Raw genomic sequence first — 70,454 nt, 5'->3', positions numbered from 1 at the left:
CAAATAGAAATGAGGCCGAGTCTCAAAGAAAGTGAAATTGCAAAGATATTAACTAATATATCTAACTTATGTGGTACAAGTTGGCGGTTTGGATGCAATGTAACACGTAAAGCTGAGTACAAATATCTCTAACACCAAATAAAAGGTGAAGTAAAGGCATGCTGAAAAACCAAGACAACGTGCCATTGCTATTAATTGTTGAGAACTGAAATTTTTGAAGAATATTTTTGTAGGAAAATCTTGAATATGCGAAATTCATAAGACACAGGGCCATATTTATAGTTTTAGCAATCTATATTTATATATAATGTAAAGTTAGGCATAAACAAGATGATGTGGTATGCTTATTTGGCCAAGAAACACATTTATCTTTTTTCTCAATTTTAATTTTTTTTTCTTACTTTTGTTCATTTATGTGCTGTTTTAAAAACCCAAAAATCACTTCCCACGATCTGTTAATTATACCTCCACCCAAAAGTCATGCACGTCCTACAATTCTTAATATTATCAGTTTTGAGCTTTTAATGCAATAATGAAGAATTAAATATGGCTACCTTAAATGGAGATGTCCTCTCTTCACTTCTAAAAATTACAAAAAAATTGAAGAGTAAAAAAATGTTCCACTCAAGTTTTGGTTGAAAAGTATCGGTAAAAAATGAAATCAGTGTATTGACGAGGCAACTGTGAAGCGAAGGTTATGACCACCAGAAGAACATATAGAGCACAAAAATTTCTTTGAAAAGTCTGAAATTTGCGGGGTCCGGAACCAAAATGACTCAATAAAAAATCAAGTGAACCAAAATATCCTAACAAAAAAAAAAGTTGCAAAACTACCTTTCGCAGTAAAATTTTACTGCGCTAAAGATTTTTTTTTTGTATAGCGCAGTAAAATACTGCGCTATAGCGAGCATTGAAAAAAAAAATTGGTAAACTTTTTTTTTTTGCAACACTTAATGTGTTTTTTCATACTTTGACCAACGATTAGTCATGTGTCAAGACTTCGAAACGTCAATATTTTATATAGAACTTGATATTTTTTTCTGCGTACAATAATGTAAACTCAATACATCAAGGATATGTAGACGTTCGGATCGTCATTTTAGGGGTTGAAAAGGTGCCCGAAGTAAGTTTTGTTTGAAAAAACTTAGTATTTTTTCCATACTTTGACCAATGATCAGTCGCGTGTCAAGACTCCGAAACATCAATAGTTTATATAGAACCTGATATTTTTTTCCGCGTACAATAATGTAGGCCCAATACATCAAGGATACGTAGACGTTCGGATAGTCATTTTAGGGGTTGAAAAGGTGCTCGAAGTAAGTTTTGTTTGAAAAAACTTAGTGTATTTTGGCCTTTAATTTTTTTTTTTTTTTTTTGTAACACTTAGTGTTTTTTTCATACTTTAACCAATGATTAGTCGTGTGTCAAGACTCCGAAACGTCAATATTTTATATAGAACCTGATATTTTTTCTGCGTACAATAATGTAGGCCCAATATATCGAGGATACGTAGACGTTCGGATAGTCATTTTAGGGGTTGAAAAGGTACCCGAAGTAAGTTTTGTTTGGAAACTTTAGGGTGTTTTATTTTTTAAGATTTTGATTTAAGCGTGTTATTTTTTAATCAAGACATAACTTTAGTTTGAATATAAATCTAATTCAATTTGATAAAAAAGTATTTAAAAAATATTGGGGGAAAAACTAGTTGTAAAGTGGTCAAACTTTAGATGGTCCTAACTTTGCGCTCGGACGTCAGATTTACGCAATTTTTTTATGTTTTTGGGTATTCTAAACTTATTCCCCCTTTTAGGCACTACTACAACGTTAGCTAACCAATTTGGGTATTTTACCTCTCGAATGGATCCTATATTAAGGAGCTTGGTTACCTCGTCCTTGACGAATGCATGTTTTACCTCGGGTTGTGGCCTCCGCTTTTGTTTGACCGAGGGAAAACTCGGATCCAAGCTCAACTTGTGTGTCGTCACGTTCGGTGGAATACAAATCATGTCTAAATGAGACCAAGAAAAGCAATCTGAGTTATTTTTAAAAAACTCAATAAATTCTTTCCTGAGCTCGGGGGTTAACCCCGTGCCCAGGTATACCTTCTTCTCTGGTAGATGGGCGAACAATATGACTTGCTCGAGTTCTTCGACTGTGGACTTAGTGGCATCAGAATCATCGGGCACCACAAAGGTTCTCGGTACTCCGAATTTTAACTCTTCGTCTAGTGTGTCCCCGTTCCGATCTTCCGAAGATTCCGGGATCTGTGATTGCTATTTGGCATTTTTCCCTTCGTTTCGATCTGGCGCCTTTATAGTCTTAATAGATTCTTCAACCGCGAACATTTCTTTTGCAGCCTGCTGTTCACCACGGACGGTCTTGATACCTTTTGGGGTTGGTAATTTCAATACCTGATGCATAGTCGAGGGAACCGCTCTCACGAGGTAAATCCACGGTCTGCCGAGTAATGCATTGTATCCCATGTCTCCCTCTATTACATAAAATTTTATCTGTTGCGTAGTTCCTGCCCTATTGATCGGTAAAGTGATCTCACCCTTCGTTGTATCGCATGCCATGTTGAATCCGTTGAGGACCCGTATTGCCGGCCCGATCTGATCTAGTAGTCCCAGCTGTTCGATGACTCTCCATAGGATGATATTAGCCGAGCTACCTGGATCAATTAGCACACACTTAATTCTAAACTTATTGACAAGGACGGATATTACCAGTGCGTCGTTATGCGGCTGGGCGATGCCTTCCATATCCTCGTCATTGAACGTGATGGGACCATCGGGTCATCATTCCGGATATGCTTTTCCCACGTTATGGAAATTTTTGTGCATTTTACAACCGGCCCAATGGGAACATCAGTTCCTCCCATGATCACGTGTATCACCTACTGAGGCTCTTCCGGCCTATCCTGTTTGTTGGAGTCCAGGTTTTTGAAATGGGTTTTTGCTCGTTCACTTAGGAATTCTCGAAGATGCCCTAAATTGAACAGATAAGCGACCTCCTCTCTTAGCTGCCGACAATCCTCGGTCCGATGGCCTTGAGGATGATGATACTTATAAACAAGATTTTTATCCCGCTTTTCTGGATCAGATTGGATTGGCCTTGGATGTCTTGTTTCTTTGTTTCGGATAACGACCGCCGCTATGGTTGCTACATCGACGCAAACGTTGTACTCGGATAACCTTGGAGTTTCTCTATTTCCCGAGGCTTTATCGACAGCATTTCTATTTATCAATCCACGACTACTTTGGCCTCGATCATTCCTCCTATCATTCTTGCCTGATTCGCTGCTGCGTCTGTTTCCCCTTCGATCGAGCGGGTAAGGCTGGTACCTGTCATATGATGATCTCAAATCCCGATCTACCACTTTCCTCAAACGATCACTCCCTTTATCGGAATGCCATGATATCGAAGCAGCCCTCAGAATCTTATCATCTTCGACCCTGATCTTCGACTGATACCTGTTGTGTATATCAGCCTAGGCGATCGTCGGGTATTTTATCAGATTTTGCTTTAGCTCTATAGATGTGATCGATCTCCTTGAATTGAGCCCTTGGGTGAAAGCCTGAACGGCCCAATCGTCAGTGACTGGGGGTAGGTCCATGCGCTCCATTTGAAATCGAGCCACAAACTCACGGAGGGTCTCGTCATCTCGTTGCTTGACGTTGAACAAGTCTGACTTTCGTGTTTCGACCTTGATGGCCCCGACATGGGCCTTGACAAAAGCATCAGCGAGCATGGCAAATGAATCAATTGAATGCTCGGGCAAGTTATGATACCAAATCATCGCCCCTTTTGACAGGGTTTCACCAAATTTCTTAAGTAGCACTGATCCCCTTTCGTCATCGGTAAAATCATTTCCCTTAATAACGTAGGTATATACAGTCACATGTTCATTTGGGTCTGTCGTCCCATTATACTTCGGGATATCGGGGATGCAAAATCTCTTAGGGATTTTCATCGGTGTCGCACTCGGCGGAAATGGCATTTGAACAAATTTTTTCGAGTCCGGTCCCTTCAACACTGGTGGGCCCCCCGGAATCTGATCGACCCTCGAGTTATAGTTCTCCACCTTTTTGTTGTTTGCCTCTATTTTCTTTTCACAAAACTCGACTCGTTTCGTCAATTCTTCGAGCATTTTTAACAGTTCACTGCTTTTCTCGGGGTAGTTCTTGTTTCCCGTGGGACGTGCCTTTCCTCCGTATCCTGGGTCTGTTCTGATGGGGCAATATCAGGTGCCTAACCCCGGTTATGATCTCTTGCTGGGCCTGCAACTGAGCCATAGCCATGTCTAACTGGTTTTGGAGTTGTTGCAGCATGACCCCGTTATTCTCGCCGGCCGGTACGTTACCCACTGATGATCGTACTTGAACAGGATTAACGGGGCGCGCGTTGTTGTTTGGTACGTCCCCGTCGTCATGCTCGTGATGGCTTGGTTGCACTTAGAAATTGGGAGAATGGGAATCCGACATTTCCGGTATACCTGAAATCAAACCTTAAAGAACAAGTGTAAAATATCGAGCGTAACCAGAATATTGTATTGAACTGCCACTACTATCTAAGGCCCCACGGTGGGCGCCAAACTGTTTAACCTTAAAACGGAGAACAATTAAATTTATGCGTGATGCCAAAGATATGTGGCTAAATTCAATCCAAGATTAAATTGCGAGATAAGCCAATAAATGAATAGAGAAGCAGATCTGACCAACTATTAAGTATGTATGGCCTCGGGTATAGAAACCGACGTCGATACCCTCTGTTAAGTACTTACACGATGAATAATAAAGATGAACTTAAGAACATATCGAAATGGTTTTAGAGGATTCTTATGATTGTTGATATGAACCCTTTCTGTCTTTCTGTTGCCAACCCCTTTAATGGATGGGAACCACCCCTTTATATAGTAGAGGAGTCCCAACTCTAGTACAATTCTAAATAAAGAAAAGAAATCCGGTGACAGTTGTTACCGAGATCGATGCCGAAATATAAGGTTGAGGGCGGATATTTCGGTCTTCTCCTTATGACAATTAACCGCCCTTCCTTTATCGCCTCATCCCCGATCGAGCTCGATGCCTCGTTCCCGATGATCCGGTCGTATCGTGACCGAGCATAACCATGACAACGGGAAACCGAGCGTGCCCGTATCCTCGGTTTTACCCGTATACAATAATCTTTCCACATGGTAGACATAAATAAAGATTGGTGGAAGTTAATGAGGTTACTAAATGGTTGATGGGAGTAATTGCTAAAAATATTTACCAATTTATGGGTCTTTTTTTTAATAAAATATAAATTTATGGGTCAAATTTTATATTTAAAATTTTTGAAACCTCAAATCATGCCTTTTTAGATAATTTGGAGTTTCAAACTATTATTTGAAATCATGAGATAAAATGCATATTTAAATGCTGGTTTTTCCTGGTTTCAAATCATAATTTGAAGCCGCATGTGTACAAACGCCTAATTAATTAAGCAAACACAAAAGCTTTGGTACCAAGTCAGACTCAAAAGGTATTTTGAAGTCAAAAAGCATTCTCGAAAAATGGACTGCCCTTTTAGAATATAAAATATTTATAGTTAGGAGCATATGATCCAACTACCACCTTCCTCCCCCACATAGAAGAAGAAACAACACTATTGGCCGGCGGTGACCAAAACGCGCGGATCAAGAAAATAACGGGCTCCCCATTTAGAAATAACAAAATACTTACGCGTGAACTACATGATAAAGTTAAAATCATTAGAATAATGGAGTAGCTAAATAATTCCAGTTCCAGTTTAATACTAGTATAAAAGCTAAATTCAAGTTCTAGTGGAGTGTCTAAAAAAAAAAAAGAGGCTAAATTCTAGTTAATAAATAAAGCTAAAAAATCTTGCACTTAAATAATAAAGCTAAATACTAAAAAAATTCTGGTAGAGCACTTGTGATCATATTTGCAGTTTCACGTTTCTCAAAAGTGAAATTAGGCTAAAATAGGATAAAAACTAAACTCTAAACTGGCGTTAGGACATAAATTTGGGGGGAAAAGAAAAAGACTGAAAATGAGATGAAATATAGTTTTTGGAAATTTGAAATTTTATTTGAACATGTAATTTTACTGGAAAAGAAGTGAAATATTTTTGACAAAAACTTATGGGCAACAAATTTTTGTGAAAAAAAGCAACAGAAGTTTGTGTCTGCCTTAGAGCTTGTTTGGATAGGCTTAAAAAAAGCAGCATATAAGCTGTTTTTAGCTTATAAACTGCTTTAGATAAGTTAAATTAAACAAACCAATTAATTTTTTGAGTTTATTTTAAACACAAAATGACTTTTAAGCTGGCCAATCAAACAATCAAAAAAGTTGAAAACAGCTTATATATAACTTATAAGCCAATCCAAACGGGCTCTTACTCTCCCTATACTAATCCTGCAAAATCCAACTCTGGTCATAATCCCCATCCACCTCCTCTTTCTTTCCTCACCACCCACGTCACTTTTACTTCACCAGACATTTTACCACCCTGTTTGACCTCTCCATAAGCTCAAGGCCAGAGATCATATCATATCATTGTCGTTCTCTCAATCCCCACCATGGCCGTTGTGCTGATACTGTGTATATCTATGGCAATACTGCTTAAAGTGGCCTATGAAACTTTATCACATTATTATATTACACCAAGACGTATCAAGAAAATAATGGAAGGACAAGGAGTGAGTGGCCCGACGCGTCACTTTCTGTTTGGCAATAGCTTGGAAAAGTGGTCCCTGATTTGTAACTCATTCAATTATGACATGATCGACATCAATCACAACATTGTTGGTCGCGTTCTACCCCATTATGTCATCTGGTCTAGGAAACATGGTACGTTATTTTCCCCCCTTATCTTCCTTAAAACTATCACCAACAAGGCAACAAGTATGTGCCCGGCTCCAATATGTAATTTTGTTTTAACAGGAAACAGATTCATTTTCTGGAAGGGGTTACAACCTAGGATGTGTTTAACGGAGGAACAACTAATTAAAGAAATTTTCTTCGGGTTAAAAACTGGAAGGCAACAACATGGATCCAAAGATTTGATCCGAAGCGGGCTACTGATGGCTTCGGGCGATAGTTGGCGCCATCTTCGACACATTGTTGAACCTGCTTTCTTCCAAGACAAACTCAGGGTACGTACTCGGTCACAGTATATAGTTTTACGTTGGTGAAAACGTTCTAGCTCTGTTTTTGTTGAAGTACTACTATGTGAAATGATTTGTGTTTTTAATAATGATTAACCAGGCTAATGTGGAGGGCACGGTGGCAGTTGTAAGGTTTATGCTCCCATTTCTGGCAAATCGGGTCGAAATTGGCGAGCACATGAGCCTGGTCTCCGCTGATGTCATATCAAGAAAAACGCTTGGCTGTACATACCAGCAGGGAAGGCCGATTTTCCAATTGTTAACCCAGTTGCAGCACCTTTGTGCGCAAACTCGTTTGTCCCCGGTCCGGTAAACTTTTTACCTCCTTTTTTTCCTTTAACAAGAACAGATTTTGGGGTTCTTTCATGAAAAGTTACGTAATTGGACTTTATAATTTTTAGGTTTATTCCAAGTACATACAATAGAGACTTGAAATCGTTAAATCTTCAAGTGGAGAAACTACTGAGGAGATGATACAGGATCGGATAGACATGGTAGAGGAGATAGGACGAAGCAGCTCATACGGAAATGATTTAATGGGAATGTTATTGGATGAGATGAAAAATAGGGGAAGTTCATCAAGCAGTGGACTCAGCATGAATATGCAGATGATTGTGGATGAATGCAAGACTTTCTTGTTTGCAGGATACGAGGGCACTTCTCTTTTGCTGACTTGGACGGTTATGCTTTTAGCCTGCAATCCAGCTTGGCAAGACAGAGTTCGTGCTGAGGTCAACCAAGTCTGCCATGGTAATCCTCCCACTGTTGACCACCTTCGGAAGCTTCTCTCGGTAAGTGCTGTAATTATATATTTGGAGTATAATTTTAATTTTACTCTTTGGAGTTTTATTATAGAAACAGTAGGACTGTCAACATTTTCTCAAGCTCAAATTCTGATTTTGTGTGCTTGAGTTTTAGGTTGTATTTTGACCCATTGAGTTACACTATTTGATAAGCTTTGATTCAATATATATGTCATTTCAGAGGTTCAATTCATTGGGGTCAAATCAACAAAAGGAACATGTATAACCCTAAACTTGGGGAATTTGGATTTTGGACGGATGAATTACCAAAAAAAGGGGATTGATTTTGACACATATTGTGATGGGACACAAATTTGTTTCGACTTCTTATTGTGGGGTTCCAAGTATTCCTAATTGCATTTAGCTTAGGAGAAAATGGATTAGGTTCATTCATTGAATATCAGCATGTTCTTTTAATTAAAGCCAGTGACACCCGTAATTTAAGTATTTATTTGGCATCCTCGTACATTACTAGCTGCCAATGCAATAAGTGCTCTAATATTGTTTGTTTTTAATATTTTTCAGCTAAACATGGTAATTAGAGAGTCGCTTAGACTCTATCCCCCATTTCCTGTGCTTAATCGAATGGCTTTAGAAGATATCAAGCTACGAAATGGCCTCCTTATTCCCAAGGGCGTGTCAATATGGATCCCAATACTGGCCATGCATCACAGTGAGGAGATATGGGGCCAGGATGCCAATGAATTCAATCCCAATCGTTTTGCCTCCGATGCCTCTGCTGAAGCTCGCCGGCATTTCCTCCCATTTGCAGCTGGTCCTCGGGATTGTCCTTCTCAGTATTATGCATTGATGGAGGCCAAGATCATCCTAGCCATGTTCATATCAAAGTTCCGCTTCACCATTTCCGACAACTATCGACATGCACCTGTAACTGTCATCACATTGAAGCCTAAGCATGGGGTTCAAATTAATTTAGAAAGCCTTTTGAGTCTATGAGACATTCTTGCCTGGAGGATACTGAATTTGGTTGCTTTAATTGAATGGCTTGGATTACATAGCAATTTTTACAAAGGAAGCTAAAGAAAATAATTATGAACTAGCCTTTTTACTTCTTTTCTTCTCAATTTATTTTGTGTACTAGTTGATAAGAGGACATTGAATTTGGTTGTATTTTATCACAGCGTGGATTACAGAGCACTTTTGACAAAGGAAGCTTAAAGAAGAAGAATTATGATCTAGTAGCTCTTTTACTTCTTTTCTTCTGCTTTATTTTGTGTACCTGATACAGGTATTAAGATATTTACTGGTACATTGTAGATTGTAGCTTGTAGCTTGTAAGAATTAAACAAAAGTTAAAAGTTAGAAAGAAGGCTTTGAGTGCATGAGACATTTTCAGATTTTAGAAAGAAGGCTTTTGTGCACTTGTGCTTAATTTGGGGGCCCCATCTTTTTACCAATAATAAGCTAAATAGGTTAATTATTTTGGAGAATAATGAGTACCTTTAAGTAGAAAGTATATGTTTACATTAGTTATGATCCCACCACATAACTCCATGTAGTAAAAGAACAATAGTTATGAAACTCTTAATGGAATTGGGGTTATGTATGAGGGAATGTCTCTCTCGAATGGAGGAATTAGAAGACCACATTTTCTTACCTATAAAAGGGAGTGTTTTAGTCATTCTCTACACAAAAAAGAAGAGAGGAAAAAAAATCCTTAGTCTAACGTGTGATTGTCGTGGATAATTTACAAGACTCCACAAGTGATCTTGTAAGAAACTGTTCGGTATTTAGTGATAGTAACACACATCGATCCTAGAGAAAAGGTATGTATTATTCCGCATAAATCTCCGAATTTAAATCCTCATCATGAAAGAAAATAGCGCATAGAGATAGATTGGTCACTTTATGAGAGAAAATATTCAGCAGGGGTTGGTACAAACAGACATTCTAACCAAGGCATTGTTGAAAGCACGGCATGAGTACTTGGTATCCAAAATGGGAGTGATAAATGTTTTTGCACCTACTAATTTGAGGGGAGTGTTGAGACTCGCATAACATGGACACTGCCATTAGACTGCAGTTAGTTAGGATATTAATTAGTATCAGCTAATTAGTCTATAAGTGGTGTGAGCTGTCAATGAGCTATTAGTAAGTTAGTGGGATGAGAGTCTGTTATTAGATATTTTATGTACACGCGTGGGAGGAGTATATAATCAGTAGAGTGTAATAGCATTTGTAAGCTAATTCATTTTCTGCATACAGTTCAATATAACAGTGAATTCCTTTATGCTTGTTCTCTTCTTCTAGCTAAGTTCTACAGGATCTTCCATGGATCCTCTGATTTAGCTTCATTGTTTTTACAACATACGGTGGGTCTTTCTGATATATTAATGATTGTCATTGCCGCAAAAACAAGAAAGGAGAAATAATGAAATGGAGTTTAGAGAGAAGATTTTCACCCCCCAACTTTCTCTAAAAATCAAACTCCCCCTCAACTTAGAATAATAGTCATTCTCCCTCCTTTATTCTAATTGACTTTTTCAAATTCCTATTTTACCCTTACATTATCGACTTGTCTTTTTTTCTTTTACTTCTTTAAAATCATGATTTTTTTAATCTCATTAATCTATGTAACAAATTTCCTTATTAAAAAATAAACATTATTGTAGAGATGGAAAAAGAAAAGTGAGAAATACTAGTTTTAATTATAAGCCCAACAACTTAGGATTACAATAATGAAAAACTCATTCATATACAAATTAGGATTCAACTAATTAAACCTCAATATTTTAGGACTCCTTAAACCTGATGAACTTTGGAAACCGAATTAATAGTACTAAAAGTACAATTAAGAAAATAGGTATGAGTTTCCTTTTATTTCTCAACTATTCGAAGCTAACAATAAGCTCAAGGAAAACAAAATAAGAAAAATAATTGTGTAATTTGTGAACTATAAAACGCATTAATAAGGATGAAGTATGGAACTGGTTGAGGCTATATATTTCACTTGGAAAGAGCATTGGACTTTTGATCCTTAACTATGCGTCTAAATAATACATAAATAAAAAAGTAATTCTTATAAATGGCTTGATTCGCAAAAATAATCAAGATGTATATGTATAATTCCCATAGCTTTTCCAGGTAAATACTTATTTGTATTGGGTGTTTACACCAAATCGATGTAATTTACTATGATTAAGTGATTTAATGAAATAAAATATACATTAATTAACCATGATTATAAATTGATAGTTGTGTAGGTTCAAACACATATCATGCTTCGTTGTTTTAATGTAAACATCCGGTACGAATAAATTTATACCCTAGTGGAAAGTCTCAAAACTTCAACTTGCAAGAATCAAAACAAACTACTCCATTGCAACTCTTACACAATTTGAATGATGAAATAAAATAAAATATTTTAGAATCCTAAAGTTAAGTACGCAATAAACTACAGTACTACAAAAGTATAGTATCAATTAAACCTACTAAAAACATAATAATAAAGTAACAGTATTGATATTCTCTTCATTCTTGAAATCTGCAAATATCCGGATGTTAAATTAACCCTATCGGGCAGCAACATAGCCTAATAAGGAGGAGGCCAAGTCTCACAAGAAGTGCAATTGCAGAAATTTTGACGCATATTTCTAACTTGTGTGGTATACAAGGTGGTGGTTTGAATGCAACGTAACACATGAAACAGATTACAAATATCTCTACCAGCAAATAGAAGGTGAAGCAAAGACATCGCTCAAAACTAGAACAAACTGGTGCTTCATCATTTATGTCTGCCATCTTTGCTATAATTATTGATTTTGAGGGATATTTGTAGGAGAAAAAAAAAAGTATAGAAGTCGTAATAAATTCTTTCTTTCAAAAGGGTGTCTTGAACATGAGTAATTCATAAGACTTAGTGTCATATTTATAGTCATTCCCATACAACCTGGGATTCAACAAATTAAACCGATCCTCAATATTTTAGGACTCGTCAAACCTAATAAACGTTGGAAACGGTATTGTTAATAAAAGCATAAATCAAGAAATATGTATCAATGTATGAATTTCCTTTTATTTATCAACTATTCGAAAGCTACAATTAGTTCAACAACAACATATTAATAAAATTAACTATTTAGTTTATGAATTATTAAGCGCATTAACAAGGATGAAATAAGGAAAGGGTCGAGGTCTAGCTGAAAAGAGCATTCGGCTTTTGGTCCTTAACTATGCGTTTAATAATTCACAAATAAAAAATTAATACAAAGTTAATTATTATAATATAGTTAGACCTCTTTATAAGAGTCATCCTCTATTACAAATTTTTTTTTAGAATCAATTTCATGTTAATACAAATCTTAAAATATTCAGAAAAATGATGTTATTATATAGAGATTGATTTAATATTATATGACTTGATTGACTAAAAGAATCAAGATGTATAGGTATACTTCCCATAGCTTTAGAAAAGTCAAAACTTCAACTTGCAAGAAATTAAAACAAACTAATTGCAACTCCTATATAATTTGAATGCTAAATTAAACTAACTAATTGCAACTCTTATATAATTTGAATGCTAAATTAAACAAACCATATAGAATCCTAAAGTACCAATAAATAAACTAATTAAAAATCTACTAAAAATTATGACAAAATAATTAATGTAAAATTAAATGATCTTCTTTCCATACTTAAAGCCTGCAAATTAATCTCCTCCTCGGCAGCAACAATGGAAAAGAAGAGCAAGGGCCAGTCTGACACAAAGTGCAATTGCAGAAATTTTGATGAATATATCTAACATATGTGGTAAACAAGGTGGTGGTTTGATGAATGCAACGTAACACATGAAACCGATTATAAATATTTCTACCAACGAATAGAATATGAGGCAAAGGCAAGCTGGAAAACCAACAAAAGCTGCTTCACAACATCCATCCTCTATGTCTGCCATATTAATTTACTTCTAGTAATATTTTGTAGGGAGCAGCGATTTTGAGGGATATTTATAGGAGAAAAAGTGTATAGAATAAGGTAGCTATTCTTTCCTCAAGAGTCGAGGGTATGTAAGTATTAATCAAACGCATAAATAAGAAGGAAAGAAGTGTACGAATTATACTAGAAGCACAACGAGAAAATTGGACAGGATTCGAATCCCCTTTCTTATTTCCCCTTTCCCTACCCCTATGTAATAATAACCAAAAAAAAAAAAACTAATTAAAAAAAAAATTGGAAAGCATATATATAAGGAAAATAATTCGCCACCATAAAAGGAAATAAGTATGAATAATAAATAAGGAAATTAGTGTGAATTTGTACTAAAGGTGTAAATAAGGAAAATTTGGTATGAGTTTCTTCCCCCCCCCCGCAATTGCCTATTCGATTTTTGGTTCTAACGCTTTTCCTAAATTATGGTGATGAGTATTCTTCAGATTCACATTCTCCATTGGAAATCGTACTTATTAAGTTATAGCCTGTTTGGTCAAGCTTATTTTCCCTCCCAAAGTACTTATTTTTTCAATAAGTGCTTATTTTAAAAAAAAGTGAGGTGTTTAACCAAGCTTTTTAGGAGAAAATAAGTGTTTTTGGAGAGTAGAAGAAGCAGTTTTTCAAAAGCAAAAAAAAAAAAAATAGCTTTTGTCCAAAAACATTTTTTTGAAAAGTACTTTTGAGAAAAAAAACACATAGAAGCACTTTTTAAAAGTTTGGTCAAACACTAATTGCTGCTCAAAAGTGTTTTTTAAATTAATTGGCCAAACAGAAAGTGCTTTTAGCAAAAATACTTTTTTGAAAAGTACTTTTTAAAATAAGCTATTTTTAGAAGTTTGGTCAAACAGACTATTAGTTCCGAGAAAGATTTATTTCATATATTATACAGTAAAGAAGTTTACACTCTTTATAAATTTACAAATTATAGTAAATTATGAGCAATATCTTGAAATTACCGATTAATATGTATTGCAACAGTTACCTAAGATTCATCTTATTGTGTAAAAATTTCGGGTCCGTGGCATTTTGCACCCTTAATGTGTGCTCTTTTTTTCAACTTGCACCCTATCCTATTTTTTTTTATGATTTAAACCCCAATCTCTTTATTTCCTTGCAAAACAATAAATTCACCCTTTTTATAAATTTTTCATGAGGGAAAAATAGGAATACAAATAATATATCTTTTTTTCCTTCAATTTATTTATTTTATTAGAACTGCAACAACAATAAATTTTATTTTTAAAGCTCTTTTTTTTTATTTTTTTTATTTTAAGTGATATTTCTCTATCAATAGTTGCTAAACATTTGAAGTTCTTATTGTTACAAGTTTGTCGTTTTTCCTTTATAAATTAGTAGTAATTAAATTATAAAGGAAAAGCGACAAACTTGTAACAATAAGAACTCCAAATGTTTAGCAACTATTGATAGAGAAATATCACTTAAAATAAAAAAATAAAAAAGAGCTTTGAAAATAAAATTTATTGTTGTTGCAGTTCTAATAAAATAAATAAATTGAAGGAAAAAAAGATATATTATTTGTATTCCTATTTTGTCCTCATGGTAAATTTATAAAAAGGGTGAATTTATTGTTTTGCAAGGAAATAAAGAGATTGGAGTTTAAATCATAAAAAAAAATAGGATAGGGTGCAAGTTGAAAAAAAGAGCACACATTAAGGGTGCAAAATGCTTGTGTAAAAATTTCATATGTCAATTGCTTACTGTCACTTTCCTTCTCAAGTTATTTCCTCCTTTTATTCTCTATCTCAGATTTTTCATCCCTTTGTTCCCCTGGCCATCCATAGCACCAGAATTAGTTTCACTGACTGTTACTTAGGTTTTATTTTATTATACTAAAGTTAGTATAATTTCTTTTTTAAGTGAAAAAGTCAAATCAAATTTACTAAAGTATCACAAAAGTCATTAAAAAAAAAAAACTGTAATCAAAAGGCTAGTCATTTTTGCCTACTATTACAAATGCTTATTAGAAAGAAATAAAAGAAACATTTTATAGAATACTTAATCAAAATTGAGTGATTCTTTTTTTACTATACAAGATTTTCTCAATAACTTAACTTCCGTGAAAGTTAGAAAGAATTGAGTGACTTTTTGGTGAAAAAAATAGTTTGTGACTTCTAGTGGTATTCAACGTAAGTGTATTTAATAGTCTGTTTGGCCAAGCTTCTAAAATCAGCTTATTTTAAAAAGTATTTTTTTTTAAAAGTACTTTTCAAAAAAACACTTTTAGTGAAAAACAGTTGGTGTTTGGCCAATTAATTAAAAAAATATTTTTGAGCAGCAATTAGTGTTTGTCCAAGTTTTAAAAAGTGTTTCTATTTGTATTTTTCTCAAAAGTACTTTTCAAAAAAGTGCTTTTTGGCAAAAGTTTTTTTTTTAGCTTCTTAAAAACTGCTTCTACTACTTCCCAGAAACACTTATTTTCTCCCAAAAGCTTGGACAAACACCTCACTTTTTTTCAAATAAGCACTTATTGAAAAAATAAGTACTTTTGGGGGAAAAATAAGCTTGGCTAAACAGGCTATTAGAATACCCCGATAACACTATACATATTTGGGTTTCCGGAATTTTCATCGAGTTCTTTTTTCTTTGTGTTACTTTTTTTTTTTTTTTTGGACGATTGCTCTTCTGATGTTCTATGTTCATTTTAGGATCAATTAATCTGAATTCACGCTGCCGGAGATATACTAAAGAGAAAAGAAATATTTCCAAAAATAATCATTTTCAGAATTTAACTCTGAGAGTTGATGCTACTCTTACCTTATTTTTATTGTTGAGTCATAACAGGTGAACAAAGAAAAAGTTCATAACGGAATCTCATATGCTAGAGAAACGCGAAATAGATCTTCCCAAATTTAGCGTAATATTTGTTAGGCAGAATGTGCCTAATATCTAAAGACTTCTTTAGATCTTTTTACACATCAGATTAAAATCATGTGACTATTATTTTACACTCACGCGCTTAACGTTATTTGGAATCACTTGAATTTAGAAAAGCCAAGTACGAATAATTTAAACCAGTTATTGTAAAACAAAATATTATAGAATCCTAAAGTACTACTATAATAAACTATAGTACGACTTCAAAATCACCTAAACCTAGTGAAATTATAACCAAAAAAAAAATGTTAAAGTAAAATTATTGATCTTCTCTTCACATTTTAAGCCTGCAAATATCTACTATACCCCTCGGCAGCAGCAACATCGCCTAATAAGAAAGAGGCTAAGTCTCACAAGAAGTGCAATTGCAGAGATTTTGACGCATATTTCTAACTTATGTGGTATACATGTTGGCGGTTTGAATGCAACGTAACACGTAAAACTGATTACAAATATTTCTACCACCAAACAGAAGGCCAAGGAAAGGCATGCTTGAAAACCAATTAAACCACCTGCCATAGCTATTTGTTGAGAACTGAAATTTTGGAGGAATGTTCTTGTAGGAGTATCTTGAATATGTGAAATTCACAAGACTTTAGGGCCATATTTATAGTAGGAGCATTAAGCCGTTCGTATAGTAGGAAACCTCGTTCCTATACAAATTGGGATTCAACTAATTAAACAGAACCTCAATATTTCAGGACTCGCTAGACCTAATAAACTTTGGAAACAGAATTAGTACTACTAAAAGTATAAATAAGGAAAATATGTATGGATTTCCTTTTATTTCTCAACTATTCGAAAGCTTACAATTAGTTCAAGAACAACAAATAAAAAAATTATTATTTAACTTATGAATTATTAAGCGCATTAATAAGGAAGAAATAATAAAATGATCGAGAGCTAGCTCACTTGGAAAGGCATTCGACTTTTGGTCTTTAACTATGCGTTTAATAATTCACAAACAAAAATTAAACAATTATAGTACAGTTAGAGTGTGAGGCCTTTTTATAAGAGTCATCCTCTACAACAACATTTTGCTATAACGGTCAAGCTTTCTTTAGAATCATTTTTTGTTATATGACTTGGCAAAAAGAAATCAACATGTATAGGTATAATTCCCTAGCTTCAGGAAAGTCTCAAAACGTCAACTTGCAAGAAATTAAAACAAACTATTGTAACTCTTACATAGCTTGAATGCTAAAATAAAACAAAGTATATATAATCGTAAAGTACCAAAAATTAAGCTAATTACTAAAAATTATGACAAAAAAATTAATGTAAGATTAGATGATCTTCTCTCCATACTTAAAGCCTGCAAATTAATCTCCTCCTCGGCAGCAACAATGGAAAATAAGAGCAAGGGCGAGTCTGACACAGATTGCAATTGCAGAGATTTTGACGAATATATCTAACATATGTGGTAAACAAGGTGGTGGTTTGACGAATGCAACGTAACACATGAAACCGATTATAAATATTTCTACCAACAAATAGAATATGAGACAAAGGCAGGCTGGAAAACCAACAAAAGCTGCTTCGCAACATCCATCCTCTATGTCTGCCATATTAATTTACTACTAGTAGTATTATTTTGTTGAGAGCTCAAAAACTTTGGTTGAGAGCTGACACTTTGAGGGATATATATAGGGGGGAAAGGCCATAGAATGTGGTAATTTTTTCTTAAGATTCGAGGAGGGTATGTATTAATTAAACGCATAAAGAAGGAAGAAAGAAGGAAATAAGTATGAACTATACTAAAAGCATAAGTAAGGAATATATATATATATATATATTATGTATTAATCAAAACGCATAAAGAAGGAAGAAAGAAGGAAATAAGTATGAATTATACTAAAGCATAAGTAAGGAATATATATATATGGAAATAATTATGAGGAATAAATAAGGAAATTCGTGTGACTTACAAAAGTATAAATAAGGAAATTTAGTATGAATTTCTTTTCTCTTTTTCTTTTTCTCTCTAACTATTGTAAAGGTAACAATTAGTAGCCGTTCGTGTAGGGGCTTAGTACTTCATCGGTGTCTGAAAAAATTCCTCTTTTGCTTCCTGAGTTGGTGTATTGCTTGGTCGATTTTTGGTTAATTTAAAGGTTTTCATACTCATAGTTTTCAGAGGAAATATGGTGATCATATTGAAGAAGTATTCTTCAAAGTCACATTCTCCATTGGAAATCATACTTAATTTCGAGAAAGATTTATGTCATATATTAAACAGTAGAGAATTTTTACACTCTTTAGAATTTTACAAATTATAGTAAATTATGAGCAATTTCTTGAAATTACCGATAAATTATGTATTGCAACAGTTACCTAAGATGTTAACCAAAAAAAAAAAAGTTACCTAAGATTCACCTTATTGTGTATAAATTCCATATAATATTAATTGCCTACTATCAGCTGCCCTTCTCAAGTTATTTCTTCCATTTATTCTCTATTTACTATACCAAAGTTACTAAAATATGTTCGTAGTGAAAAAGTCAATCAATTTTACGAAAGTATCACAAAAATCATAAAAAAATTGTTATCAAAAGGACAGACATTTTTGCCTACTTTAAAAAAAAATATATATTAGAAATAATAAAAGAAACATTTTTAATTTTATGATAATTAATCAAAATTGAATGAGTTTTTTATTATAAAAATTTTGCTCAATAATTTAATTTCTGTGAAAGTTAGACAAAATTGAGTTATTCTTCCGTGGGAAAAACATTTTGTGACTTCTAGTGGTATTAAACGTAATTCAGAATACCCTAATAACATATTTGGGTTTCAGGAATTTTCGTCGAGTTCTTATTTCCCTGGGTTACTCTTTTTTCGATTTCTCTTCTGATGTTTTATATTCATTTTAGAATCAATTAACCTAAATTTTTTCATGTTGCTCTTTTTTTAAATGGTTTTTCTTCTGATGTTTTATATACTTTTTAGGATGAATTAATCTAAATTCACGCTGCAGAATGTATACTAAACAGAAAAGCACTATTTCCAACAAAAAAAATTATTTTCAAAATTTAACTCTGACTCATGCTACTCTTATTGTTATTATTGAACTAGAAAATTTACCAGCACTTCGCGAGGCCATAGATTATCTCATTAAACTTGCAATTAATTTTTCTTTCTAATATTTGGACATTAATATTTAAAAAAAAAACAATTTTTCATAAAAAAAATTAAAATGTTGAGATTATTTTTCCTTGATATATTTTTGTGTACATAAAAAGTATGAATTCTTCGACTTCCCGGCATAATATACACCTGAATGCCTTCAGCAAAATGAAATTAAATGTTCATAATGCTTAACATAAAACAAAAACAAATAATTATATAATGTAAGGCATATAAAAAAAAATCTAAAACAAATTTAGTAACGAATCATTGTTGTAGTTATACAACGGGGTCTCTTCGAACAGTAAATATCCATGCTTTGACGATTAGTCGTTCAAGGCAGGGAAAGGGATCACCGATTAGTCGTCAAATGCACTGATCAATGCGGTACAATTAAATTATAAAATAATAATCAAGACATTAAATATGCATATAAGCTTTTCTATTTCTCTTTTGAATTTGTAATTAACTTCTCTTTATTAAAAAGATTTTATCAAACAAAATGCGTAAAAGAGCATACAAGTTTTCTAAATAAAAAAATGTAAGTAGGGTTAAAGTAACACAAAGCTTATTCACGGAGAGCTAATTGTTGGTAATGTGTGCAGCAATGATTATTAGTTTAGACATTAGCTAAGAACTACACGGAACAAATTATTTAATAAATATTTGAAGGAAAAAGTTTTAAAATAAGATAAATAATATGTGAGAAAATGTTAAAGTTGAATTTGTTGATTCAAATCTAGTCAAATCAACAATTTTGGAATTTTTTTACTATTGACCTCATTAGTATCATGTTAATGATCACCTTTAAGAATTTAAACCAAGTCGAATAACACCACCAAAAGAGAAAAACGAATCCAAAATAGAAAAGAAAAAATTAGATAAGCTATATGATTAGATGATAGCGCGTATTCTTAAATTTATGATTGAACTCTACAGATTGCGTGGATAATCATCATCACATCTTATTCGCATATTTTCCACGGACACAATTGTTAGCACGTATTCTTATTTGCATAAATAATGTATCAATCACTACCATACAACTTTGATTTTTTGGATTTTTCAACTCTGTAATTTTTATCATGAGATTGTTAGATTATTGAACAAACAAATTCAAACGGAGCTTAAACAAAACAGAGCTACTAAAAATAACAAAATAATAATAAGGAAGCATATTAATGGAATAGAAACAAGAACCAATATGACAAATATAAAGTTGTTAAAATAGGTGATGGTTATGTTATGGTTTAAATATTATTTTTTTATGTAAATGAAGCGATTCAATTTGCTTTTCCTTAATTCAATATGATTTTTTTCTTTAGCAAAATTTCAGCCAAATGAAAAAGGTTGGGAACTTGTATCGTACTTTCTTGTCCATGCCAATTACAATTGTTAGTTTTCCTTCTTGAGTCTCCTTGCAAAATTGTCATTCTTCTGCAAAATCATGAAAATAATTATATAGTATTTTTTTTAGGTTGGTTAGCTTCTCTTATCATTTCATTGCTATAAATAATTTAAAAATTTTGAAGAGCGAAAAATAATAATTGAGTGACACCATACATGCACAGTAGATGAAATTGTAGAAGATGCAGAATTACATGCCCAAAACCAAAAGTAGAAGCCAGGGTACTGTTAAACTTCAAAGCGTAAATTAGTGATAATAAGTAGAGTAAATAGAAAGGAATAAACTCTATGTTGATATCTAAGTAATGCACAACATAAAGCAATAACGGCAAAGAAACTCTCTTATACTGAAAAAAAAAAAAGGAATGGACAGTTTAAACAGATAAATTTAGCAGTTTACGATTGATTTTTAATAGAGAAATGTGTGGGCATAGGAATAGGTGTGAGTTAATTCAGCAATAACCAAGGAGAGAGAAAAGTTGAATTTGACACTTTAAGAGGAAACGTCTAAGGAGAGAGGGAAGTTAGTTTTTTTTTTTATTATTATTTTTAAACGTTTCAGTAACAATGAAGGAGAGAGAACGTAAAATTTTGAGACCACTGGTAAAAGGCAACGTTTTGAAACATTGGAGACAACTATTCTGAGAGGTTATGTCTAATCATTATTTTTATTAATTAATTTAAACAATTTAAAAATGAGATAAAAAGCAAAACTTTGAGAATAAAGATAAATAGATTTGCTGATTTTAAAAGCATGCCACGTCGGCGAGCTTATATCCAGATTTATATATTTATATAGATCATAACAGGTGAACAAAGAAAAAATTCATAATAAAATTTCATATGCTACAGAAACGCGAAATAGATATTCCTAGATTTATTGTACTAATTTCTTTTAGGCAAAATGTGCCTAATATATAAAGACTTCTTTAAAAAAATAATTGTGCATCAGATTAATATGAGAGAGTTATTATTTTACATTCTCAAGCGCCTAACGCCATTTGGAATCACTTAGATTATAGAAAAGTCAAGTACGTACAGGTAATGAATTATTATTTAAGGGGTAACAATTATAAAAAAATCAAAAACATGAGGTAGTTAGTACCTGACGTAATTTAAGAGAAATTTAAATAACACGCTAAATTTAAAAGGTCTAGACAACCTTTCTTTTTGTCCATTTCAAACCGCATATAAGTATCTAGAACGCACTTGATACATTATTACCCACACTATTAAAGAAATATCAACATTAAAATTTGACATAAATAATAAATAAATTTAAAATGAAAGCTGATAGTAAAGGCAAGAAGGTCGTGGCATTTATTAGACCAAAAAGGTTATACACTACCGGAGAGCGCACCGAAATCCGGTGTACCTCACCGTTATCAGCCACTCAAAAGTAAGAAAGAAAAAAAAAACATCTTTCATTTAGTACTCATCATCTTCTTAAACTCCTCAAAACAAACGTAACCGTCACCGTCAGCATCAACGGACGTGATCATTCTAGTACAATCTTGAATCGTACAATTCTGTCCCAAACGGTTAAGGATCTGATGAAGCTCCGTTGCAGAAATTCTTCCGTTATGATCCTGATCATAAAGATCAAACGCTTCCTTAAGCTCCTTAGCACCACCGTCAACAGAATCGTCGTTTTTGCAAAAATCAGCAAATTCTTCTAGGTTAATGCAACCGTCCTTGTCGGTATCGATTTCGGACATCATACGTGCAACTTCTTCGGGTGAAGTGTCGGATCCTAATGTTAGGAAAACCAAGGTAAATTCACAATAATAAAGATTTCTTATTAGCAAATATAGCTCTAAATATTAGGATAATATTTTTAGTAAATATCCAGAATCGTGCTATGCATTGTCCTTAGAAGTTAAATGTTTCTCTATGATTAAACAAATTCATCTCTAAATTTAATTAAAGAATACATCAGTGGCGAGCTAGAATATTCACCAAGGGTTCAAAATAGGAAAAAAAAAAAGTAAACACGAGAAGATGTCAAAGGGGATCCGATAGCTAATAATATATATACATAAAAAAAAAAATTTAACTACGTATAAACATTGTAATTTTCTGCCGAAGAGGGTTCGGATCACCCCTAAACCAACCTGGCTCATACCAGCAAGTTTTGAAAGGAAAATAAAATACTACAACAATAAAAGGACAGTTCAACAAAATTAAAAGGCAATTAAAAGAGTGGAAACGTGTGGGAGATGGGAAAGGTGAAGAAAGATTTCTTGAATTAATACTGCTAAAGGATGAATGTCTTGAGAGATTTATCGCCACCCATTCTATGATTATTATGACACTTATTAACAATTGCCGAGTGTTAAAAACATTTGAAATATAAGTATACCTAGGGCTTTGAGTACGCCAGAAAGTTCATCACCGGAGATCATGCCGTCGCCGTTGGCGTCGAAGCGAGCGAATACTTTTTTCACTTCTTCCATGTCTTTAAGGTATGCTGAGGGCTTGGTACCTTCGTTAGCCATTGTTAAGAAAAGACGTTATGTGTGAATTAATGGAGAAAAGACGTTATAGGGAATATGGAGGGAGATTTATGGAGGGGATTTATATAGGGAGTGATATGGAGACATAATGAAGGGTGCCGGGTTAGAGATAGAGAGTTGATTTCTCGTGACCAGTTGAAGCCAACGGATTTAATATTTCTCCCATTAATTGGAAGAGGAAAAAAATACTAGTAATTGTTTTACATAAAATTTGTTATTTACAAAATATTACCCCTTCCGTCCCAAAAAGGTTGTATTAGTTTAACTTGGCACAGATTTTAAGAAATAAATGTAGACTTTTGAAATGTGTGGTTCAAAATAAGCCTTAGATATTTGTGTGGCTGTAGATCATCTCATAAAGTTAAATTGTTTCTAAATATAGAAAAGTGTCAATTTTTTCAGGACAGATTAAAAAGAAAAGGAAGACAATCTTTTTAAAACAGAGGGAATAATTAATATTTTTTTAATTTATTCAACACAAACTCAATTAAATATTCATTCATTCTTAATTAGAAATCTCATATTCGAGCTCGATACGAAGTCCCTTAACACCCCCAATATAAAACATTTTGGCGCGAATCCAATTAAATTTGGTCTGCTCAACGTAACATGGGGTGAGAAATCAAAGAGAAAAAAACACACGATTATATGAGTCGTTAGTGTTCGTTGGCTTGATTTGAGTTTGTTTGTGAAATAAGTCTTTTTTAAGTATTATCTCAACTCGTAGTTACGTATAATTAAAATATCAAATTACGTTACATGCTAAAGTCTTTGTTTTTTAATTTATGAAACTTACCACGATCGAGTACTCCGACAACTCAGGTCAAGAGAATATATGTATAATCGAATCCGCGACTTAAGTAGTATAAAAAAAAATGGAGTGATTGACTAATGAAATTAATATAAATGGAAGAGAAGGAAGTATCATTTTACGTTTTATTAATGGAAAATCAAAAGAGAGTAATTACCCCTTTTTCGTTAAAAATGGAGTGATTGACTAATGAAATTAATATACAAATTTATGGTGAGATCAATTTGATCCGGAGGTCTTGAATTTGAAGTATAAAAATAAAAATAAAATGATAAAAAATGTTTTCCTTTGAGTAGATTTTGTGCATTGAAAACGGAAATTAATTGGAATCTCAAAATAAATATTTCCTTTGTCCTCATACACTTTTCTCTTTAGTCTGTCTAAAAAAAATATATTTCTATATCTAAAAATAATTTAACTTAAAATTTCTCATTTTACCTTAATGAAATAATTTATAGACACATAAATATCTACGATTTAATTTAGACCACAAATTTCAAAAATCTTATTTTCCTGAGGGAATATAGGACATTAAATTGGAAGTTATTAATATCAACAATAGCCACAAAAAGTGGATGGGAGGGTGATATGATCTATGTGACATGTTGGAACCGAGTGAGCCGCGTGGTACGGGGGCGTGTGTAAGACGTGTTGCGTCCTTTTCGGTTAGAAAGATTGACGAACCGGACTAACTACCATTGACTCCATATCTATTCATGGAGAAGATGCCCTACTTTAGTAGGGTAATAATTACTCCGTCAGTTTATTTTTATTTGTTCATTATTTTTAAAATAGATTTATATTTTTATTTGTGATTTTTCACATATCAAGATAAGATAAATTTATTTTTTTTGTTTTATCCTTAACATTAATTACTCATTCTAAATTATTTTCCAAAACCAATACAATTATATAGCAATTAATATGGACATCATGTTAAAATACACTTTATTTATTATTTTCTTAAATAGCGTGAAAAGTTAAAAGTGGACAAGTAAAAGTGAACAGAGGGAGTAAAACTTAAAATCACGCTACAAGTTGAACCAATAAGATTTATTTCTAAAAAAGAATAAGACTTTTATTAGTTTGGTTTTGTGTTTTTATACACTATTTGTAAAATTACTCTTTTATAACAACCTGTAGCATTGTTTTGTTGTTATAAAGCCACATATAAAAATAGAATCTCTAAAATAACTAATAATAGGTCTAGTATTTTAACCAAATTTCCAAATCTTTAATACCGATTTTAGCAAAAGAATATTACATTTCGGTCATTAAAATTATTTTCGTTGAAGGGACCGTGTTTATTTGTATTTTATTTCGATAAAAGTTTTTCATTTTGTAAGGGTCAAAGTATAAAGCATTTATGTGAGACAATAATTTATTCGTTGATTAATATAATTCCTGCCATATGTAATCTATCAAACAATTACTTTTGAGGTCTTAAATTTAATTTTGTTTGTTATGTTGAAAAGATAAAAATAAAGATATTTTCTTGAATAGTTATTTTTAAAGTTTTCATTCTTTAAATTATTATTTTTTTAAAATTTATATTTTTAAAATTTTTCTTAAAAAACAATTTTTGCTCTAAGTCTTAAAGAATTCACTCAATTCCCCTTCTATGAAAAGTATGAAATGTGTAAATCTGAGCGAAATGTTTAATACAGTTTTCATATATAAAATTTTGAGCGATTTTTTAAGCCTATTTTATGAAAGTTGTATACAGTGTTATTGTAATTGTATTAATTTTATAGAAACCTAACATGAAGTTTATACACAAAAAATGTGAGCAAAATTCTAAGCCTTGAGTGAGATATACATTTTTCATATACAAAATTTTGATCGAAAGTTTTAACCCTTGAACCGGATATACACATTTCGTAAAGTTTTCATACACAATTTTGAGCGAACATTTAAGCTTTGAGCTTGATATATACATATTTCATACAACTTTTATACACCCAATTTTGAGGGATTTTTAAGCCTTGAGTAAAAAAAAAAATCAAATTTAAAAAAAAAACATTGTTTATAAAATGTTTTTTTAAGAAAACTTAACTTTTTAGAGAAAAAAAAATGAGCGAAAACTTCATATAGATTTATCTATTGATATATTTTGTAAACTGAAAAATTTCATTATATTTTATTTTGTAAATACTTTCCTTATTATTATCTATATAAAATATAGGTCAATCACCCAAGTTAATAGCAGCCAAATTGAATAGGAAAATTTACAGCCCATAACTACCTCTAAGACTTATTTATTAGTAATAGCTACCTTTTTTTTTTTTAATTATATTTGGTAGCTTAATTATTTGTCAAATTACCATCTATAACTTGTTTTTGTAACTGCAGTATATTTTCCTAAAAATAAGGTACTTCTCTCCCACTTACCTACAATTTTTTTTTTTTTCAAATATTTTTCTCTCACCTATCAAAAATATTTTCTCCCTCATCCCTCTTTCTCTCTCCATTCTATCTCCTAGTCTTTTAAATTGATTTTCTCTCACCTACCAAATTTATTTTCTCCCTCACCCCTCTTTCTCTCTCTGTTCCATCACCTACCCTAGATCTCATTTTCTCTTACAACTAAGAAGAATCCTATAGTAGTAGCAGCAGCCATGGTCAATGACGGGCCCAAAATTCAACCAACTAAAAGTGTAACACTTTCACGAGTAGCCTATTTGAATCCCGCTATTTAATATGTGTACCGTATTTAAATTTATTTTGCACATTAATCACTTGGAACAACTTCTTAAGTAAGGTTTTGTGGATGACATAGCCTGACTATTATATGTGCCTGAAGTTTAAGCAAAAATGACTGAACTCCGAATATTGTGTCTGAATTTCAGCCATATAAAATTTTAAACACTGCATTTTTGTAGTTGCTCCAAAGTGTGTAGGTTTATAAATTTGTGTGCACTGCAGGCATGTTTGCGGTCTCATAATTGATTATATATGCATTTTGGATGCTACAATTGACAGGTGATTTTGCTCACATTTTCGAGTTTCAACGATATGAAATATATGACTAGTCATCAATATAATTACAGTCATCCCTTTCTAAAATAGTTTTTTTATATTTTTCGCCTTTTATAACGATTGATTGTTATACATATATGACAATCAATTTCCTATATAGAAACTCGTATGTAACGTTATAACCAAATGTTATCCAATTTTTTTAATGTTATAAAAGAAAAAATATTTAAATTTAAAATATCAAAACGTAATAGCTTAATTTTAGATTTTATGACATGAATAATTTTTAATCTATAAACCAATAATTGTCTCACATAATTGCTTTGAATTTTGACCCTTTCTAGATGAAAAGCTTTACAAATATATGCAAATCGTTCAACGAAAAAATTACTGACCTAAGTATGCTTGATGTAGTATTCTTTGTCAAAATCGGTGTATTAAAAAGTAAATATATTAGGTCAAAATCGTAGACCAATTGTAGTATCTAAGAAATTCTATCTTTGTGGCTTTATAACAACGAAATAATATAACAACGAAATAACATTAATATTCTTTCTATTATTTTATGAATAAATGACTAGCAACGAAAAGTGAAAAATAATAGAAATCAATTAAAATGTGTAATGTTTTTATAGAGGGATGCTTTTAAGAGTATACAATTATATTGCAGAATATGTTATTATAGGTAAAAGATTATAACATAGTGAAATATAGACGGTGAATATATTATAGAGAGGTCTAATATCTTTATGACACATGGTTACTCGTTGGAGGGTAAGGATGCCTTATTTAACCGTAATTTTTCTCACATGTCTTTTTAATATTTTAATTATTATAATTTATATACTTTTATTTACTTTTTAAATTAATACATTTCGTTTCAAATTTGAAGTATGTCCAGTTTCATACTGAAAGTTAAATAATTTAACTACTACTTCTAATCGTGTCACATAAAGGTTGTAAAGAAACTCAGAGTTAACATTTGCATCTGTGACTGATTAGCTCCATTTAGCTACGGTTCGCTTAAATTCATCAGATAAGTGAGTAGTATAGTAACGTTTTCGAATGTACTCTTTTCTACATTTTTGATTTCTGAAGATTGACCAACAGAGGATAACAAAAAAAAAGTTGGTAAATATTTTCCATTGTGACAATATATCAATAAAAATCTCTATTTTCAGAAGGCTAGGCTCAAAGCAAAGAGCTAAAGTGCCCCAGAAATTAGTAACTCAACTGACATTAAAAGCGGTGCTAACTCAATCACCAAACATCCTTTTTTTTTTTTTTTATAAGGTTCAATCATTAAACACCTTATAAGCTAGTAGTACATAGGCTTAATAAAAAGAACTTGCTAGTATTAAGTTTCAAAATTTGAAGCAAAAGGGAAAACCAATGAAGACAACAATTCAGTAAGAGCAGAAAAGTCTTGACATCATTCCTAGAAGTAACATTTAAAATGGGAGCACCAAGCTCATATTCCGGTAAAAGCCTTTTTCCCCCCACCAGCAGAACCATCTGGAACCACCTTTAAGACATTGAACCTCACGGTTTTGGACAAAGGCCTGCGAAGAAGAAAATGTTATTACATTATACAGCAAAAATGAAAATTACTGTAGCAAAATCAGAATAGGATGGTCCTAACCTGCACTGTCCAATAATAACATGATCACCCTCTTTCACACGGAAGCATGGTGATATGTGAGCAGGAATATTAGAGTGCCTCTTCTCATATCTGAAATAATGTGCGTGTTAAAACAAAACAAAACAAAAAAAAAAAAAAAAAAAAGCAAAGCAGCCCACATATTTAAAGTGACAAGCTCTTGCCTCTGGTACTTCTTGACATAATGTAGGTAGTTGCGTCGAACAATGATGGTTCTGTTCATCTTAGCACTGTGGCATGTACCAGCAAGGATACGACCTCGGATGGAAACATTGCCAGTGAATGGGCATTTCTTGTCAATGTATGTACCTAAATTTAAAGGATATACAAGCTGACTTGAAATCTGAGGAAATCTTTGTTTCTAAGTCGGTCTAAACTATCCAAACTCTAGAGAACATTACACTAACAAGCATCATGTCCACATAAAAGTCACAAAGATAGCTATTTAGGAAGTACCTTTTATTTTCTATTACTTCTATTTAGTAAATAAATGCCTGCATAAGCAACAATTACAAGATAATGAAGGTCATACATCAAGTAAGATGGATGAAAATCAGTCAAGCAAAAGAGAATTTGTTCGAACCTAAGCTGAAGAACAACAATTCAGTACATCACAGCTGGAATTTTCAGCTTCAAAGTGAGGCTCGGAACTCAAATAATACATCATCGATCGGAGTCACTGGAGCCGAGAAAGAAAATCCTTGGATCTTACCTAAAAACATGGGTTCTTCACTTTCTAAGTTAGGGCTTCCTAATCGTGGATACTTCCCCTTTTCACACTTTTTATTTTGTTGTGTGGGTTTGGTTGGTGTTTTGGGTAGTGGGGGGGGGGGGGGGGGGGGGGGAGAAGAACTTAGTACCAGGCTGTTCCAATAACCATAGAAACATTTTCTGCTTCTTTCTACACCAAAGGCATGATCCTAAATTACTAAAACAGTGGAAACCGGTCCCCCTTTTTTATAGGCGAGAACAAGAGACCTTCCAGGCAGCTCTTATTGGGTAATTACTACTCAAGTTTAGTTTTTTTTTGTTTTTTTTGTTTTTTAATTTCAGCAGTAACTAAGTTTCAAAAATTACAACTCCAACATTTAACAATAAATTACCCTTTTAATCTTTAACAGGGAGAAACAGTTTGCCCTTCTCATTCTTCTATCATAGATGACGTTTAAAGCAGCTAGAAACAGTTCCTATGTTCCCCTTTTCTGATGGGCCTGAAGGGTGCTAACTATATACTTTCTACCAGCCTTCTAACTTCTAAGCATCCGAGCTCTAAAACTCCCAAATCCAAGGCTATTTCAAGCTTAATCCTTTTTATAGGCAAAAACCCACAGAGTAATCTTCCAAAATCAAATTTCCAACTGAAATTTTAAGAGGACATAGCTCGCAGCAATAGAGTCTAATAATAATTGCCAAATTGTTCACCACGGACATTATTTATAAAAAAGAGCCCAGCTCCAATGTGCATACAAGGCAAATCACTTTGTGATTGAGCATACAACAACATACCCAGTGTAATCCCACAAGTGGAGTCTGGGAAGGGTAGTGTGTAACCACTGGAGCTTAAGTTGATAGTAGTGTTTTTGAATATTAGAGAATACAAGATCATATTCATACATAGTATGCTTCACCCTTCTCTTTTCTATATGATAGGTAAAGCAAACAATGAGTTACAAAGAAGAGCTCACGGAGAGAAACGACCAAGCAACTAAAAATAGTTCAACAACACCACGAAATATTTATGCCACAGTTGACAACAGAAGCCATCATATCTTAAGTTCACAGGGTATTATCCTGCAAACAATTGGTTCTACAAACTTTAGCCAAAGGAATGCAACACTGAATGGCCAAAATTATACTCCATACATCACCCAACTCCTGCAAATTAGAGACCAATGACAGCAAATATGGCGAGGCCAGTACTGCTTGTCCAGAACAAATGGCATAAAGGTGCATGTGTACCAAGTTCAACACTTTACCGGCATTCGATTGTCTGAATTATCAAAAATACAATTTCCACAAAAGCAGATAATACTGGGTGACCTGCTCCTTCCTGTATGGATATCACAAACATTGTAAATGCATTGAAGGGCATGAACTACTGCAATTTCTAAAGATTAAATGTTGAACATACATGAAGCAAAGCCTGCCTTTCTTCACTGCGCAGGTTATGAAAGAGGTGGCTTACAATAAAACGGATTGCTGCAGAACAGAATAAATAAATATATCTATAAATAAAAGTAACGGGCCTCGTTAAAATATGAATAAGCCAGAAAACTTCAGGGTAACCCACCATGGAAAGAGTTAGATTTGCCAGATCCATTTGCACCAACTTCACAGAAGAAAAATTAAAACAGCTTAGTTAAAAAGTGGCACAACTAAACTTCATGGAGAATACTAAGGGTATAGATGACGTTACCAACACAGTTAACTCTCGGACTGAAATCTTCAGTGGCTACTTGTTCCTTATAACTCTTATACCCTTCAATTATGACCTACAACGGAAGAAATGCCCCAATACGAAAATTACCATGAAACACTCTAGCAAAGTTAGCATCCAAAGAACATGAATATACAGAGAATTAATTGTTGACACATAATTTGGGGTCTAATTACCTGTTTTATATACATGTTGACCGTCCTTGACCTATTCTATCACTGCAGAAGCAAATCGCAACCCCCCCAAAAAAAAAAATAGTTATGACATAAGTGGTCGTTTGTCCATGAATATTTTTTACTTTTTTCCGGAAATCATGTTTGGCCATAAAATTCCGGAAATTTTTTCATTTTATTTATTTTTTCACTCACAAAAATTGAAAAACAACTCCAATTTGTATTCATGGCCAAAACAACTCCAATTTCACTTTGAAAACAATAACTACTTTTTTATCAAATACTCACAATTTCCATGGCCAAACGGATCAACAACTAACAAATCAAAAACTATTACTCCAATAAAAGTTTCAGAGAATTACACGTTAGAAGAAGGCAAAATACATCACCTGAAAAAGGATTTCACAGTAGAGGCTATGAGAAGTATAAAAAATAGAGAAAAGGAAGTGACTTAGACTAAATAAACTTGTTATAAAAGGAGTTACAAGTGCATATTTCTTCGTTATTTGACAAAAACAGAGATTCGAACTGGTAGTAGTATTTATTAAGCAGATAATTCTATGCTAGGGTTTTTGGAAACGAAGGTGAATTTAAGTAATTGAAGGGTTAAAATGAGAAGAAAAATACTTCACAAAACTTACCGAGAGCGAGCAAAGTCGTTAATGGTAGTGGGGGGGTTGTTGGACTTTGGAGGGAATGAGAAGAGAAATATGTTTGACGAGCTTTGATTATTGGAATTTAAAAAAAGAAAAAATTGTTTCCCATTCGATTCCATGTTCTGTATTTTCATTGAACCCCGATTATACTAATTCGAGCCGCGTAGAGCGGAATTGAAATTATTAACATAAGTTAACTGAAATTATTTTTGGAATTTTGAGTATATACCTGGATTTTTTTTTTTACTCATCCATAGAATAACAATAAAAAACTGAGTTTAATCCCATCGTCGAATCTTTTTGATCACCTTCGAAAACAAAGCGGAATTTCGTTTTGACATGATAAATAGTGATGCCCACCTGCAGAGCGTAGTCCTCCCTACAGCCTTGAAGTAAACTATTTCTCAAGTCTGATCTTATCCCCAAGTTTTTTTGCAAAAGGAGAGGTTAGTATCCCACAATTTGTTCGTCTATATAGTTGAAAAAATATATTGCGTAAAGTTAATAGTTAGGTCGACCGACTATAATAGTCACAATTTTTAAAGATCATCAATTCAAGAGAATCATACGCAAGAGATTTATAGAATTAAGAAAATAAATAAACTGCTAGACAATTGATAATAAAGGCATTTGAATGCAAAAATCATAAGTAATAACTATCAAAGGGTGTGGTGAGAGATAAGTACCCTCTTAATTAGAGTTTTTATAATCGAGTTTTGCAAATAGAGTTATTTTGGCAAACTCAAAAGTGAAATTTTATGGTGCAAATTTAAATTAATTAAATTTCACGTCCAAAACAAGTATCGAAAAGCCGACCTTAGAAGGAAAAAAAAAAGTGCAAAAACAATAGACTGTAGTAATAAGTATCCAAAATAATCATTAGCTAACTCATTTTGTCTAGTCACTTCTTTGGCTATATATGATTAATTAGATGCCTTGTGCTGGTTTCTTTAACAAATGTTCTTGGAAAAAAACAGAATGTCTGAAAGAAGTCTACATATTAAAAAGATTCATAAATAATGGGCATTTCTTGTCAATGTAAGTATCAGTGTTATCAAAGGCGCGCTTAAGCCCTGAAGCGAGACTCAAAACATGTTGAGCGCTTCGTCTCGCTTTATGTGCGCTTCAATATCATCATCAAGGCTCTAAGACATACTTTTCCTTGTCAATGAGCCTCTCTTGGAGAGGTGACACTAGATGATTAATATTTCACTTTATCGTAATATTATTACAATTTCTTTGCCCATATATTTGTTATTCATGCTTATTATTATTAATCTTGGACTAAACATATATATATTTGTATTTTTGCACCATTGCGCTTTTTTTCATTAAAGCCCATGTTTTATTTGCGCTTTGCGCTTAAAGCCCCAGCTAACCTTAGAGTTTTTTTGCGCTTTTGATAAGAGCCTGTTTGGATGGGCTTAAAAAACAAACAGCTTATAAGCTAGAAACGGCTTATAAGCCAAAAAAAAAAAAAAATTGAGGTAGCCCAACTTATTTTTTTGGCTTATAAGCTGCTTTAGATAAGCTAAGCCAAACGGGTCCAATTAATTTTTTGGGCTTATGTTAAGCACAAAATGATTTTAAGCCGGTCAGCCAAACACTCAAAAAAGCTGAAAACAGCTTATAAGCAACTTATAACTCTAAGCCTCTTAATCCTCTATGGCAAGAAAAACACCAAGGGAATACTAATTTTCTGAAGACTGCTGACAATACAACAAGGAAAAAAAATACGCAGTAATATACAATTTGCAAAAAATCTAATAGCCAATTTACAGCAGGCAATTCAAACTACCGGAAACATGTCGCTGCAGAAGCTTTTGAAACCCTGGTCTATTCCACCTAACACCTGAACAACAAAATTGAGAAGGAATTCTATTAATCAACCACATATTAGTAAAATTAATTTAACTTCTAAATGCTACATTTTTTATAACCACCTCCTAAATGCTACATAAACATGCTTCCACCAGTGATTCTCAATCCAAAAAAAACAAACAACTAATAGCAATATAAATGTTTAATCGATTTAAAAAATTCAACCACTCATGGGATCCTCTTCGATCGCAATAAATTGGTCATTTTCTTCTTCTTTTATTTCTCACTATTTCCACTTACCACTTTCAAATTTGTCAAAATCTCAGCTTCTTCCTTGTCAATAACACTGGAACACATGTTAGTAAATTGATTTAACTTCCAGATGCTATATGAACATGCTTCCACCAGTGATCTCAATCCAAATAAACAACTAGTATCAATATTTAATAGATTTAACAAATTCAACAACTCACGGGATCCTCTTCGATCACAGTAACTTGGTCATTTTCTTCTTCTTCTACTACTATTTCTCCTTATTTTCCCGCTTATCCATCAGTCCGATTTCTCGTCTCTTAGATCCGAATAGAATTAAACCCTAATCCCAAAATCCCCCAATTGTGTTGCAGTTTGACTTTATGAAACATACGGGTAGAGACTGGTGGATAGGGCTTCGACTTTATGATGGACCTTTGGAACCCAACATGTTACTTTCATTATATTAGAATGATGCTCATGACAGAATAATCAACAAAAAAGGAGAGATAAATAACTTATCCTCCATGTCATCTCAATAACCCGAGTTCCCAGCTAATAAGAATAAGAAGTTCTACAACTAGTATGTTTTCCCTAATGTACTCAAAGTTATCCGGTATTATACGTACCAATTATGATCCTAGGACTAAATTATCCCACATCCAAGATAGCCAAACGCAGGTGATTTCCCATTCAACAGGCGAATCAAGTTAAAATTTTAATAGAAATAAGTCTTACTAAGTTATTATTTTCCAATAAACTTCAAACAAGCAACACAAGCGTAGTAACTTTTGCACTCATTTTTAGAACATTGAGAATCTGCTGATAAGAAAGTTAACTTGTTTGATCTGTGTTTCCTTGTAATAGGTTATTGTGTCTGTGTTAGGAGGATGATGGCAACCACTCGAGCATGTTTAAGCCCATGGATGGTATGCTCAATAGGTGTTGGTAGGTGATTAACAACTTTTGACAACAAGCTGAACATTTCAAATTTGGCATCCATGGGGAGGTTAAATGATGAGTCAAAAGGCTTTATGTTTCACAACTTGGATATTTACAATTGCAAGTGTGCGTCACATGGTACATTCTTCCTATTCAACCTTAGGCGTATGCTGACTCAATGTATAAGTCCATTGGCGATAGATATTAAATTGTTGAAGTTTGTGGTTGCTCCTGAGGAAACTTCAAACATTTTACTCTTCTTGCAGAAGAAATGTGCTAAAGAAACAGTTACAGGTGTTCTTGATTAAATTACGTTGCAAGATATATTTACTGGCTGTGTATCGCAATGCCCATGCTAGTTTCCTGTGATATGTTAAGAGTTAGCTATGATATGTTTTGGGCAATGAACCAATAGGCATCAATCTACATTTCTAGCAGACTAAGCTCAAAACAAATAGCTAAAGGGCGCCGCAAATTAGTAACTCAAGTGCCAGTACAGTAGAGAAGCGCTGCTATATAATTCAATCACCAAACATCCTTTTCTTAAAAGGCGTTCAATCACAAACATCTTACAACCCAGTACATAGGCTTTAACAAAACTTGCTAGCATTAAGTTTCAAAATTTGAAGCTCGAAGGAAAATTAATGAAGCAGAGAAAGCATAAAAGTCTCAACATCATCCCTAGAAGTAACAACTAAAATGGAAGCACCAAGCTCACATTCCGGTAAAAGCTTTTTTCCCACCACCAGCAGACCCAGCTGGAACCACCTTCAAGACATTGAACCTCACGGTTTTGGACAAAGGCCTGTAAAACAGAAAATGTTACCACATACAATAACAGAGAAAATAAAGAAAATTACTATAGCAAAATAAAAACAGAACGGTCCAAACCTGCACTGTCCAATAATAACATGATCACCCTCTTTCACACGGAAGCATGGTGATATGTGAGCTGGAATATTGGAGTGCCTCTTCTCATATCTGACATATTAATTTACATGTTACAACTAACAAACGAAGAAGTTAAGCAGCTAATATATTTAAAAGTGACAAGCTCTTGCCTCTGGTACTTCTTGACATAATGTAGGTAATTCCGTCGAACAATGATGGTTCTGTTCATCTTAGCACTGTGGCATGCACCAGCAAGGATACGACCTCGGATGGAAACATTGCCAGTGAATGGGCATTTCTTGTCAATGTAAGTACCTAAATTCAAACAGACCAAACCATTAGGTTAGACCATAGAACAAAGAGAATTAAGCAATCATAGCCATTTTAAAATGCAGAAAAAAATGGCTTGCAATATACTTTTCTATATTTGAAAGTCAACATTAAGTTCACGCAACTTATTGTTAACAGGGTTTTAAAAAGCACGTAAATCTAAAAAGTCGTTGTGGAAAATTTACCATCTAAGCCAAACATAACTTAGGTGAAAGAATCCCAACGGATTATAAGCAATAACAAACCACGTTAAGATTCACAAGCAGAACATGTACAATTCTTTCTTATTGGCAAAATGATGATCACATGTACATAAATTAATCACTGTTGCTTTGTAAATATTTACTATCTTGGCAAATGAGAAATGAAAGAAGCATAATCCAGGTGAGGTTTTGGCTTTTTCAAGCCCTACAAGTTGCTTTTGGCTTGAATCATATGATGTACATCGATCAAGTCCATTGTTGGACAAGAACAGCAGAGAGGCAAGACAAGATGTAGGATACTTTGATCTACACGTGGCAAGCACGGCCGATGTCATAGCTAGTGTCTCCAGTGACAGTCTTGTAATTCAAGACTGCATTAGTGAAAAGGTTAGCTTAATTTGTTCTTTCATTATTCTAAGTTTAGTAAAATCATTCGAACATTAATTAATAATGTTTATAATTTGGAAATTAATACAGGTTCCAGTTTTCTTGATGAACGTAGCAACATTTATTGGGTCCTACGTGGTAGGATTCTTGATGATATGGAGGCTGGCAATAGTGGGATTTCCTTTTATTATTCTCCTAGTGATTCCAGGTCTTATGTATGGGAGGGCTCTTATGGACATAGCCAGAAAAATAAGGGACGAATATGGCAAAGCTGGAACTATTGTGGAGCAAGCAATTTCTTCTGTAAGAACAGTATATTCTTTTTTTTTTTGATTAAGCACCGGGTGTCCGGGTCTCTTAGAGCCCCGACTAATCCCGGGGGTGCACAGGCCCTCGGCAAGGAGTTTCCCGCAAGTGCACTACGGTTAATTCAGGTTTTACCCAGTCCGATGGCCCTCAGAAATTGTTTGCACCCAGTGGGTTTCGAACTTGAGACCTTGAAAGGGAGCAATTGCCACCAGGCCAACCCCTGAGGGTTATAAGAAGAGTATATTCTTTTGTGGGAGAAAGCAAAACTATAGAAGAATACTCTACTGCTCTTCAAGTCCGTTAGGTTAGACCATAGAACAAAATTCAAACAGACCAAACCATTAATTGAGCATGAAATGAAATGAATATTGACCTTCAGTAGCCTCACGAGGAGTCTTGAAGCCTAAGCCAATGCTCTTAAAGTATCGATTCCCTCCCTTTCCTGGCCTCTTTCCCTTACCAGTCTTCTTTGAGCTGCCAAACAAAAAACTCAAATCTTAGCCTCAAATTAATCTAATTTACGGAATTGAACGAGCATTGGCGAGGATACTGACCTTAGAAAAACACCAGGCTGCTTCAAAAAAGCCTTCTCAGTCTGCAACACAAAACAAATTCATTAGATTTTTCTCTATACAAACTCATAATGTGTGTGTGTGTGTGTGTGTGTGAAAGAGAGGAACCTGCTCCGCCATGATTGAATTAAACGAGGAGAGAGGCGCGGCACCAAAAACCCTAATAGGCAGCAGAGAGTCAGGACTTAGACAAATATAGGCAGGATTGCGATATTGACTGTGGACTGGACTTAGAAAATGGGCTAATTTTTACGGATGGGCCCAAAATCCAACCAACTAAAATTGTAAACTTTCATAGGTGCTCTATTTTAGTATGGGTCATTTGCACGATACCTTTCAAAGGCAGTGGTCTCTAATTTTTTGCCTCTTCACTGAGAATTTCTTGAATTCAGGTTCGAATCTTCGCTCAATCAAAAATCGCAAGATAGAGTTTCGATTCGCAAGGCATGCAAAAATCTACCTCATATAGAGTTTCAAACTCTACCTTTTTTTTTTTTTTACATAGTTAAAATTTTACAAATCTCTGTCTTACGATTTTTTTTTTTTACTGAACTGGAGTTCGAACCCAAAACCTCGGGGTATTAGGCGAAGGAAAAAATATTAAAGACCGCCAAATTGAGGGTGAAAAATTAAAGACCAGTGCCTTTGAAGGACAATCCACACAAACAAATGTTTTAATATCGCTATTTAATATGTACCCATGTTTAAACCTTTTTTTTTTTTGGTACGTCAATCCACTTCAGAACAACTTCTTAAGTTAGGTTTTGTGGATGACGAAAGCCTAAGTCTAAACAAATATGTATGAAGTATTTAATGGCTAAATTACTAAAATTCAGGCAAAAAATGATTGAATTCATTCACGCATAGCTGAAGTTCAGGCAAAAACGAAAAACTTCAATCATATGCGTTTGAAGTTAAAAAAAAATTTAAAAAAAAAAGAGACTAAACTCCAGGTATTGTGCATGCACTTCAACCATATAACCATATAAAACTTGGGCAATTCTGCGAATTGCCCTTCTTTTGGGGTAGTCTTTAAATTTTACCCCTCATATTTGTGGTCTTTAAGTTTTGCCCTTCGTTTGAAAACCTGAGGTTCTGGGTTCGAACCCCCGCTCAGGCATAAAATATAAAAATAATTTCACAAGGCGGGGCTGAGAGGAGTGTATACCGGATCCAGCATAAAGTCCTTAAGGAAAAACTAAAGTTATGCCCAAGGGGGCATAATTGTTCCTCAAGGCATAGTTTAGTTATGTCTTATGGGGCAAAACTTTTCCTTTAAGGAACTATGCCTTATGGGGCAAACTTTTAATTAAGGCGTAACCAAAAGTATGCCCCATAAGGCAGAACTTTTCCCTAAGACATAGACTTTGCCTTATAAGGCAAACGTATGCCCCATAAGGCGGAACTTTTCCTTAGAGCATAACTAAAAGTTTACCTTGAAAAGTAAAATAAAATAAAATATATGCCTCAAGGCAAAGTCTGCCTCCTCCGGCATAACTTTAGTTTTTCCTTAGGGATTGTATGCCGGATTCGGCATACACTCCCCCAGCCCTGCTTGCGAAATTATTTTTTTATTTTATACCTGAGCAGGGGTTCGAACCTAGAACCTCATGTATCCAAGCGAAGGGCAAAACTTAAAGACCACAAATATGAGGGGCAAAATTTAAAGACCGCCCCAAAACAAGGGCAATCCATGCAAAAAAATGATAAAACTTTAGATGAAGTTGATGTGAAGTGTGTAGATTTGTAAATTTTTGTCCACTGAGGGATGTTTTAAATAGCGGTCTCATAATCAAATTATATATGCACTTCGAGATTAAAATTGACGGGTGATTTTACTCACACTTTTGAGTTTCAACGAATGTTATGTATGACTAGTTGTCAATATAATAATTAGAGTCAAACCTTTTTATAATAGCCTTTTTCTCTTGATTTTTTTCGCCTTTTATAGCGATTGATTGTTATATATATATATATATATTTATTTATTTATTTTACTTTTCAAGGCAAACTTTTAATTATGCCTTAAGGAAAAGTTCCGTCTTATGGGGCATACTTTTAGTTATGCCTTAACTAAAAGTGTGCCCATAAAATATAACTAAAAGTATGCCCCATAAGACGAAATTTTTCCTTAAGACATAACTAAAAGTTTGCCTTAAGGAAAAGTTCTGCCTTATGAGGCATACTTTTGGTTATGTCTTAATTAAAAGTCTGCCCCATAAGGCATAGTTCCTTAAGGAAAAGTTTTGCCCCATAAGGCATAACTAAACTATGCCTTGAGGAAAAGTTATGCCCCCTCCGGCATAACTTTAGTTTTTCCTTAAGGACTTTATGGCGGATTCGGCACACACTCCCTCCAGCCCTGCCTTGCGAAATTATTTTTTTATTCTATGCTTGAGCGGGGGTTCGAACCCAGAACCTCAGGTATCCAAGCTAAGGGCAAAACTTAAAGACCACAAATATGAGGGGTAAAATTTAAAGACCGCAAATATGAAGGGCAGAATTTAAAGACCACCCAAAAGAAGGGCAATTCTGCAAATTGCCCGTGAAATTTTTACAAATTTAGTTGGTTGGATTTTGAGCCCATCTTGCAAATTAGCCCATATTGCAAGTCCATCCAGAGTCTCTATCTCAACCTGCAGTACATAAGCTTCTCTAAGCCGCATCACTTACTAGTGCTGCAAATTAGGGTTTTTGCTACCTCGCATCTCTTCTCTAACCCTCTATAGTTTTGCTTTCTCCCACAAAAGAATATACTCTTCTTACAGAAGAAATTGCTTGCTCCACAATAGTTCCAGCTTTGCCATATTCGTCCCTTATTTTTCTGGCTATGTCCATAAGAGCCCTCCCATACATAAGACCTGGAATCACCAGGAGAATAATAAAAGGAAATCCCACTATTGCCAGCCTCCATATCATCAAGAATCCTACCACGTAGGACCCAATAAATGTTGCTACGTTCATCAAGAAAACTGGAACCTGTATTAATTTCCAAATTATAAACATTATTAATTAATGTTCGAATGATTTTACTAAACTTAGAATAATGAAAGAACAAATTAAGCTAACCTTTTCACTAATGCAGTCTTGAATTACAAGACTGTCACTGGAGACACTAGCTATGACATCGGCCGTGCTTGCCACGTGTAGATCAAAGTATCCTACATCTTGTCTTGCCTCTCTGCTGTTCTTGTCCAACAATGGACTTGATCGATGTACATATGATTCAAGCCAAAAGCAACTTGTAGGGCTTGAAAAAGCCAAAACCTCACCTGGATTATGCTTCGTTCATTTCTCATTTGCCAAGATAGTAAATATTTACAAAGCAGCAATGATTAATTTATGTACATGTGATCATCATTTTGCCAATAAGAAAGAATTGTACATGTTCTGCTTGTGAATCTTAACGTGGTTTGTTATTGCTTATAATCCGTTGGGATTCTTTCACTTAAGTTATGTTTGGCTTAGATGGTAAATTTTCCACCACGACTTTTTAGATTTACGTGCTTTTTAAAACCCTGTTAACAATAAGTTGCATGAACTTAATGTTGGCTTTCAAATATAGAAAAGTATATTGCAAGCAATTTTTTTCTGCATTTTAAAATGGCTATGATTGCTTAATTCTCTTTGTTCTATGGTCTAACCTAATGGTTTGGTCTGTTTGAATTTAGGTACTTACATTGACAAGAAATGCCCATTCACTGGCAATGTTTCCATCCGAGGTCGTATCCTTGCTGGTGCATGCCACAGTGCTAAGATGAACAGAACCATCACTGTTCGACGGAATTACCTACATTATGTCAAGAAGTACCAGAGGCAAGAGCTTGTCACTTTTAAATATATTAGCTGCTTAACTTCTTCTTTTGTTAGTTGTAACATGTAAATTAATATGTCAGATATGAGAAGAGGCACTCCAATATTCCAGCTCACATATCACCATGCTTCCGTGTGAAAGAGGGTGATCATGTTATTATTGGACAGTGCAGGTTTGGACCGTTCTGTTTTTATTTTGCTATAGTAATTTTCTTTATTTTCTGTTATTGTATGTGGTAACATTTTCTGTTTTACAGGCCTTTGTCCAAAACCGTGAGGTTCAATGTCTTGAAGGTGGTTCCAGCTGGGTCTGCTGGTGGTGGGAAAAAAGCTTTTACCGGAATGTGAGCTTGGTGCTTCCATTTTAGTTGTTACTTCTAGTAGTGGCGGATCCAGGATTTTGAATCAGGGTATTCGGAAAAACAACTGAACCAACTTTTGCATTTGTTCAGGGTGTTCAAAAGTCAATATACGTACATAAACACAAAATATTTACCCTAAATATACACTGTAATTTTTTGCCCAGGGTGTTCGGGTGAACACCCTGAGTCTTTACTACATTCGCCCCTGACTTCTAGGGATGATGTTGAGACTTTTATGCTTTCACTGCTTCATTAATTTTCCTTCGAGCTTCAAATTTTGAAACTTAATGCTAGCAAGTTTTGTTAAAGCCTATGTACTGGGTTGTAAGATGTTTGTGACTGAACGCCTTATAAGAAAAGGATGTTTGGTGATTGAATTATATAGCAGCGCTTCGCTAATGTACTGGCACTTGAGTTACTAATTTGTGGCGCCCTTTAGCTATTTGTTTTGAGCTTAGTCTGCTAGAAATGTAGATTGATGCCTATTGGTTCATTTCCACAATTGGAAACTTTCTTATCAGCAGATTCTCAATGTTCTAAAAATGAGTGCAAAAGTTACTACGCTTGTGTTGCTTGTTTGAAGTTTATTGGAAAATAATAACTTACTAAGACTTATTTCTATTAAAATTTTAACTTGATTCGCCTGTTGAATGGGAAATCACCTGCGTTTGGCTATCTTGGATGTGGGATAATTTAGTCCTAGAATTATAATTGGTACGTATAATACCGGATAACTTTGTCCGCAAACCAAATGACTCCTTAATGTTTTTCTCCACTAACTGAGGTTGGTGTTTTCTAGATTCTTGTTTTTAGTTTTCTTTCGGTCAGAGACTTGTGATTCTTATGAACATACTAGTTTTTATAAATTTTTTGAATTGCCTTACAACCGTAACTACGTCTTTGTGGAAGTGCTTGTACCATAGCAGTCTTGTTGGATGACTAAGAATTTTTTTGATGCTAGAAGAGACGGAACTCAATTGCAGAGCAATGGGACTGGGAACATGCACTTCAAATTACTCAAATGAGGGCTTAATATTAATCCAGCCTGTGTATTCTGTCAAACACAAATGGAGTGGAGATCGTATATTTGTAGAATGTCCATTTGCTACAACAATCTAAAATATAGTCCTGAAGAGAAGGGGGATCCATGAGGCTACCTAATTGTGTGTGAGCATGACAAGTCGACCGATCCATAATGAAAGAACCTGTAGATAGAAGCCATTTGTTGATCAGTGGACTCATCCTCAATACCGTTTAGGCTCTCCAGTTAAGTCAGTTGTCCGCCACTGGGATCAACATATAGGAAGTAGTTCTATTCAGAATTCAAAGGGGAGGTCAGTTGCTGATAAGATTTTTAAACACATTACACATCTATGCAGAAGTCTCTAGAGGAGCTGAGAGCATATGTAGGGTGCATAAATGGCGAATGTTAGAGCTACTGACACGATAGTCTGAAGTTATAGTCTTGGTTGTATTGATTTTAGTTCCCTCTCTAGGATAGATGACTGTTAGTTTCTTTTCAATTTTTATTTGACGTTTGATTCTGTTAGCTAGATGTGTTGGCTAAGCTATATGGTTTGTAAATTTTACTTGGTAATTAATACAAAAGTTATTTACTAATACCTCTTGATTTCAAATAGTCGATCAATTATATGACGGACAGTGTTTTTTCATTTAATTCATCTATTGCCTTCGTTATACTCCCTCTGTTTCTAAATAAATGGTGTTTTAGGTTTTTTATTTTATTTCAAAATAAGTGGTGCTTTAGGATTTCAAGAAGAACTTGATCTTATTCTTTTAAAATTACCCTTATTTACATAATCAAGAATCATTAAGTAATTTTTCTTTCCGGACATTTAATCATAGTAAGCACAATATTTTATGCGAAAGCAATAGTATCCACATTATAATGTTCAGTAATAAATGTTTCAGGTTGAAGTTTTAATGACACTCCCTCATTAAATGTTCAATAGTAATCACCTTCTAATATCCAAATTCCAATATCCCAATGTCAGCTTAGAAAGAGGTAAAAATGGAATCCAAATGTCAGCTTAAAAAGAGGTAAAATTTGATTAAGCATAAGTTAGTAATAACACTTCTATTTTTCTAGAAGTGAGCAATTTTTTAAGAATGTGCATAAGCTAAAAATATCACTTATTATAAAAAGAATGGAGTGCCAAATTAAAATTAAAACATTCTAAAAAGTGGACATACCTCTCATTGCTGTGTTGTGTCATATAAAGTGGACATATGAAATAACCAAACAAAATTACGTACAATTATACCTCTTAATAACAATCACCATCTATAGCAACATTTACCATAATAATCAAGTTTGCTTTGAAGTTGATTTTTTATATTACACAACTTTTTACCGATAATTAACAACATCATCCTTCAATATATTTTTAACGAGATTCAAGTCGAAGTGCAAAACACTTCTAATTGTAATTCAAGCTCATCAAGAAATCATCAACTTCGAGAAAATATCATACTTCATGTTAAGTGTCCTATATTGATGGAGAAAATTGGGTGTCGTTCTTGTACAATCTTGAATAATTTTCACGTTTTGAATTATTTTAATTTGATTTAAGTCCTATCATAATAATATTAGAGCAAGACACATTCCTATTCTTGATTCATTTAATATTGAATTCATATGTTATGTTGTTCACTAGGGGTGTCAAAAAAATAAAAAAAACCGACCGAACCTAATCATACCGAACCGATTTATAGTGTTTTTTTCAATAAAATCGTGGTTTTTTTTATTTAAGCTTAAAATCGTCCCGAACAATTAGGGTGGTCTTTTTAATTTATTAAAGAAACCGAAAAAATTCCGAACCGAACCGAATAGCTTTACATGTATGAAATATATTTTATATTTACAAATATGTTAAATTGAATATATAAAATATATTTTATAAGTTATGTTTCAAATATAAAAAAGGATTTTGGCCATTGGACATATATGTATCATATTCAACTTGTGGTTTCTGTGGCCTATAAGCTGATATTTTTTTGGCTCAATTGATCAACATTGGTGTCTTTGGACATTTACTCTTCTCCCTAGTCAATCAGTGAGGGATTCACGTCGTGATGATGCTATCGTTGTTGTCTTGCTACTTGATATAACACATTTCAGTTTAATTACTTTATGTAATTTTTTAATAGCATTTACATTAAATATTTCAGAAGAAATAAATAGAAGTTTTATTTGATGGTGTGCTCCAAATAGGTTTGTGGAGGCCTGCGTCGTTACATTTTAATAAAGGTGTATTTTTAGGTGAACTGTAAAATTAAAATAACCGAAAATTAACCGAACCGTACCGATATAGAAGAAAAACCGAGATAGTGGGACGATTTTGAAAAGTCTAATTTTGGTTATACAAAATAAAACAACCGAAAAATTGGGATGGTATAATTTTTTAAAAATAACCGACCGAACCGTCCCATTGACACCCCTATTGTTCACGCTTTAAATGTTCAGATCAGGACATGCGAGATAACACTTAAAATAACTCTTAAATGTATATATAATATTAATGGAGGAATTGAGTTGTTTTTCGCCTTAGGCAAGGCTCACCTCTTAAATTAAGTTTTGGACGACCCAGAATTTTGAACAAGCGAATAATAAAAAAAGAAAGCAAAGTTTTAATAGACCCTATAAAGAATCGTACTGGAAAGGACAAGGGAGATTTGTCCCCTTCTCTTTAAAAGTTCATACGCGGTCACAAAACAAATTGCTTTGATGTCACACTATCTATCTTTGGAATAGTTAAAGTGAAATTTTTTCCAAAAAGCTGCTACTTTAGAGCCCGTTTGGATTGACTTATAAATTGCTTATAAGCTATTTTCAATTTTTTTGAGTGTTTGACTGATCAGCTTAAAGTCATTTTGTGCTTAAAATAAGCTTAAAAAAATAATTGAGCCTATTTGACTTAGTTAATCTAAAGCAGCTTATAAGCTGAAAACAGCTTGTAGGCATCCAAACAGGCTCTTAATCAACGAAATATTAAGATAAGTTTTATCAGTATGGGTGTGTTTGCTAGAAAAATGATTTTCATTAAATATGCCGGCACGAATAGCAGTCGAATTAAAAAGAGTTCTTTCTCCAAGAGAGGACCAATACATAAATGTTATTCTTGAAGAATAAGATTCAATCAAACAGCACATAATGACACAAATCATGCCTAAAGGCAGGTACTAGATAATGATATAACATTGGACAATTCAGATTTGATTGCATAAATTAACACAGAATATCGTGACATTCATGATCACTTCTTCTTGGCAATGAACAAACCCCATCTCTGCTCACCGGATGAAGTCCTGATTAATTTGGCCTTCCAACCTCCAACTATATCATTGTAGTCTTGCTGTATAGTCCAAAATCAGAAACAAAATGAGATGAGATCTTACATAAAATATCATATACATTTCAAAGAGGGTGCAGAATATATGACAACACACTCACTTCAGAAAACTCCTGGATAAACGACTCTCTATCCTTCTCCACAATATCTAACTCTTTCTGGAGAACGTTCATGAACTGCAATGCAAGTAATAGACATTTTAGGTTTGTATCAGTGTCTTCCAAGCAAAGCACGTGACAGAATAAGAGTTTTAAGTTCAAATGTGATGTCAACCTATTTGCAAAATCAGGTCACTATGATAAACATCCGAGTAATTAATAACCTCGCAACAAAGATAACTAATCGGACCACAAGTTAAACTACACAAATAGTGTAAAATATATCTATACTATCGGTTTATATAACTTAAATCTGAAATAAAGAAAGAAAAATCTAAACAGAACACGCACCTGTTCAGTTCGATCCTCAGCAACAACTTCGTTGAAGCCAGCATCTCTGAGCATCTAAATTGTGCAATTATAAAAGTAGCCCTGTCAGTGAAAAACACTAGCAGAGAAGAGGATTGAGGCACATTAATTGTATGGGATAAATGTGTACCTGTCCATATGCTTCGACATCATGCAAATCATAACCTCTCTGTTTGATATATGCTGCAAATTCTTCTGATGCTGGTCCTGCCTTTTTGCAATAATCACTTATGAGGACTCTGCCTCCAGGCTTCAGCCACTTATAGAAAGATCTGAATAATGCAGGTTTGTCCTGCAAAGACTCAATAATTATTCAACCTTTAGGCCAAGAAAGAATTGTGGCAATGTAATGTTGTAGATGCTATCAAACTATTCACACTGGAGATAATGTATGGTACTTTGAAGGTCTATGTACCAAAACAAGATGAGTAAAACATATGATAACTTTTAGAGCAGGTGCACAATAACCAAGAAAATGAAATGAGATACTGTGTAGCAGCCTGCTAATTAATTACCTGGATGTGCAGGATAGTGTCCCGGCTGTATATCACATCGAATGATCCTTCAGGATATGTTTTCTCTGTGCAATCAGCAACCTCAAATTCAACCGCGCATTTGCGACCAATAGCACGTTCGAAAGCCAATGAGATCATGTTAACTGACAGATCAATGCCGACAACATGAACATCATACTTCTCAGCCATGTAAAAGTCGCCTCCACCGATGCCACAGCCAACATCAAGGACTTTTTCGCCAGGCTGAAGATCCATCATGGCAACAAATTCTTTGGTGGTGTCTGTTCAAAAACAGTACAGAATAGTATAGAATATTAGATAACTGCTTGGACTAAATTACTGTTTTGTGGAAAGAAGAGAACTTGCAGGCGGATATGTCCTGAGAACAGGTGCGCAAGCCCTCACCAGAATGATAATTCAAAGAAAGAAACTATCTTAAGTAAGCTTCAGGTTCACTGACATAATTAAGGATTCTATAGCATATTGCATGAAGCGACATAAATGGAGTTGGGGAATTGAATAGAGAAAGTGGTGTAATCCAAGAGGCTTACCGATTCCTCCTGTGCTCACAAAGCCTGGCCCAAAGACTCGTTCATATCGCAGTATGCCATTGGACTTGTACTGAACAGTGTCCAAGAAATGCTGGAATCCCCTGTCATCCTCAGAACGAACCTTCTGCCATATCCAGCAAATCTGCAATTTGCAAACAGCAAGAACACATTGATTTACTTGTCAGGTGAATAATATCTAACCAATAGGGTAATGATGACAGCAAAGTTATACCTCATTTTGATTCTTTTTGTTTCTTACATAAGTTTCAATGCACTTATATCCGATGAGAGAAAGTTCATATGATTTTCCAGCACCATCCTTTGAATTACATTCTTGGAAAACCTGCATTAAATTACAATCAGAAGAAGAAAATCAAACAGCAGATTCAAGCAGTTTAAGTTGAGCTAAGAAAAAGCACGTGACTATTGTTTTTGGAGGGATCTTTTGCTGTCATAAAGCAAGGACTTGAATGAAACCATTACTATACAAACTGGTATTAAGTGATCATCCTTTAACTTTTCACGCACTTATCACAGCTAGAAACTTATTGTGAAATTCTTCATAAATTTACAGAAAGAAATTTGTTTATAAAGGATTTCCGCAAAGAATGTTTTCTTTTCAGGAAAATTTACTGGGAAAAGAAAAAAAACAAAAGATCAAAATACACATAGAATTAATGTAAAACTCTAGTCACGCATGCGGTAATTTTTGAGTGTAAATGGAAAACACTTTATAAGATGACCTTTGTATAAAATCTAGGCTCTCGATAGTGGGTTGGGTTGTTCTTTCCCTTGTGGTCTCCTGATTGATGGAAGCATGTCTCTCTAAAAAGTATATAGCCACCAACTTTCAACCATTTGACCATTCTCTCTGCAAGGTCCTGAACCTGAAAAAAGGGGGAAAAGCAGTTTAAAATGATAACTAGTAATCCGTCTAATAGGAAATTCAAGACAAATATATGAAGAGAAAGGGAGATCCTAAGAAGTTCATTTTACCAGAATCATCATCCATAGTAGATGTTCCTATCTACATTTGGAAAGTAGTATAATGACTGTAAAATGTAGGCTTGTTGGGAAAACTTTACACAAATTCTCCAGTTCTCTACAGGGATGATACGTTCCAGTTCCAGAAATTTGGGTGGTGGTGGATAGATTAGAGGTTATAACCTATTGAACATTATTCTGTTTTCAGCCACCCTACTGCAAGCATGATCTGGCACAGAGGCTACAGTTTGATGATGATATATGCATGTCACATGTTAGATGCAGACACTGCGACAGAAGTTATCGGACATGAGACTAAAATGATATTGATCAATCATGTCAATTCAAATATCATATGTCATTGACATAGTATAGTATCATATGTGTCTAGTGTCATACTTCCTTTTTAGCCCAATCATGACTTTTACACAATCCTCTTATTGAGATAGGCTTTTAACAAAAGTCCGCCTAGAAGGAACATAAGTTTTGAGGTGTTGTTCATTTTATACTGACCATGTCATAGGCATCATGTCCTGCCTCCTAGATTTGAGCTTACAAATAATTTACTAGTCATCAATTTTGTACTGTGTGCAACCTTATTGAACTTTTCATGCAGGAAGCAAGGAAACTGGAAAAATTACCTCTTCGTCGGAAAGATACATCAGTAGCCAGTTAGAAAATATCAAGTCCACTGATTCAGGTAAAAAAGTCAAATCTGGTGAAGTCACATCAGCACACATAAACTTGACATTCTTGTGGTGCCCGTTGATGTTTTCATTCTGCAAGGAAGCAAATTAATAGTTAAGCAGGTATATGAAAATCTATTCACTAAATTTGTCACGACTGATCTAGCATGAAGCATCGACAAGTGAATCTTATGAACCAGCTCATTCACACGTTCATATAACTGAAACAGAAAATTCAAATGTCCCATAGGAAATGCCACAAACCTTCTTAATCACGTCTTCAATAAAGTCCACCGCTACAACCTCCCCAGCCTTCTCGGCTAAGTCCCCTGTGAAACGGCCAATACCAGCACCCAATTCCAACACGGATTTCCCTTCATATGAGGGAAGCAGTGAGAGCACCTACATGAAAATTCACAAATCCCAAATATTTGGGTGGATAGGTCAATATATTTTCTTACAGCAAGTCTCTGTGACTTCACAAAATGAACAAAAACAAAATGTGATAATACAACCTTTTGGACAAAATGAAGTCAAAGGTTCTCAACCTTCAAAAGAAGAGAGGTTGTAATAAGCAAAATACATCAGTTAAAACTAAAAACAAAAACCGCCATGCATAACCATTGAACTTTGACAAAATAAGTTGGTTTTGGATCAAAATCCCTCTTCTAATTATTGAAGCCCAAATTCCTAATGCAAATAAGCTGCATAAAGTATTCAAAATAAGACTAAATATAATTAAGAACTAAGCTGAATGCCTCAGCAAAATGCTTGGCAACTATGAATCAAATTAGTAAGTGAGACACACTAAACCTTTATCAGACCCAACTTCTTTGGTCATAGCAATCAAATAAAAATTCAGAAAGTGCACTAGTATTCCATGATACCAGAAATGCTAGCACAGTCATACAAAGAAACCCTTTATCTTGACTTTGTGTCTTGAAGTCTAGTGGATTCGAATTATGACTCGACCCTGAAAGGCTCGTGATGCAACCCAAATTGGAGAAAGATAAGAATCTGTATTAGTACCAGAGGTTCAGGGTGACCAGTGCGTGATTGCGGAGCAACCCCTGAAAGTTGCATGATCCTAGTGTGATCAGAGCACGGTCAGACAACCTGAATCCGAGTCCTGTTATGGCTTCGTCTATTTTTTAGTCCTATTGACTCTGTAGGCTAGGGATCTGATGAACTATTTCCTTGTAGGCTTGGTCGAACTTCGTTAAATTCTTGTGTTATTTCTTCTTCTCTATTTGCTCTATGTGATTGTATGCTAGTTAACCATTGATATATATTCCCGATTCCACAACACTTTATCTAATAAAAAAGAAGGCCCTAGTTAGCAGTAACAAACATGAGAAAGTAATAGATAGCCAATCTTGATCCAGGCTTTGTGCCACAAAAGACTTGCTACTGAGGGGTCCCAAGCAAAGCACCCCCACACTTTTGGTAAACGGGAGACACCATTTTGAATTCGACCAAAAGTAATAAGGTTTCACACTCAGTTAAGTATGAAACGATAACATTAACAAGGGACATGGAAATAATTACTATACAGCAAGAAACAGAAACATATACCTCAGGCCTATCCTCTTTATCAAGATCAGATGCTTCAGAGTCCAGCATCATTGCCTCCAAATTGAGTTCAGCAGTTTGCTCCATCCAATAACTCTTTTGAATCTCACGCTCTTGTCCTACACACCACCACATTCATAATCAAAATATTGTAGCAAATTTCCAACTCAAACAAAATCCAGAAACCAACAAGTGAAATTCTGTATGATATATTTGGTAGCCAAAGACAGAATTATTTTAGTTGATGGTTGTGATAAAGTTCCAAATCACGACTTTTACATGTTGTGATATCATGTTGAACTCTGTGCAGGGGGGATGCAATGTTCCACGACCAGGTTCATTTCAATCCAGTACTTTCGAACAAAGCATAAATTTATATGTAAAAAAAAATACGCTAAAATTGCAATAAATAGTATAAGCCTGAACACGTAATTTTAAACATAAATAAATTCAAATGATTGAACTCGTAGATTTTAAATCCTGAATATGGTCTCATGTAAAAGTTTTAAAGTTATTTGAGAACATTCATTACCTGGAGCAGCAGCATCAGTGGCAGCCATAGTTGTGAAAATTCACTAGAATCTTGTGATCTTTTCAATTGGACAAACTGGACGTAGAGTTATGGTAGTTAGCTAAAAAGGTTAACAACCTTCAACAGCAATGCGAGATCTAGAAAAGGTTCTTGATTTACAATTACTAATTCTACCTCTCTGCTGCATCACCTAAACCAAAATATGTTAATGAATTTGCTTAGCTGTGGCTTTGCCTATTTATAGGTGACGACAAATGTATTGAAAAGAGAACTCTGCTGATATTTTTCTTATCTGAGGAGCTGTGGAAGTTATTTTTCACAAGTTAAAAATATTAGCTTTCTCATGAGCATGGAATTTTGGCCAAATAAAATAACATCGTAAAAGTATTAAATTGATTAATCAGATACTAATTGTTACTTTTCAAAAATATTTTTCGTGCCTAATCAAACACCATTGTATAAACTGAAATGATTTTTTTTTTTTTATAAAAGTATATTAAATTTTTACTATTTTTAACAAAATTCCTCATTCCGCCAATGTGGTTGAAAATGGGTAAATTTTAGCTTTCATGAGCAAGCTTATGTTTTTTTATATCAGGGAATACGTGAGTGATATTTATTTTGAATTTAATCTGCTTTTATTTTGATCGTTGTTTTTTTATATATAGTGGTAGCCTAGTGGCTGTATTTTTTTTAGATTAAGAGCCTTACATTGGATCAAGAGAATATTATATTGTGTGGTCATCTTTCTCGGGTACACATTTCAAAGACAAAAAAGTCATGCAGTTTGATCATTAATCTAGATTTAATCATTTCTCACTTCCTTTTAAAATACCATGAGATTTTTTATTTTGTCTTCTTCACAAGAGTCTTAGTGCTGCCACAAATCCCAAAGAAATGATTAGTTTAGATCACGTGATAGTACTATTAAAATCCCTTAAAGATAATTAGACGTCATTTTTGGTACTATTAGAAGTTATTAAATTTGAGATGTCTATAAGTTTGTGCAAGAGTGTTTATTACAAGTATATAGCAACGAATTGAAAGAAAGTCTGAAACCTATATAGCAAAGATAGATCGAGTATTCCAAAGTTCAACCTACTATATGTCCAAATATTGGCATCTCATACTGTATTATTTGAATGTAGGAAAAAAGACATTATTGATTTCTTGTGTGGATCCAAACTTTAAAAATGCAAGGCAATAAAAACAAGCTGTCCACTGACACCCTTGATGACTCATGCTTTTGAGTATGAAAAAAGATAAATTTCACAAACCAACAAAAACCAGGGTCCTTTTCTTCCTCATTTTCATTTTTCACAATCATAACTTCACAAACTCCATCATTTTTTGGGAATATTCTCTTTTTTAATGTCGGCCTAGCCCTTCCAGGTTGTGTAAGGGCGTGCAGAAGATATAAAGAAACTTTCGGATGGGTCCAAGACAATACACGAATTGGGAATCTCTTTATATGCATAATTTGTGCCCTTAATTACTTTCCACGACATGGTTCAAAATCTGAAATTTATGAGTTCCTCCTACATAGCTTTCAAGTTAATACTGTAACACTAACTGATTTCACAATCAAATATTCATAGATAAATTTAATAGATTTCTATATATAAGATCTGAATAAAAGTTTCGGAGTGTATCTGTGTATGTAAACCGTAATCAACCCTCTAGATCCGACCCGTATAACTACCTTATATTCATTATACATGGAAGTACATGCCATTCATCTACCATAAATTTTTGTTCATTGGCCCGCATTTTTAACATTAAAAGCAGATGAGCTTCAAGAAAGTGATTCTTTTTCTTTCTGTTTATATAAAGTGGTGTATTAAAAAATTCATATTAAAGCAGCTTATCGGAGGTGTGTGGGATAAAAATAAAGGCCTACACAAGGGTTCAATAATTGGTGCTATTTGGTTCAGTCCAAACTCCAATGAACAGAATTGGACAGCATTTTATGGATAGACATCTCAGAATTTGGATCACAACTATTTTCCGTATACTAACACCCCCTAAAATATTAGACATTCCACACAGATTAGTTTTAGAATGTAAATGTTCTAATCCTTTCACAATAAATTAACTTTTGAAATTGTGTGTAATGCACACTTCCTTTCCAAAATAAATCACACCTTGTACTGCATTTATGTACAGCATAGGTGTAGTATTCCTTAGATTCCATATCTTTTAGGTATTTAACTTGTCTAATTTCAAGATATCTGTATGTGTAGATAACTATGTATATGATGACACTAACTATATCTTTCTTTAGCCCCCATATATATAACCAAAGCAATTCCAGCAAATTACTAGACAAAATATAAAATGTTCAAATCACGTATAGCTACTAAACTATAACCTTCTGTGCATTGCTGCAGAGTACAAAGGCATATTCATCGAACTTGGCCTATAAGTCAAACTCGATTATCAGATCCATGAAGAGTTGAAGGGATGTGGGGCGAACCAGCTTACAATAAGCAACAGAAAACAGCTGCCGGATACATATATCCTGTGCATTCTATAAACGCTTGCTGCCAGGAATGTCGATCCACTGAAGTTCGAGTTCAACCTCTCCACATTCCACGTTTCTCAATCTCAAGCACATATCTTGCACAACTTTGTTGTCTTGCCATACCACTTTGCTCTCCTCAGACAGACAGTTTGACCTGCACGGCGTTGCTCTTGTGATCACTGTGCCACATGGGAGGCCATCTAAGTTCATTTTCAGAGCATCTAAAAATGGTTTGATATCAAATTCTGCATCTCCCATTTTGTCATCCATGCTGAACATATCATGATCGTATACAGTCTGAAAGCAAACATAAATGCATGAAGGATCATCTATCTGAGAGCATTCCTAAAAAAAACTTATTGGAAGAGGAACCTTATTCTACTGCAGCAATAAACTTTACCAGCTTAACAGGAAGATTTGCATCTGAAACAGAAAGGGTCAGATCTTCATTCCACTCAGGATTAACATCCTTCTTTATAACTCGTGTCTTCAGTTTCTGCATTCAAATTGTAGATGTAGGAAGTTCAAAGTTGCCACGAGATATTAATAAAGACTACAGAATAGGAAAGAATTTGCAAATATATCCCAATATTCCAATTTATTTATCATGTCCCAATCCAGTTTGAGATTTTGTGAATCTACTTATAAGAATGATACATTATCCAGAGCCTTGGATAAAAAAAAATTGCTACATGTGCTCTGGTTATGCCTTACTACAACAATAGCTGATATATAATCCTTCGTTTATAAAAGTAACTGGGCATTACATAAATAATTCTTCCAACACTTAATTTAGAACATGTATTCAATAGAATTGTAGTTGCTCTTTTTGGAAGATCACAGGATTCCAAATGAACGGGTTTGGATGTAAAACTGCAGGGACTTCTGACTTATGTTGCAAGCAGTCTGCAGTTCTAGAAAGTAGAAAGTCCAATAACAGTTTTAGAAATAATTTAATATCTCCCTATCTTTTACCATCATGAAAAAGAAAAGACTTATTTTCATCAACAAAGAAAGTTGAATCTTTTAAAACCATTCTGAATCCCAATATACTAAAATACCGAAAGCTAAAACTACATCTATATACCTTTCAAACATATTTTCCTTGCTAGAGAAAAGAATATCATACAATCTGTTATCCTGTCTCAGGAGTACTACTACTTTTAAACTAACGGACTTATCCTCTAGAAACATTAAAGCTAAAAGCACTCTACTAGATAAGCCGAGTAGACCAGTGCCAAATATGGGTGAAATAATTTATCTACCGACGTAATGTAAACCTCTGAAGCTATTCTGCTCCGAACTGATTTTCGCCTTTAATGCCAATCATTGGCTCATACAACTAACGAGTGAGATAAGAGAACAATGTGTTAGTTATATAGCAGTGTCCAGAAGTTGAAAGAATGCATATATCCAAGAGGAGCAAAATTATGGCGTAGTTTTTGTTTTTAAAAGCAATCACCTAAAATTACTAGTTCACTGAGCAGTATATTTTCATAGATCCATAAAAAGAGAGGAAAAAAAAACAACCTCTTTTCCTGCTTTCCTTATGGCCTGCACAAATTGGCTACAGCACAAAGACAATCCAGCCCATTTATCCAATTATATACTTTCCGAAATTCAAGCACTTCTTATGGAACCAAACTTCTCAAATCTCCAAGGCCAAAAGGACTTGGGACTGAAACTAACACACTGAATACTTCCAGGGGTGTCCTTAGTCTTGTATAATTACTAAAAGCCCATGTCTCCACTGCCACACATTCTAGAAAACAAAGACTAAAGGTGGATAGAAATGTGTGAACACTGTATAGAATTCAACATCCCCTTTTTACAAGTCATGACTTACAGGGCCATCTTAACTGGGATTCAACAAGAAAAGAACGTGGAAGCACAACCATACCAGTTAATGATGTAGGCCATCATCTGAAACGTTAATGTAAATCAAAACTATAGGAAAAAAGGTCAGATTTTTTAAGCACTTCATATAATTGCTATAAATGACTTTAAAAGTAATATCTTCATATGTCACATAGTAATGGATTGGAGGTATCTCTTCTCAAAAGTATGGAAGTACTCGCTCTTCCATACTTAAAAATTAAGGTATCTCTTCTCAAAAGTTTAAAGGTAGAGGCGAATCCAGGATTTCAAGAGGATGGGTTCACCTTTAGTTCGTTGCAGAGCCTGTGGGGTTTTTTTATTTCTTTTGCTTTTGGGACTTGGGTAATTAGAAATAAAGGAAATAAACACAGCCCCTAACAAGTGCTCTTGACAATGTGTTCCATCAGTTAGTATTAGATATGTTTTCAGAATTATACACATAATATATCGAGTGACCATGTGTTCATGTGACCCAAAAATTATACCTAAATTCGCCTCTGCCGCTTTAAGATATGACGTTCGCCACCATAAACAACATAGAGTAACAGTTAACACAGAGTCAATGGATGATCAAAGCATCATATAATACAACTCCATGCAAACAATGATTCCATAAGTTCAAGCAAAAAAAAAAAAAAGCGATTCGTAAATAACCATAACCAGAAGAAATCCAACCAACCCAACATCCACAAAAAGAAATCCAAAATGCACCCATTGAGAGAGCAAAAAAAAAAGGCAGAAAAGGGGGAAAGAAAATTCAGTCAAAGGACCAAATTTGGATACAATCAAACGCAAACAAACATACGACGACAACAACTAACTATTTGGGATTGGCTATATGAATCTTCAATACCCCTTTCAGAAGCCAAAAAAAACATAACTCAAATTAATTAAAATTGAAAGAATAGAAAGAGTGTAAAAAAGAAAGAAGAATGGTGGACAAACCTGTTTACCCATTTTGACAACAACGTAAGGATCACTGCTGCGGACATCACGTACAGCGAGGTTTACACCTCTCTTGATTTTTATCCTTAAAAGACCCAAAAGATTGTCCATTCAGGATTTTGGAATTCCCTCCTCTCCTGTTTTATTTATTATATTACAATAAATATGGTGTCGTCTTTGCTGACACCATAAACAATCTAGTCTCCCCTCTTTATAGAATTAAACTAGTGGTATAACCTACTTATTTTGTAATTAATACACTAATTACTTAATTAATAAGATAAGTCAAATCTTTATTTCTTTTTTTGCTTTTTTCTCCTTAACACCCTCCCCACCAAGTGAAAGTCTTCCTCTAGTGAATCTGCAAAAGATGTGAAATGACAAGGAGTTATTCAAAAAAAAAAAAAAAAAAAAACTTAACTACATGTATTAGAGAAACACCCATAATTTAGAGTATTATTTTTACTAGTATGAATTGAAGAAATTAATGTATTAATCCACTTCAGACAGCTTACATAATGCAGCTCTTATTACCAGATGATAAATTAAGGAGGATCCAAGTAATCCAGCTCTTATTAATAAAAACAAATTACGTACAACATTAAGTATATACTTTGCGAGGCAATCAAAGATCAGAAAATGAAATTAATTATGACTTCTTTCCCATAGGGACAAATTGAAGAGCAAAAGCTTGTTGAGGCCTGCACAGGGCGGCAAGCATTTCCCCATACATAATTTTACATAGGAGGCAGATAAAGGAATCGAAACATTATATTGCATAAATAAGTAAAATAAATTTTTTATTCATATACTACAAGATTTAAATTCCTTTAACTTAAGAGAAAGAAAGATTCAAAATCTCATGTGTTACATTTTTATATTTATTTATATTTTATCGTCAAAATTTCTGGTTCCGTCTCGACCACCACCGAGGCCGAGGGACCTTGTATCATAAGAAATGACTAATTATTCTTTTATTTAAATTGAATTATAGATCCAATTCCATTCAGACAAAACTTGTAATAAAAATTAAGAAAAGAGAAGATCAATTATTTCCTTGACTTGGAGAAGATGGCAACAAAATTCCATTTTCATATGTAAAATCAAGTTAGTATTTGATACTTACATTTAAATAATCTTCTTTATGGAGGAGCTAGCGCTGCCTAATTACGGGAGGAAGAAAGATAGGAAGTTGTTAAGGTAATGCCTATTGTTGTATTTCTTGGGGGATATGGAGTACTTCACATGCAAAATGAAAATGTATGAAATAAAAGTCAAGGCCGCAAAAAGTTCGAAAATATGTAGCTGATGAGGAATTGTGGTTCTTATAAAGTCATGTTTTGATTTGATGTGTGCTTAATTATAGTCCACTAGGCAAACGATTTTAGCGATGTTTATACTCACACCTAAGGGTCTTTTCATGGTTTTTTTTCAATTTATTATTCCTAAAAAAACGAATAATATTAATGAAATTAAAGTCACGTAGAAGGGGAAAACCTGAAACATCTTTGAACAAAATCTCCTTCTAGTAGGAAAAAAAATGTACTATTGTTACAATGCTAACTAATTCTCCCCTCCCTTGGAAATTGCTCGTTTTAGAACAATTCTCATCTCTGTGTTACATGTATGCAATATGTGCATGTGTTTTTATGCACGTGATTGATTATATTATAGGAGTATAAGTATCAATTGTTTGACAGTTATTAAAGTTACAACATTAAATAATAAAAGTATAAAAGAAAAGCACGTAATATCATCAAGGGTTGTGGTGAGATAGATAGAATTTTTCTATCTTTAGTTAGAGTCAGCGCGGCTCAATGGATTTGGAGGTCTAATATCTTAATAAGTGGTTACAAGTATATATTTAATAAAACTAACTTATTGTATATGTCGCACGTGCATTTCGTATCGTGCAATATCCCACAGAAGAAACTTATGAAGGGATATAGAAAATCAAATGTGGACGTACAATTGCACATATTAGACTGGCCTTTAACCATCCATGTAAGAACAAAGAAGAGGCATAAACATAAAACGTCAAAGAAACTATATAAAGGGATGTTATTGAATCAAAATAACATGAATCAAAACCTCAATAAAAGAAATCATATGAACAAAAAGTTATTGAGGATGCTATTTTCTTTACATGTGATATTGGCACGGCACAAGTATATATTTAATAAAACTAACTTATTGTATATGTCGCACGTGCATTTCGTATCGTGCAATATCCCACAGAAGAAACTTATGAAGGGATATAGAAAATCAAATGTGGACGTACAATTGCACATATTAGACTGGCCTTTAACCATCCATGTAAGAACAAAGAAGAGGCATAAACATAAAACGTCAAAGAAACTATATAAAGGGATGTTATTGAATCAAAATAACATGAATCAAAACCTCAATAAAAGAAATCATATGAACAAAAAGTTATTGAGGATGCTATTTTCTTTACATGTGATATTGGCACGGCACAAGTATATATTTAATAAAACTAACTTATTGTATATGTCGCACGTGCATTTCGTATCGTGCAATATCCCACAGAAGAAACTTATGAAGGGATATAGAAAATCAAATGTGGACGTACAATTGCACATATTAGACTGGCCTTTAACCATCCATGTAAGAACAAAGAAGAGGCATAAACATAAAACGTCAAAGAAACTATATAAAGGGATGTTATTGAATCAAAATAACATGAATCAAAACCTCAATAAAAGAAATCATATGAACAAAAAGTTATTGAGGATGCTATTTTCTTTACATGTGATATTGGCACGGCTCAATCAAATTACAAACTCTACAAACTTGTGTGGACATTGTAATCTGATTGAACCGCACCAATATCCCATGTTGATTCAAAATGTAAATTACCTCAAAAACACTTAACTCAATTGACAAGTTTGTCTGATTTTAAACACAACGATTTGGTTAAAACTGCTTGAAGCATAGTAGAACAAAAAGTAGTACAACTCTATATAGGATCAAATTCCTAGAATAAGTCCAAAAACGAATATGTATAGTTTTAATTGTTAAGTTTTGTGGCATCGGGAATTAAGACCCACTTCGACATTGATTGTAGCATCAATAAACGGATCAAAATTATGATAGATTCTAATAGACCAGGTCGTCTATATATATGGTCAATAACTGCTCATAGAATAATGAAAGAAAATAAATATAAGTAAATGTTAAGTTATATACACTGTCAAATTTCTACACCAGCCATCTTTACAAATAATATTGTCAGGATGGAGAAGAGGAGTTGATTTCTCAGGTGGTCACTCCACTAATAATTATTATCTCAGATTGTCAGTCTTCTTCTCGGTTCCAATTTTCATTAACAATGAAAGTGACTTTACGAGAAATCACTCTCAAGAAGGGGGAGATGCCATTGGCAGAACCGCATTTTTCGGAATGATCAAAGGGAATGGACAAGCACAAAGTCCACAAATATGTCGACGAAAAAAAAAAAAAAAACTTACATGATTTTCTGTATTTATGTACTTAGTCTTGCCGTCCAAGTTAAATTCCCTTTATTGTTGCCAGTTCACATGGAAATATCTTACTACAGTGAGATTAATTAAACAAAATGTCAGCTCCATATTATCAAGTATTAAATTTGATTATTGTTGAGATTCATCACTCATCAGAAGGATTATTTAGGAACCAGGAAACTATTGAGACTTCCATGAATTAGAAATTAAGGAACAAGAAATTAACCTGAACAGAAAAGCAATCGCCTCGGGTAAATTGACAACTAATGTATACGTTTAGTGAACTACAAGAACAATTCTCCAGTAAAAATAACTTGTGCCCGCTGTTTAGAAAATGGAGGTTTTATTTCCCTTTTTTTTTTCCAGAAAACAACCAATTCACAATGTATACCAGAAATTTCCCAACCCAGCTTGTATAAATGGGAGAAATGAAACAGTGAAGAATTGTGAAAGCTATTGACATAGGAGTAACAATATTGTAAAAGCACTTAGCAGAATCTTACAGAGCAGAGACAGTGAAGAAGTGACTTCATACTTGTTAAAAAATTTGCAACATGTATAATCAATTTCATTTTATGTGCAGATTTTGTGTTACTTTTGAAAGATGAAACAAATTAGTACAAAAAAGGGAGCTTGATAATCTATATGAACAAATAGAGTTTGCCTACTTTTGTTAGAAATATCTCGCTTGTAATAGTAATGATCTTCTTGATTTCAGAACCTTAACTAATTCGGTCCAGCGTGACCCTGTATTTTATTATGATGCATAACAGTATATGATAAGGGACTCTTTACAGTTTACCCTCCAAAAAAGAACAAGATTTGCCTCTGTAAAACAATGGTCAATGGCTGAATTTTGACATAGGAGCATAATGCCTACGTAAAGTTGATGAGTATTGGATTTGTTACACAAAGTTGGAAAGCGAATATTATTTTCAGCTTACCAAAATATGAGGGTATCACTGCATTCCAGGTCTCATAACTAAGATATAGCAACTAACATGAAATAATTTTCTAGATGATCCTCTTGAACTAATAACTATAAAAAGAAATGTACATTACTTCTTTGAAAAATTAACAGAACTTTGAAAAAATCTTTTCTTTACACTAGCAACAGCAAAAACCTACAAACACCTAAAAGATAAAAAGGCTCTCTATCACGATTACAGGGAAATAAAAATCTATAATCGTCATATCTAAAAGATAATTAATGAAGTAGGGAGGTCAAAAAGAATAGTACAATGTAATTAATTACTACAGTAATCTTCTGATACAATCTTCAACTCGCCCGCGACTACATTGTTTTGCCATCTCCAATATTTCACACTAATTTGTAGCAGGAAGAGGACTGGAACCTGAAGAGTTCACAGTAAAGATCCAGTTGCCAGAAACAGGTGTTGTTTTATATTGTGAAGTTTGCTTGCTATTGTCATATGGTGATGCACTCACTACCCTGAATTTGAAAGAAGAAGACAATCAAATCTTTCCTCAATAATCAAGTATCCTAATACACACAAAAAATTACACTATCAATATATTTAACTTACTGTAATACCATATATGTTAGTTATTGTATAAATATCCTTTAGACGTCACTAGATAGAACTTAAAATCCGAGCTCACCTTTCCTTGCGCTTCTCCAAGAACCTAGCCAAAGATGCCTTGCGAGCCTGAGGAACAGCTGTAGAAAACAAAAGGGGTATCACATTATTGTACTTATATAACAAGCGCATAAAGCTAAATAAAAATATAGATAAGTGGCCAAATATCTTTTACTTTTACGAATTCACTTTGTAAACCACCAAATGTACCTGATAAGCTATGGCTGGGAGGACGAAATTCTTGAGAACTGACAACGTTTGATGGCTCTGTTGTGTTAGAAGGAGATTTCAGGACTCCCGCTGATCTGATAATAGTTGTTTCATTCGTATTATTAAAAACTCCAACAGACTTGGATGTACCGCGTGAATTTATAGGACTTGGGCTGGAGAAACTAGGCGATGTACCATGAAACTTGTTTACATTGACAAAAGCATCAACAGAAGGAGATTTAGGAATTGTCTGAATTGGAGATGCAGTAGATGTTGTACTTGGAGTAACAGGCGGTGCATTTCCAGCTAGTAACATAATAGCTTGAGCCTGAAATACCAAAGAAAAATAAATTACAAATAAAAAACAACATTAACAAAAAACTGAAGAGACCAACATTATGATTTGTGAGTCCCATATGATTGAGAGTATTATTTACCTTCTCTGGAGAAATATTGTCATAAACACAGACTGAACCACCATAAAAGATGGTCAACTGAGCAGGTCCAGGTGAAGTTCTAGGGGCATCCCTGCAGTACAGACAGTTTTATGGCTATAAGAGTATGTCATTAAGCTAAAAGAAGTTCAAATTAAGAAAGGCATGACTATTCTTTTTCCAACAAATTAAAATGTAAATTGTGTCATATAAAATGGAATAGAGAGTACTCCCCAAAATCGATTTTTATAAAGGCTAGTAATGTACCTCAATTCAGTAGTGCCCACAATACCACTGAGTGTTGGAACATGAGTTGAAATGGGGCTTGGTATTTGGGCTGCTCTAGCAGGATTTGGATTTATAGTAGAAATAAAATTGCCCTGATGATGTGTTTGGTTTGCAACCGAGTACTGTGAACTAATTTGATGTGGAGGGTGACTTGTCATTGTATAGTTCGTTCTACTTTGCATTTCTAGCATCGCGTTTTTCTGAACCTGTGTGACACTAGTGCAATATGTTCGATGAATTGCGTCAACAGGTTCAGTAGTTGTGGTTATAGTCACCAATCCAGCTGATGCAAGAGATTCGAAACCAGTCTTAGGCTTATTATTATTCTCTTGAGAAGTAGTACCCTTGAATGAAAGGTATTGAGGATGACCCTTGTTAGAGAATGACCACTGCATCGCGGAACTTCTGGCCACTGCTGCAAAATTATAACACAAGAAAATAAGTACAAGCGTAATAGTCGGTCGCATCAATCAGTAGAAGCAATTGTGCTGAATTTTTATTCCATCGGTGAATTTTAACTTGTTTTAGCGGATAACCTACCTTATATTTCAGATTGCTAATTTCATATTATGGAACAAACGGTTAATTATTTATCATAGCTATCTCTTAATTGACATGCCAATGTCAAAAAAAAAAAAATACAAAAGGTAAATACCTTAATACCAATGTCAATTTTTAACTTCTATCATGGCATTCAATATTGTACTAATTATATTAAACACCAAATACTCAAGGATGTGATCTAGTGGTCAATTAAGTTTGGTTGAGAACAATGAGGAGGTAGTAACACAGAAGGTCACCCAAGTTCTATCGGTAATGATCTCTCAAGTTCATGTTTCTTTATTTTGTAATAAAGAGGTCACCTAACTTTTCCTATATTACATCAAAAGTCACCCAATAAATATTTGACAAATAAAATATGACATGGCATTTAATTTTGTCCACATGGACTTTTTTTTCCTCAGTCCACGTGGCAAAAAGACCCGACCCGACCCAAACCCAAATTAACCCTTATTAATCCTATTCCCTCTTAATTAAAATAGAGTTTCTCTGTCTGGAAAAAAAATTGGCCCATCATTTTATTAAAATCGTGTCGTCTTCTTTTTTCTTCTCTCATTTGGCGTGACTAACGAGCAAGTTGGCGTTACAGAAGGTTTTGAGAGTGTCAATAACGAACAAGTTGAAATCGCGGAGAGTGTGAATGATGAACAAATTGCATTTTCTTGTGTTATGTGTGTGCCAAGTGATGTGGGTGTTTTAAAAATAGGCAGGGCTTTTCAAGAAAAGAGTCGTGAAGGACTATGTTCGAGAAGTCACAATGAAGTCTTAAGGGTTAAGGAAGGAAACGACGACGACGGGATTTTAATAAATGATGGGCCAATTTTTTTAAAAAAGAGAGATAAAACTCTATTTTAATTAAGAGATAATATAATTAATAAGGGTTAATTTGGGTTTGGGTCAGGTCGGGTCTTTTTGCCACGTGGACTGAGGAAAAAAAAAAAGGAAAAGTCAATTTGGACTAAATTAAATGTCATGTCATATTTTATTTGTCAATATTTATTGAGTGACTTTTGACGTGATATAGGGAAAGTTGGGTGACCTTCTTGTTACAAAACAAAAAAATATGACCTTGAGAGATCATTACCCCTAGTTGGGTGACTACCTTGAACAATGAGGCCTTATGTTCAAATTCTAGTGAACGAGAAATATTAAGTGATTTCATACTGAGCTTTAATCGATAGAGTTAGCCGGTACTTGTATTGATGAGAAGTAGCAGAATACGCATAAATTAGTCCAAGTGCAAGCAAGCTAGCTAACCCGGATATCACATTTTTATATAATAAAAAAAATACATTAAACAGTAGCTCAGTAATTAAATTGGGCAACAGTACACGTTCAGTAAAGACAGATGAGGAGCCAACCCATCAAACAATATATTAATGTACCAACCTCTGTATTTTTAGTTTTTGCAGGCCCTTTTAATATTTAAAAATGCTTCTCAGATGAATAATCCCAAGTGCTCTGTCAGTGCAGCTGAAGAAAAGGGGATGAACATGTGCGTCGAATTTAAAATTGGCTTGTTAAGTGCATCTGATGCGAGATATATAGTACAAACACTATGATATTGCATTTATAAAAGCAAGATCTGGTCAAAAAAATGCAACAAAATATTTTACGCATTTTGGTCTGCGCTCTAAATCTAATGATCTGCAAGACGTAATTGTTTATTGTTTATTCCTGTTTCCCCAATAGCACCCTAGTTTATTTATAATTTATAATGTTAGGTGACTTTATGTGCGCGCAGCACAACTCATCTCTTAATTTAATTTTAAGTTTTATGTAAGATAAATTTAAAGATATCTATATACTTACGTCATTTATAAGATAATTACAAGTAAATCATACTATAAAAACTAGTACCTGATTATTTGACATAATTAATAGTATTATTATTAACTACCATACTATAACATAGTAAATTACTAAGAAGCATCTGTATAATATCAGTACATGTAACTTAAATCTTAAATTTTTTGATTCGCTAATAGACTAATGAAAAAGCTCAAAGGTGCATGTTATAATGTGCTACATATGCAACTCAGCCAAAAAGGAATGCAAAAGTAAACCACGTTGAAGGGAATCCAACGTAATAAACACCAAAACCATAGTTTGCACAAGCAACAACTAACATGACAAAAATAATAAAAGAAGAATTAACCTAATTAGTTATACATCCAATCTCTTAATATTAAAATAGTTGACGGATGTATAATATATGTATTAATTCATGTATAATAATGTATAACATGTGAAATCACTATATATTTCATGAGGAAAATTACAGCCAATATCTTCTAATGATCTAGCTTACAAAATAGTCAACAAATATATAGGTTTTATATATTTATACTTAAATATACATATACCATATATGTAATACACATATACTGTATGTATAGTATATACTTTATGTATCGTATACATATCAGTGTATAGATTTTGTACATTTTGCCTACTGTTGGTAATTAAGTTTGGCCAAAGGTGCATATGCGTAATAAACAGTAAATCCAATCAGCTATTCGTGTAAAGATCCCTCAAAGGACCTCCTTTTATTTACCAATTGAAGCTTTATTCTTGCTGGAAAAAAGACAATTTTTGGTTTAGTTCTGTAACCATATGTTCTGACCTACATGCAGACGCCCATTTTTTATTTTAGTTTCTTGAGAATTCGTATGGAGTCAAAGCTCATTATTGGCTTTATTGCAGAGCAGAGGTGTTAACAGCTAAACTAAAACTAAAAAGAGACCAAAACAACAAACTATAACTAAAAGATTCATTGATTTTAGGAAAATGAAATAGAAAAAACATGAAGGAGCAAAAGATTATGATATATATATACCTGCTGGATCTGTTGCCGGTTCTTCAAGAATTTCCTGTTTTACAGTCAAGCCCATGAAATCTCTCTTCATTTAATCTTCACTGCTACAACTTCACAGTTGTTGAGATTAGGACAAATTTTCTATTGATTAAGAAAAAGAACTTGGAAGAGAAATGAAAGGAAAATAGGATAGAAGGATTTAAATGAAGCTTCAACTTATAGATTCATTTATAAAGATTCGTCTCCCAACTATTCAGACCCGTGGAAAGCTCACATTTTTTATTCTAACTTCAATGTATTGTAGTAGGTCTTCTTTGTGAAGTTTTCATATTCACTAAAAAATAAATAAAGAGTTTTATACAGCTGTACTTAACATTGATGCATGCACAATGTTTTCGAAGAAATAAATTTTAAGTAAATTATTTTTTCTTTTATGATTGATTTATTCAAAGTACATATTTTATGACCAAATATTGTACAGGACCACTTACTTCATTTATATTCTTCAATATTTTACAACGAATTGCAATAGTCAACTTCCATATTTTGAAGCGAGTAGCGGTAAAGGACTAAAAAATATGATGATTTTCCTGGTTAACTATAATTATAGGCATTTTATAGTAATTTTATTACTATTACTTACTTCATTAGCCAAGTAGCTAAACATTTGCAAAAACTTGAGAAGCTTTTTAACAAATTGAGTAAACTTGAAATTGTAATGTAATGGTTAGCATATTTAACTTACGATGCCACATTTATCACTCGAGTATAAGGTATCAATATCCTACCAAAACTCTATTCTTCTACTACCTTGCACGACTTTTATATTCGTAAATCTATCTAATCCTAAAAAAATACTTTATTTGTTTAATTTTCTTATGACAACATCCAATACAGAATTAATACATCAATTTGGCTTTTATACTCCTATTATGTTAGTGATGGCAAAACATTTAAATTAATAATGGAACAATTAGTTTGATAGAATGCCGGAAAAACTGTTTGATAGATAGATAGATAGATAAAACTTAAAATTTAAATTATTTTAAGAAATTAAATTTAATAAAAATGTAAAAATAAAATAAAAAATAGACGTTTCAATTTTCTAAGCTTCCCTCCCCGGACCCCGCGCATAGCGGAAGCTTAGTGCACCGGGCTGCCCTTTTTACTCCCTCCGTTCCATAATAAGTGGCACGTTAGCCAAATTTTTTTGTTCCATGATAAGTGTCACTTTAGAAAATCAAGACATAAATTGACTAGTTTTTTTCAATTTTACCCGTAGACAATAAAGTAACATTTAAATGATAATTGGAAAAGTCACAAAGTAACTTGATATTGTTGGATTCTCAATAACAAAAGGTTTATTTCTTGTGCATGCTCTAATCGAAGGGTAAAAATAATTTATTTTTATTATATAGGGGTAATTTGGTAAACTTCACATTAAATTATTAGTTTCTTAATATGTGTATTTTGACTAAGGTGTCTTATTATGAAACGGAGGGAATAATTTTTAACTAAAATTAAATTTTGAAGATGAGAGTTGCTAAATTGTCACACCAATTTGACCTAAATTTGACCACACTTACGTAAAAACTACCATAACCTCTATTGTACAATTTTAAATTAAAATAAACTTTGAGAAGAAAAGATAGAATTGACATTAAGTAAGCATAAATTATTAAATTTGACCTAAATAGACATATAAATTTACTTCAGTTGGACTATTATGGCCAAAATAGTGTGGCAAAAAGATTTCATTGTTTCTCAGTGACAGCTATCACTTCTTATCGATGAAAGCACCGAGGAGCTTACTTTCTCCTTTTCCTTTTTTTTTTTTTTTTTAAATTAAGTTTTTGATTAGAGTAATAGTTACGGGTGTAATTAAGATTGTTCATTTGTATACCTAACGAAGTTTTGTAAGTAGTTCTTAATAAAGTAATAAGAGCCCATTTGGATTGACTTATAAGTTGTTTTCAGCTTTTTTTGAGTGTTTGGCTGGCCAGCTTAAAGTCATTTTGTGCTTAAAATAAGCTCAAAAAAATAATTGGGTTCATTTGACTTAACTTATCTAAAGCAGCTTATAAGCCAAAAAAAAAAAGTTAGATTACTCAACTTATTTTTTTTAGCTTATAAGCTGTTTGCAGCTTATAGGCATAAGCCCATCCAAACAGGCTCCAAGTCGTGTCAAATTTGGATCACTTAATTAAATAATCATCTAATTTGACAAATACTAATTTCTTGCTTTAAAGTAGCTAAGAGGAGTTGTTTACTAGAAGAAGCATGTTACGCACTAAAAATATCTACTATTGTTTTTAATATTTTAAGTTACGTGTATGTATTTACAATTCATCAAGAAAAAAATATTAATTCAGGAAAACCAAGTCAAAAAGAGAAATAATTATTGTTCACTTGATAGACTTGTTTAATACTCCAGCATACCAATTCAAAATTTAATAACTCACGTCCTTTGGAAGTGATAGAATATTTATATTTTAAAAAGTCATCCAAGAATTAATAATTGAACAATGAACATGCAAGTAGAAATAAATTAAGTACACCGTGCAAGTTAGAGAGCGTTTATTTTTTTATTTTTTTTAATAAATTAATGAGCACCTGTCGTGCCCAAAGTGGTATATTCTGAGAAGGACCATTCCAAAAGAAGCAACAACAACCCATGTGTTTTAAATAAAGAAACCACATGACTACATGGCCACTTAGGCCAGTTAACCGGTTAGAACCGGATCGGTAACCGGTTAACAAACCAACCGGTTTCCAGTTTAAAAATTGAAATCGGTCATCGGTTTCGGTTTACCGGTTAAATAACCGAAATTGGACCGATCCGGTTCGAAAGCGTCAAAACCTCTTTTTATTTTTATTTTTTGTATATTATATATATATTATACTATTTATTAGTATATTATAGGTATATTTACATATGTTATATTTATTTATAAGTAAGGTTTATATATTAACTGACTAACAGCAATACGGGCAGCATATACGTATATATATATATATATATATTAAGTTATATTACATATACCTAAAATATACTAAGAATATATTAGATGTATATTATAAGTATATTCTTAGTATATTTTAGGTATATTCCTAACTTAATATAAGTAAAAATATGAACACAAATAAATAGAAGAAAGCTCAATGAGCCATATATTTTATTCATTCTTGGATAACATTTATTTGCAAGATGTAGTTTTTTTTAACTTGCAAATAATACATGAATTGCAAAGAAATAGTAGAATAATAAAATCACCAATTCTCAATCATTTGGTTAATTTCCCCCATATCATATTCGGCCATGGAGATATCTTCAAAATCTTCCATTTGGTCTGGTCCACTTGCTATCAAATCTTCAATCTCTTCCTCTTCGCCTTCCTCCGCTTCTAAGTTTTGGTTGCGTCGCTCCGATCTAATCCAATCGCGAATGCACACTAGTACTTGCAAGCTAAAGCCGGATAATGAGTGTCTATGATCTCAAATTTGTTGTCTTCCTTGGCTAAATGCACTCTCCTAAGCCACGGTTGATACTTGAACCGTAAGGATATCTCGAGTCATTCTTAAAAGTATCGGATGACTTGCCTTGCATTTCTTCCACCATGCTAAGACGTCCAACTCATCTAGTTCCTTGATATCCACATTTGGCTGCATCAAATAAAAGTGATATTCATCAAAGTTTGCATTACAAGAAGGAGTTGGATGTGAATGTAAAACTTTTAAACCCGACAAACCCTTTTCGCTACTTTGAGAAGTAGTAGGGCGTGGATCAACGGGTGTAGCATGTTCTTCCAAATTAGAATAATGAGTAAAAACTTTTCTAAACTCGTCATCAATAGCGAGTTCGGCTTCAGCTAAAGATGGTTGAACTCCCTCTTCAATTTCTAAAAATGTATAAATTTTACCAACCAATGCTTTAGTATAAGACACGTTTAAACAAGATTTAAAAGAGAACCCAATATAAATAAAATTGAGATGGGAAAAAAAAATACTTCTTAAATTTTGTTGTCATATCAAAAATAGTCGCTTGATAACCGGGTTTATATTTATACTCTTGTAAAACTCTAGCTATTTCAGCTAAGTAGGCTAAAATTTCAGTTACCGTGGGATAGAATTGTTTAGAAAAAGCAAGAGTTGCATTATAAATTTTTTCTAAGAGTTCAACACATTTCTTAACATCTTCCCAATCCATAAAATTTAACCAATCATCGCTATTAATATTATATTTGTTGTGAACTTGTTGTATGGGAATCCTATACTCATATGCTTGTTGTAGCATAATGTAAGTATAGTTCCACCTAGTCTCAATTTCTACTTAAATTTTCCTAGGTCTAAGGTTATTTTCCACACAAGCATTCTTAAAATCTCCAATTCTTCCCCGATTAGCATTACAAAAAAGAAACGCAACCGCATCTCTAACTTTTTGAATAGAATCGTCAAAACGCACAAGACCATCTTTAACAATTAAGTTTAAAATGTGACAACTACATCTTATATGAAAAATATTTCTTAGCAGAGGGTTTAGTTCTCT

At 33.5% G+C, this 70,454-nt stretch overlaps 9 protein-coding genes across 14 annotated transcripts; 2 read left to right on the top strand and 7 right to left on the bottom strand.

Annotated features, from left to right (window-relative positions):
- Positions 1-2,896: 2,896 nt before the first annotated feature.
- Positions 2,897-3,973, bottom strand: LOC132616897 (uncharacterized). The gene is made up of 2 exons (XM_060331658.1): positions 3,578-3,973; positions 2,897-3,490 (listed from the first exon to the last, which is right to left on the bottom strand). Exons 1-2 carry the CDS (start codon positions 3,971-3,973, stop codon positions 2,897-2,899), a joined length of 990 nt encoding a protein of 329 aa, XP_060187641.1.
- Positions 3,974-6,798: 2,825 nt separating this feature from the next.
- LOC132622669 (cytokinin hydroxylase-like) lies at positions 6,799-9,167 on the top strand. The gene is made up of 4 exons (XM_060337349.1): positions 6,799-7,159; positions 7,272-7,480; positions 7,573-7,962; positions 8,500-9,167. The coding sequence occupies exons 3-4, from the start codon at positions 7,642-7,644 to the stop codon at positions 8,929-8,931; spliced, it is 753 nt and encodes a 250-aa protein (XP_060193332.1). The 5' UTR covers positions 6,799-7,159; positions 7,272-7,480; positions 7,573-7,641; the 3' UTR covers positions 8,932-9,167.
- A 12,482-nt stretch (positions 9,168-21,649) lies between these two features.
- On the bottom strand, positions 21,650-22,951 carry LOC132599794 (calcium-binding allergen Ole e 8-like). The gene is made up of 2 exons (XM_060313004.1): positions 22,715-22,951; positions 21,650-22,105 (listed from the first exon to the last, which is right to left on the bottom strand). Exons 1-2 carry the CDS (start codon positions 22,848-22,850, stop codon positions 21,777-21,779), a joined length of 465 nt encoding a protein of 154 aa, XP_060168987.1. The 5' UTR covers positions 22,851-22,951; the 3' UTR covers positions 21,650-21,776.
- A 4,963-nt stretch (positions 22,952-27,914) lies between these two features.
- Positions 27,915-31,805, bottom strand: LOC132599761 (small ribosomal subunit protein uS17-like). 5 transcript variants are annotated; one of them, XM_060312986.1, is made up of 8 exons: positions 31,570-31,805; positions 30,932-31,317; positions 30,735-30,810; positions 30,609-30,647; positions 30,450-30,517; positions 30,295-30,368; positions 28,775-28,812; positions 28,594-28,627 (listed from the first exon to the last, which is right to left on the bottom strand). In XM_060312986.1, exons 2-7 carry the CDS (start codon positions 30,944-30,946, stop codon positions 28,794-28,796), a joined length of 291 nt encoding a protein of 96 aa, XP_060168969.1. In that variant the 5' UTR covers positions 30,947-31,317; positions 31,570-31,805; the 3' UTR covers positions 28,594-28,627; positions 28,775-28,793. The 5 variants fall into 5 exon arrangements, with proteins under 5 accessions (XP_060168982.1, XP_060168977.1, XP_060168969.1 ...); XM_060312989.1 differs by having other exon boundaries at positions 30,932-30,973; XM_060312994.1 differs by lacking the exons at positions 28,775-28,812; positions 31,570-31,805 and having other exon boundaries at positions 28,546-28,627; positions 30,932-31,563.
- A 3,314-nt stretch (positions 31,806-35,119) lies between these two features.
- On the bottom strand, positions 35,120-37,508 carry LOC132599749 (small ribosomal subunit protein uS17-like). The gene is made up of 6 exons (XM_060312983.1): positions 37,400-37,508; positions 37,274-37,314; positions 37,093-37,193; positions 35,661-35,805; positions 35,491-35,580; positions 35,120-35,404 (listed from the first exon to the last, which is right to left on the bottom strand). Exons 1-6 carry the CDS (start codon positions 37,409-37,411, stop codon positions 35,314-35,316), a joined length of 480 nt encoding a protein of 159 aa, XP_060168966.1. The 5' UTR covers positions 37,412-37,508; the 3' UTR covers positions 35,120-35,313.
- Positions 37,509-40,934: 3,426 nt separating this feature from the next.
- Positions 40,935-41,843, top strand: LOC132616889 (small ribosomal subunit protein uS17-like; the record flags this gene model as incomplete). The annotated part of the gene is made up of 3 exons (XM_060331648.1): positions 40,935-41,107; positions 41,188-41,277; positions 41,362-41,843. Coding segments are annotated over 3 exons (354 nt in total), but the record flags the coding sequence as incomplete, so codon positions are not given.
- Positions 41,844-45,548: 3,705 nt separating this feature from the next.
- On the bottom strand, positions 45,549-51,436 carry LOC132599742 (phosphoethanolamine N-methyltransferase-like). Its single transcript, XM_060312980.1, has 12 exons — positions 51,147-51,436; positions 50,618-50,733; positions 49,307-49,444; positions 48,998-49,135; positions 48,116-48,259; positions 47,605-47,715; positions 47,373-47,514; positions 46,822-47,102; positions 46,437-46,598; positions 46,289-46,342; positions 45,941-46,015; positions 45,549-45,842 (listed from the first exon to the last, which is right to left on the bottom strand). The coding sequence occupies exons 1-12, from the start codon at positions 51,172-51,174 to the stop codon at positions 45,744-45,746; spliced, it is 1,488 nt and encodes a 495-aa protein (XP_060168963.1). The 5' UTR covers positions 51,175-51,436; the 3' UTR covers positions 45,549-45,743.
- A 1,966-nt stretch (positions 51,437-53,402) lies between these two features.
- Positions 53,403-57,787, bottom strand: LOC132599731 (protein C2-DOMAIN ABA-RELATED 4-like). The gene is made up of 4 exons (XM_060312976.1): positions 57,620-57,787; positions 56,494-56,854; positions 54,071-54,166; positions 53,403-53,967 (listed from the first exon to the last, which is right to left on the bottom strand). Exons 2-4 carry the CDS (start codon positions 56,602-56,604, stop codon positions 53,677-53,679), a joined length of 498 nt encoding a protein of 165 aa, XP_060168959.1. The 5' UTR covers positions 56,605-56,854; positions 57,620-57,787; the 3' UTR covers positions 53,403-53,676.
- Positions 57,788-61,058: 3,271 nt separating this feature from the next.
- Positions 61,059-66,218, bottom strand: LOC132599715 (protein TIFY 6B-like). 2 transcript variants are annotated; one of them, XM_060312972.1, is made up of 6 exons: positions 65,930-66,218; positions 62,509-62,944; positions 62,245-62,335; positions 61,808-62,135; positions 61,620-61,677; positions 61,059-61,449 (listed from the first exon to the last, which is right to left on the bottom strand). In XM_060312972.1, exons 1-6 carry the CDS (start codon positions 65,997-65,999, stop codon positions 61,323-61,325), a joined length of 1,110 nt encoding a protein of 369 aa, XP_060168955.1. In that variant the 5' UTR covers positions 66,000-66,218; the 3' UTR covers positions 61,059-61,322. The 2 variants fall into 2 exon arrangements, with proteins under 2 accessions (XP_060168955.1, XP_060168956.1); XM_060312973.1 differs by having other exon boundaries at positions 62,509-62,941.
- Positions 66,219-70,454: the final 4,236 nt, after the last annotated feature.

Source organism: Lycium barbarum, chromosome 1 (assembly GCF_019175385.1).
Source record: "Lycium barbarum isolate Lr01 chromosome 1, ASM1917538v2, whole genome shotgun sequence".
NCBI classification, from domain to species: Eukaryota; Viridiplantae; Streptophyta; class Magnoliopsida; order Solanales; family Solanaceae; genus Lycium; species Lycium barbarum.
Note: the sequence above shows the minus strand (reverse complement) of the source record. Positions and strands in the feature narration are given on the sequence as shown.

Bases quoted from the DNA above. Each gene is read 5' to 3' on its own strand.
- LOC132616897 (XM_060331658.1), bottom strand. From the start codon at position 3,973: ATGAAAATCCCTAAGAGATTTTGCATCCCCGATATCCCGAAGTATAAT. The intron at 3,491-3,577 runs GCTTTCACCCAA...ACGATCGCCTAG, and splicing joins CTGACGATTGGGCCGTTCAG to GCTGATATACACAACAGGTA.
- LOC132622669 (XM_060337349.1), top strand. From the start codon at position 7,642: ATGATACAGGATCGGATAGACATGGTAGAGGAGATAGGACGAAGCAGC. The intron at 7,963-8,499 runs GTAAGTGCTGTA...AATATTTTTCAG, and splicing joins ACCTTCGGAAGCTTCTCTCG to CTAAACATGGTAATTAGAGA.
- LOC132599794 (XM_060313004.1), bottom strand. From the start codon at position 22,850: ATGGCTAACGAAGGTACCAAGCCCTCAGCATACCTTAAAGACATGGAA. The intron at 22,106-22,714 runs GTATACTTATAT...TCCTAACATTAG, and splicing joins TGGCGTACTCAAAGCCCTAG to GATCCGACACTTCACCCGAA.
- LOC132599761 (XM_060312986.1), bottom strand. The intron at 30,648-30,734 runs GTAACGTCATCT...TCTTCTGTGAAG, and splicing joins TCCGAGAGTTAACTGTGTTG to TTGGTGCAAATGGATCTGGC. The intron at 30,369-30,449 runs GTATGTTCAACA...ATATCCATACAG, and splicing joins AAAGGCAGGCTTTGCTTCAT to GAAGGAGCAGGTCACCCAGT.
- LOC132599749 (XM_060312983.1), bottom strand. The intron at 35,581-35,660 runs GCAAGAGCTTGT...TTAATATGTCAG, and splicing joins TATGTCAAGAAGTACCAGAG to ATATGAGAAGAGGCACTCCA. The intron at 35,405-35,490 runs GTTTGGACCGTT...TCTGTTTTACAG, and splicing joins GTTATTATTGGACAGTGCAG to GCCTTTGTCCAAAACCGTGA.
- LOC132599742 (XM_060312980.1), bottom strand. From the start codon at position 51,174: ATGGCTGCCACTGATGCTGCTGCTCCAG. The intron at 50,734-51,146 runs GTAATGAATGTT...GGTGGTGTGTAG, and splicing joins CACTGATGCTGCTGCTCCAG to GACAAGAGCGTGAGATTCAA. The intron at 48,260-48,997 runs GTAATTTTTCCA...CCCTTTTTTCAG, and splicing joins TGTATCTTTCCGACGAAGAG to GTTCAGGACCTTGCAGAGAG.
- LOC132599731 (XM_060312976.1), bottom strand. From the start codon at position 56,604: ATGGACAATCTTTTGGGTCTTTTAAGGATAAAAATCAAGAGAGGTGTA. The intron at 54,167-56,493 runs GTTTGTCCACCA...ATTTGAATGCAG, and splicing joins TTGTCAAAATGGGTAAACAG to AAACTGAAGACACGAGTTAT. The intron at 53,968-54,070 runs GTAAAGTTTATT...GTTTGCTTTCAG, and splicing joins CAAATCTTCCTGTTAAGCTG to ACTGTATACGATCATGATAT.
- LOC132599715 (XM_060312972.1), bottom strand. From the start codon at position 65,999: ATGAAGAGAGATTTCATGGGCTTGACTGTAAAACAGGAAATTCTTGAA. The intron at 62,945-65,929 runs GTATATATATAT...ATAATTTTGCAG, and splicing joins ACCGGCAACAGATCCAGCAG to CAGTGGCCAGAAGTTCCGCG. The intron at 62,336-62,508 runs GTACATTACTAG...TCTGTACTGCAG, and splicing joins GTGGGCACTACTGAATTGAG to GGATGCCCCTAGAACTTCAC.